At 38.1% G+C, this 68,505-nt stretch overlaps 4 protein-coding genes across 4 annotated transcripts in view; 1 reads left to right on the top strand and 3 right to left on the bottom strand.

The window, feature by feature from the left end:
- Positions 1-23,517, bottom strand: part of mfsd3 (major facilitator superfamily domain containing 3) — a 24,832-nt gene extending 1,315 nt beyond the window's left edge. Inside the window, exons 1-6 of the mRNA XM_079251080.1 lie at positions 23,484-23,517; positions 22,181-23,004; positions 10,990-11,137; positions 3,635-3,735; positions 2,142-2,251; positions 1-261 (exon numbers count right to left, since the gene is read on the bottom strand). The exon at positions 1-261 is cut by the window's left edge and continues 1,315 nt beyond it. Of these exons, the coding sequence (XP_079107206.1) occupies positions 55-261; positions 2,142-2,251; positions 3,635-3,735; positions 10,990-11,137; positions 22,181-22,880 (1,266 nt within the window). The 5' untranslated portion in view covers positions 22,881-23,004; positions 23,484-23,517 and the 3' untranslated portion in view covers positions 1-54. The remainder of the gene's footprint in view (positions 262-2,141; positions 2,252-3,634; positions 3,736-10,989; positions 11,138-22,180; positions 23,005-23,483) is intronic.
- Positions 23,518-24,309: 792 nt separating this feature from the next.
- anxa1a (annexin A1a) lies at positions 24,310-28,867 on the bottom strand. Its single transcript, XM_079251081.1, has 12 exons — positions 28,746-28,867; positions 28,053-28,133; positions 27,240-27,330; positions 26,871-26,965; positions 26,639-26,752; positions 26,329-26,419; positions 26,083-26,162; positions 25,482-25,626; positions 25,296-25,391; positions 25,142-25,200; positions 24,920-25,042; positions 24,310-24,795 (listed from the first exon to the last, which is right to left on the bottom strand). The coding sequence occupies exons 2-12, from the start codon at positions 28,110-28,112 to the stop codon at positions 24,736-24,738; spliced, it is 1,014 nt and encodes a 337-aa protein (XP_079107207.1). The 5' UTR covers positions 28,113-28,133; positions 28,746-28,867; the 3' UTR covers positions 24,310-24,735.
- Positions 28,868-46,305: 17,438 nt separating this feature from the next.
- Positions 46,306-53,201, bottom strand: cyp1d1 (cytochrome P450, family 1, subfamily D, polypeptide 1; the record flags this gene model as incomplete). Its single annotated transcript, XM_079251696.1, has 7 exons — positions 46,306-46,588; positions 46,679-46,765; positions 46,853-46,976; positions 51,122-51,211; positions 51,327-51,450; positions 52,224-52,832; positions 52,911-53,201. The coding sequence occupies 7 exons, from the start codon at positions 53,199-53,201 to the stop codon at positions 46,306-46,308; spliced, it is 1,608 nt and encodes a 535-aa protein (XP_079107822.1).
- A 4,923-nt stretch (positions 53,202-58,124) lies between these two features.
- On the top strand, positions 58,125-62,261 carry LOC306764061 (aldehyde dehydrogenase 1A1-like; the record flags this gene model as incomplete). Its single annotated transcript, XM_079251082.1, has 12 exons — positions 58,125-58,223; positions 58,337-58,477; positions 58,606-58,735; positions 59,604-59,665; positions 60,131-60,259; positions 60,418-60,531; positions 60,628-60,730; positions 61,050-61,234; positions 61,316-61,480; positions 61,604-61,761; positions 61,915-61,989; positions 62,189-62,261. Exons 2-12 carry the CDS (start codon positions 58,382-58,384, stop codon positions 62,259-62,261), a joined length of 1,290 nt encoding a protein of 429 aa, XP_079107208.1. The 5' UTR covers positions 58,125-58,223; positions 58,337-58,381.
- Between the last annotated feature and the right edge of the window lie 6,244 nt (positions 62,262-68,505).

Raw genomic sequence — 68,505 nt, 5'->3', positions numbered from 1 at the left:
CAAACTATTTTCAGCACCCGTGCTTGTCCTGAATCGGGACTGTTAAGTCTGATCTCATTTAGGCTGCTCTTTGACCTGATGCTCCCGGAGAGCACCGGTAAAGGTAGCTGTCCACACATGCAGGGCTGTTCCAGCGGAGAGAGTGAGGAAGAAGAGGAAGGCAACTTGGAAGCCAAACCAGTCCACCACACCTCCAGCCAAAGCACTGAACATCAGCTTCCCCAGCACCTCTAGAGTCGCCAGGAAACTGTAATGGGTGGCCTAAGAGAATCATAGAAGAATGACAGTGAGGGGAACAAAAACGAAATGAGGATAAAGAAGATTAAAACAAGATCCAGGGGGGGGGGGGGAGTTTAGGAAAGTAAGACAGACATAGGGAGCAGAAGAAGAACTTAAGGAGACTATCAAAGGTAGATTGTTCTTCGGCTTTTATTTTAAAAAAAAAAAACAAAAAAAAAAAAAACAAAAAAAAAAAAACAGAGAAAAAGCAGTTTTTTACAACACATGGAGAAATGAGTAAAGGTGTGACCTGAAATCTAAAGGAAAAAAAAGTTGACAAAAAAGGGAAGTATAAAAATAAATGACCAGAAGCCTGAGAGAGAAAGAGTGAGATCATGGCATGAGACGATGGAAAGAGGCCAGACCAAGCGGAGTATCTGATCTCAGCCTTGAGGCTTTCATGATAGTGAGAGAAAAGGAGAGAGAGAGGCATATTACCTAATCTTTGCAAGCTTTTTCTCTGCCCATGAGCACCACATTAAACAGGTAACACTTACTCTAGTGACATCTATACCAATGACTGAACAAAATGATTAATTAGTTCTTTTATTCTTAGTTCAACTCATTCTCAAATATGTCAACTGAATCTAAAAGCAAATGAAAAAAGACACCTGAAGACGGACTTTGGATTGGAGAAACTTTCACTGTGGTGCCATTTTGTGGTTTAAGTCATAAGTTGAGAAAAGAATCCACAAATAGATGACTCTAGATGTTTTGGTTGACAAAAAAAAAAAAAACAAACCACTTTCATTGGATAATAAAGAGTAAAAATGAAATTATATGAATGTGATGACTGATGAGGAAGAGGAAATATGTGGCTTAGCTGTGGTCTGTAGGCCAATGTAGAGTGCTCTGAGAGCCTGTGTGACCACAGCTAAGTGGAGTGTCTTTATTCTGAGCAACTTGTTTAACAGATTTGGTTTCTTTCTCCTGGGGATCGTTAACAAGCACTCACACTATCAGTTTTCTGTTACTGGATAGCACTACTTTCAATAACATGCACATACGTACCCATGGTGAGCACCGGCAATCTAATGCCTTCCTGTCCTGAGCATGCACGCGCACATACAGATTCACACACAACTGTATATGTGTCATGAGAACCTCTCAAATTGACTGTTCTTCTCATCATATATTTCCTGTAATTTATTTGAATACATGAAAGATCTCTGGAGTTCTTGTTTGATTATCCTGCTTCTACAAATTAAGAGTCAGAGCAATTTAAACGATAATTTGTCACCTTCAAAGACTGACAGAGAGACATCTGAAAGCCTGTGTGAACAACGATCACCTCCAGGCAAGACTGGCCCAGTTAAGACAGCGACAAAAAGAGTTATGTCAAGGAGGAGAAAACAACAGAGGAGGAGGAAAAAAGTTTGAGGAAAAGGAATCATTCAGAAAACTACTGTACAAAGTGACAAAGAGGTGCAGTGAGGTGGTTGGAACCACAAAGCCAGCAGGAAAGGAAGAAAACACAAGAGGAAAGCAATGAAAAGAAAATGGGTGTGCTTAGACTAGAGATTTTCCAGGTGGAAACAGCTGATGAGAACCTACAGGTATAGGTGACAGTAGGTGTGGTACTGTATGCTACAGATTTCCCTCCTTGGCCTCTCTTTGACAAGCAGAGGAAATGATCTAACATTACATTATAACACAATTAAACCAAGAGAGATGAGAGGAAACACAAGAAGGGAAGGACATAGAGCTCAAAGAAAAGCTTGTTTTTGTTTGTAAGACCACAGGAGATGACCTAACTCTACTCAACACAATTAACACCAAAAACTATAAAGACAGACAAGTAATTTTGTTATGTAACAGCAGCCTCGGACTCCAGAATGAGGCATGAGTGGAGTCTTTGTTACCTGAATACTGTCCTCTGCCCTCTGAGTGCAATGCATCATTGTAGTGAAGGTGAGCGTTGTGATAAGACCACCCAGGAAGTGTTGAACACTCATGCTGAGCACTGCCATACCTGAGGAAATACAGAAATATACACATGCAAGCAAACTGAATTAACATCAGTCGCAAAGTACAGTATCTGTGTCCAGCTACAGTAATACAAAGTGTGTTGTTGTCACAAAAACAGTTTTTTACACTGCTGAATGCTTTTCTACGCCTCTCAGTATTGTATGTAGAAGTCAATACAGAGAGAAAAAGGAGCACAAAAAGGTAAGCTGCAGAAGTGTCACCCCCCCTCCATATCCCCAAAACACATGTAGTGTTATCCTCTGAGGGGAAGAGGCAGAGCAGTGTGAGTGGAGAACACAGAGGAACCACAGCGTCTATCTGTCTCTGCTCCCACGAACACTGAATTATTCAGTCAAGCCGCCAGAGTTTTTGCAGAATAAGAGTCTTCAGTCAGCGACACGAGGCTATGTGTGGAGTCAGACAGATACAGAGCCTGATCACACTGGAAGAGTGGGAAGCGGAGTGTTATCATGTAATATTGAAAATCTAAAACTGAATGTTTTTGTGTTTTTGTTTTTTTACATTAAGTTTTATAAGCTTTGCTCTGGCTTTTCAAAGGAAGGAGAGGGCACAACTTTCAGTTTGAGAGGTTTAACAGGGAAACAGACATATTTGACAGAGAGGAATTATGTGGATGTGCAATACAATCAGATGTGTGGCTGAGACATTTACAACTGAAAGGGTCTCTGAAGAGATACCTCTCCTGTTGATGAATGCCCACTGCATCATGTACCGATGTGCTGCATGGTAAAAATATAAAACATCATCTTTAAAGGCTTGTGCTGGAAAACACACCAATCACAATTATCAAAACTGCCTATATTATAATTTATTGTATAAATAAAACTGTTTTAGAGAAGAACTGGTGTACAGTTTATCTCTGATGCATGGCATCAATGCCATTTCAAGCCAGAACTGATGACCTTTGGTTGAACATTGGTGTCGTGTGTAAATATGCAGAAGTCAAGGTCACAGATGGGAAGCCAGTGATACACTCAGCCTGCACGCAAGAAAATAACACAAGTCAAATGAGGCCACATTGTGAAAAAGACTTGCAGGAGCTAAAAACGTGAGTTTGACCACTGCTCGTCTTTGCAGTTTGACTGTTTACCTGTTTTTTATTCACAACCTTATGTATCAACCAAGTTGATTTGATGACAAATTTATGTCAATTAGGCACCCGAATATGAAATTAATACCATGTGGTTTGCACATTTGCCCCTATGCAAAATAATGTATGTATTATGAAGTTTATCCATGTTTCAGTGTTTTTAAACAATTTTATGGGAATTCCTTAAATGCCTCGTGTCACAATGTAAGCTGACAAACCAGACTGCAAATGAATATGGTTGAAATTTTAATTTCAGTTTTACGGGCTATTTCTCACCTTTCATGAGTGGTGATGGTTCCAATACAGTGAGCAGAGAGCTCTGGAAGACCATGCTGACGGTTCGCAGCACAAACACACGGCGCATCAGAGCCCCGATGCTGAGGACCAGTAAAAAAGACAAGTATGAGAGACGCTTGTTAACTCCAAGGTACAATGTTTCAATGAGCGGTGTGAAGGCCAATGGCAGGGACTCAAGGTTGGTATCATTGCACTTAAAAGCATCCAGAGTTTCTTTTTCATGTCACAAATAAACACACTAAGACACACACACACATTTGCATGTGCTGATGTGCATAAGTAAACAAGTCCCCAGACACTAATTGATTCCCTGTTAGTGCAAGAAAATCATCCCCCCGTGGGTTTTGTTCATGACGTAATCAATAACCTAAGGAGATCCCCAGCATGAGGAAAATAATTAATCATTGTTAACATACATACAAACACACAGACACACGCAAACATGCACTCACACTGTTGTGTGACAACAGGGATTAACAATGCCAATCACTCAGAGGATACCTGCCACTCAAAGGGCTGTGTGTGTGTTTGTTTTTTTGTGTTTAATTATTTATGTGTTAAAAAGAACGCTGTGTGAAGTAGCATACCTGCATTAAAGTGATAGCTGGACTGAGAAAAAGCAGCTTACTGACACATTAAACTTGCTTTAAGTGGAAATGAAATACTTATTTTCTGTGATTTTATTACTAATATTTCAGTTTTCCATATCAATTTGTGCCGATCATTATTTAAAATAGTTTGGGATTTTTTTCAGAGTCCGGGCAAACTTTCTCTTGAGTAAAGCATCTTTCAAAGAATGCGAAGATTTGACCAAAAGGTCTTCAGACAGGGTAGGGTAAAGGATGAAGATGACTTGTGAATGGCTTTTCTTTGTACACTTCTTTGTATAGAAAGTCTGTGAGGACGAGAAAGTGCAGAGGGTTGCTTGTCTGAGTAAAACCTGTGACGTACTCCACAAAAAGCAACAAGAACAAGGGGTGGTGGCAGGGTGTGGTTGTGCACACAATGAGGTCTGTGTCTTTAAATGCTACGTGTTGTATACATTTTCATTCTTTCTCAACAAGTCAATAAGCTGGTCCTCAACTTTAAAACTGTACATTCAACAACCCATCAGCAAATCTGAGGAAGTGACAACTTTTCACTTCAAGCGTTTCCATGTTAACCACACCCACTTCAGAGGTCTGACCAATGACACAATACTTCCAGTAGCCCACAAGAAGAAAGTTGTACGTTGTTGATGGTTCAAGGACAAGCCGCAAGATATCGCCACGATATCACATCTGCGAGAACAAAATGACTTCATTTTGTTGCTGTGGCCCCGAGAACAAGAAAAACGCTCTTGCTTCTCACAAAGCTTCATAACAATTGTAGAAATAACAAATGGATACTTTCAATTGCCTTGTGAACAAATGTATTTATTCACAGCAGAAGAGCCAGGCGTAGGTTACCATGGGCTTCGTAAGAATAGATGTAATTTCTATATGGCTTCACGTAAAACAAAGATATTCCTAGTTCCCATTTTAATGTAAAAAAAAATATGTTTGTTATATAACTTTTTTTTCTGTACTGTACATTCCCCTTTGTGCCCCCTTAATCTTAACTCTCAGTCAAGCTTTTTCTTACCTCCCAGCTGGAAAACCAACCCTGCACCATTCACATGCTAAAGACATTCTTCTCTTTGCTGCTCTTTTACCTCCATTCTCAATGATAGCCTTTCATATCACACACTCTCAAGAGATGCTAAAGTGTGTGTGTGTGTGTGTGTGTGTGTGTGTGTGTGTGTGTGTGTGTGTGTGTGTGTGTGTGTGTGTGTGTGTGTGTGTGTGGGAGAAAGAAAACCTGCCTTGCTGCCACCTCACACGGGCCAGGCTTAGATAAGAATAGCCAGGTTCTCAGGTTGCCAGTGGCGGTTTTAAAGGGGGTCACTCACTGACCACTCAGCCGTTTCTGATGGTGGAGAGGATAAACCTTCCAACTGAGCTTTTAAAGGTGGGACAACAGCCTACTGGACAGCCCCTCCTCTGTGTGCATGTGAATGTGTGTGTGATAACAAGAACTACAGAAAATAATAGTGTTATTTTGCCACAGAAGGGGGCATACAGCTACAAAGGATAAAATTTTCTCCTGTAAAATTATACTGAACCTTTGGGCCCTCAACAGGACCCAATTTAGTCTCTGTCTTCATCATTTTAAAAGTACTTTAAAATAAAGTATTTGTTGACATGGTTAAATACCGTTTCTTGATTTTAGTACAATAGGTTTCCTATTTTGTGTGTTCAGCAGTGTATTTAATTATATTTTTCCTTATAAATCAGGACAGAATTGCTTAGGCTTTTGATTAGAGTATCAATCATTCAATAAAGCCCTACATGTCCCACAAGACAAGTGGTATGTAGTTTTTACTCTAGAAATGGCAGGAACTGACAAGAATCTGATTATCTCCATGTGGAGAAAATATGATGCTGTATTTTTTTTTTAATACAACAATATTTTTTGGAAATAAAATCCTAATAAAATGTAATGAACAAGGAAAACAATCACATCTTCATCATGATGCGTCCTTTTGTCCTGAAAGTTGTCATTTTAGATAAAGGATTGATTAGCTTATTTTTTCAAATGACATAAACTCAAGTAAGTAGCAACTGTTACAGCCTCCTTTCACCAAACTAATGATCACCTAAAGCCAAGTTGGTAGTGAGGGCTGCAGTCCAGCAAGTTGTCAGTGTATCCCTGCTTCAACACATCTGACTCAAATTAAATCAATCCAACAGCATATGAAGTTCTGCACAATGACACATCAGTTTTGAGTCTGTTGTTATTATTATTACTATATGATGAAATACATTTGATGTGCACAATGCCTAGTGGTTCGGAAGAAAAAAAAATATATATATTTTTTTTTTTAATGTTGAACTTTTTTTCAGTCCCGTTATGCTATGCTGCTGTTGTTCAAGGCTGCCCTGAAACTTATTAGGTCACGTAACCTGAACATGGTTCAAGGAGAAACAACAAACTCCACAAAATGACCTAATGAGTATTTATATAGTTATATTTTCCTGCTGATGAGATTGTGAAAAGATTTAACCACCGATTTTGATAGGATTAAAAATTCTGTCCAATCCAAGCCAATCAATCAGCTGACGTTTTTAGATTAAGTTTTTGTTCTGATTGGATGATCAATCCAATTAGAAAATGCTCTGTGTGGATGTAGCTACTGTAAGAATGTCTAAGCTAAGCTGAGAGGAACAGTAATGTAATATCAGAACTGTTTGGCCACATTTCCATTGGTTTTTATGGTCCGCTATAAAGAAACCCTGTTTGCGTCCACAGATAGTACAGTTCAATTGGAACAGTGTGCATATATTTGGACTCTGGTGTACAACAAAGAAGCAAAGTCTGGCCTGCCTGAAAACAAATGTCCTTAGATTACTTGCAATGAGGTCTATTTACAGTGTGAAAGCATACGGACCATCCAGTCAACCAAAGACAGGAAGTGATATTGAACATTTCCTAGTGCAATATGCTGGATAAGTAGCTGCCCCTTTCGCTCCTCATGTTGGACAGAATATTGTAAAAATCTCGTTCGGTTTAAACACCAATGTAATGAGCGAGAAAGCTGGAGAAAGGACAGGATTCCCATTTTTGTTTCTGGCCAATTGATTTCTCTTCTTAAGCTTGTTTTTTCTTTGTGATCAGTGGCCATTTCAGGGAACATCACCAAGCACTAACTGTGTGACATCCAGGTGGTTTGGTCTGCTTATCTTGACCCTTTAAACCCGACCCACGAAAAAGGAGAAAAGAAAAGTTTCATTTTTAATATGAGACCTTTAATTGTCCCTTTAACAATATGTACCAAAAATAGGATAACTGAAAATCAAATATTTACCATTTAATACTGTACAAAATGTCAAAGTTATTATAGTGTGGTCTTCTAAATCCTGGTTTCTATGGAGGGGCAAAAGACAGAATTAAACTGTGTTAAACAGGACTTTAAGTCAAGTTTTTACCATACAGTGATGAAAAATGTTTCAGAAACTGTATGTATATCACATATCTCACATTGGCCTTTACAGGTTTAAATATAGTATGAAAGCAAGCCAAACCAATAAAGGATGCAACATTTTCAAACTAAGTCCCACAGTAAGTTCCCCAAGAATGGTAAAACCTTAAACATTAATATCTCAAGTATGAGAAGGGACAGAGCAAAGGATGAGACCTTAACTTGACTTAAATGTTTAGGAGCAATAACAATAATCTGTTATTATGGCTTGTTTGTCAGGATTAAAATAAATCTCTGACAACAACAAAACACCAGTATCTTTAAACAGAATGATGTATTAACATGGTGTACCAAGTGTCTTCTGTCTGTGTGAGAGTTTTAACCCCCTTAACAAGTGAGGGAGAGACAGAGTGAAAGATCAAAAGCCAAAGCATGACAATGAAATCTTTTGAAAGCAATCTCCCCTTAAAAAAAACTTTGGCCTGTGGAGGCTTCCTCCATGTTTATTAGTGTTACTTGACAAGAGGTAAAAACCTGGGAACCTCACAGATTGACAGAAGAGAGTACTGAGCCAATGAATGAGCGCACCAACACACAATACTGACAGATGTGAACACTAGAAAAATATTATATCTATCTACTACTTCCCAATTACAAAATGTGTTAAACAGTCGACATTGCAGATCAGAGAAATTAACAATGGTTTGATGTATTGATAGAAATGTAACAATACGTGCCATGAAAAACAACACACCAATAAGCAATTGTTATTTATAGTTCCCACTACATCACAGTGGTAGGGCCAGATAGGCCTTTGCAACAACATCATATTGGAAGAATAGGACTTTATGCGTTAATTATCATGCAGAATTAACAGATTGCGGGGAAGGGTAAAAAAGTAAGGGTGGGACTTAAAAGTGCTAATTACGTTTAATTAAATACATAAAAAGATAATGTGTTAAAAGAATTAACGTGTTTAATTCAACGGTGTGGAATGTCAGTGCACAATTTCCCGGTACACAAATTACATTGATGCACACTGAGAACTCTCCTAATAAGTCATCAACTTTGGTGCTATACTTAGCGATTTTTCAGACACATTAAGCGAGAAATTGCAATTATCAACAAGTCTAGTAACTTTCTCTGGTAACATTGGAGATTTTTTTTGAGTAATGTGAAAGCAGGTATTGTGTACTCCTGTAGCAGAAGCGACTGCTGTATAAGCCCCTCCCCTGTCCAGAAAAAAAAAAATTCAAATGAAGTACTTATATACACATTTTCAATTAAATCTAATGGGAAAATGTGTCTAAATTTTAAATGGTAGTGTATTACATAAGAATTACATAAGAAGGTCAGTGTCCACAAAAGTTTATCGTATATTTCTAGTAACACATTAGTTTCCTTAAAATCTGAAATTCAAATAACAAAAAATATGCAGCTACTTTACAGAGCTCATCTAGGCTCAGTGAACAACACTTTTTACATTTGTATCTTCTGCCCATAAAAGTACTCAATAATTCATTATTCATACACAAAAATACTACCAATAAAGCGCCTGGAGAGCACAAGCCTCTGACACCTATATTGTCAATTATCCTTTCACAAATTCTTGTGTCCACGATTCCTTCCTGATCACTCCCAAAATTTAATGGAGTATAAATTAGACAAAAACCTATTCTCAGAAAAAATAGAAATCACAAAAACGCCCCTGTAATTTTTGCACAGTTACTAACAGACAGAGAGACAGTTATGTAGTATTGTTTGAGACATATAAAACGCTAACATATATATCTAAGTATAATGTTGAACAGAAATGCTTAAAAAATCTTTTAATTTGTTCAACATGTGTTTATACCATAGACCGTACAAGAAAGATGGACGGAGCCTTCGGTGGTTATAAGTGAAGCCTATGCGGAAGTGCACAAAACTGCAGTTCCCCCTTCATCCACTAGGGGCTGGCTGCAAAACAGAGCAATCCCCATAGACTCCCATGTTAAAAAGACCAACTTCACGGCAGAAATAAACACAGCCTGGTTCAAAAATCCATTTTTGGTTTATAGGTCAGGTTTAACTTCATGACAACTGTGGGGGGAGTGAATTTTTTTCTAACTCGCCCTTTTAAAAGTAATTTAATCTCGAAGTTCGGCATATTTAGGGGCGTGTCCTTTTGATTGACAAGTACCAATCTCCTGCTTCAAGTTGTTGAAGAACGTAGAACAACCGCGGGTTTTAGCCAGTTAACGTGACTTAGCTTTAGCCCGCTTACCTTCGTTAGCTAGTTAGCACCTGTTATCTTCAGGTTAGCTCGGTTAGCTCTTAGCTACAGAAAGCTCGGAGTTTGCTCGATGTCAGTCATCCACCATGACGCTCACAGCCCCCTTCTCAGCTCCACCTCTTTGCCCATATTTGTATTTTCTGGGCGCATGCCCCTGCCAAGATGGCGATGGTAGGAACCACCCACCGAGCGTCAATTCAGCTCTTCAGAAACCTATGGGTGACGTCACGGAGGCTATGTCCATCTGTATATACAGTCTATAGTTTATACCTAATATCCTACTCTTATATTCTATCAATCAGATCTTGTGCAGGTTACTATTCAGTAAGCATTAATATTTATATTGTACACATTTTAGATTTAACTTTAAACTCATTTTAGGATTAAGTGATCTTTAAAATGCATTAAAACTACCTTGTTGACAAAATTTTAAAATGGTCATCATATTCAGGAAGCAAGATAAATCCATAAAATCGCCCTGAGACATTGTAGATTAAAAATCACAAAGGTTGTCATCAGTATCTGTGTGCAAACCTGATAATTACCTTCAGCAAAGTTTAATAGTGTCTCTGTAAATTTGAAGCAGTGTGTTTAGTGTGTGAGATTTTTGTGAGATGGATTTGCTGCTCATGCTGTTCTCAAACCACACACCTACAGGGGGTCCCTGACCTTACTTAACATACAGTCTCACAAACCAACATACAAACACTATCCAATGAAGTGTGGAAAAACAATAGAACAGATGTATTGATAGAAAGGTAAGAGACATCTGCTTGAAGGTAGACAGTGTACACAAATAGCTGGAAGAAAACTATTAGAAATAAGGTAAGGAAGGTGATTATTGGTATGTTTAAATGGGATAGGAGCACAGCATGTGAGGCAGTTATGACATTGTTCATGCATTCTGGTGGTCTGTACTTAATTAGTTATATCTCATATTGATCAGATGACAGCTACCAATGACCTCAAAAATAACTTATTTTCACAGTCAGCTGAAACATGTTTTATTTTCAGCTGTAGAAGTACCACCAGAAAGCCACAAGTACAGATGAAGAATACCTGAACTGAGCGAGCAGCAGGCCACCTAAAGATGACCCACAGATGGAGAAGCCCATTGCAATAACACCGTTCCAGAAACCAAGTTCCCTGGCAGTCATGTGGTGATCCAACAGGAAGAGGGGAAACATGGTTACGGCACCCTGTTCACCTGCACACATAAATATAAAAGACACAGACCAAAGATATGTAAAAAGGGAACATGAGAAACAAAAGGAGAAACAAAGGGGAAAGGCAAGGGATAGGTTGTACAGTCACATATGCTGGTGGTAGAATTAAGGTCAGAATGTAATATATACAGTGCATCTCTGACTAAGCAATGCTATTTTTCACCTACAGTAAATATGCAAGATGCTTCCTGAATACACATGCCTACTGCAATCACAGTCAAATACAATAAGAACGTTGTATCAAACTGTTTAGCCTGCAAGCCTGAACATGGTTTCCCTGAGATGACGACGACAGGATCAAATGAGGCATACTGATGTGTGGCGTACCTAGGCCTATTCCTGGAAAGTGTCAATAATAGATGCCTGACAAGAAAAAGAATACCCTCAGTCACTTTATCAAACAGGGGACTAGCACTTTTCCTAAAGCATAAAAAGAAAAACACAACAAAAAGGCAAAAACTTCCACAGATGAAACAGACCTCACAAAGACCTTTCAGTCAAAATAAAAAGTTTCTGTCAGACAGTAAGACTTTCTCTGTGTAGCGTTGAGTGTGGGGGTAATGTTCTGCTGAACATTACAGTAAAATATTCAGTGGTGCCGACTACACGGCATTATTATATTAATGGTGACTGACTTCAGAAAGACAGTGGGACCAAGGAGCTGTGTGAGTGACAGCCAGGCTCCCAGACTGCTGTCAAAGACGGCACAACATTACCAACGACTCACTCACTCAGTCAGCCAGGAGACAAACAAAAATAGAGGAAGAGGAACAAAGACAGATGAAACAGACTGAAAAAAATAACAAGAGAAAGCTCCCAGTGATAGGGAATGCAGCAGCAGAATCAGTGTCACCGCTGTAACGGTGGTGTGACAACTCTGCAGAAATGTGGAGAAGGAAATGTGGATTCTCGACATAGAAAACACTTGTCTTTCACTTCTGTCACTCAAGTGTTACTGGTGGCAAATTATTACATACGCTCAACCCAGCTGGGACTGACTATGTCATGAAATTTGTGATTAAAATAATTTCAGACAATTAGTGGGACTGTTGACAACCAATAGCTTTACATCAAAATTATTAGTGGCATTTAAAAATCTTATAGATAATAACAAAAAAGTGCAATTAAGATGTAATATATTATCACTGTTCACACTCAGCGGGTGTTGCACTGACCTCTGTACATTATTCAAACTTTAAACTCCATCTTTCTTTGTGCTGAACGGTTCTGAATTGTATCTCTGCGCAGTAATCATATTAGTCATAATAAAGTAAACTCTAGCAGCAGCAGCAGTACACATGATGCCAGGGTTGTTTACCCATGGTTCTGCACTCCCAAGTCTGTCTGCCTGTTGTTTAGCTCAAAGCTTAGAGCTTTCACAGTCCTGCCTTCAACTAATTAGTTTTTTAAAGAAAGGGTTTGTGGGGGAACATGGGGATATGCAGACAAGCACATCCAGGCTGATTATTCCTTTCTATAAATATTCTCAAAGCAACAATTGTCCATTTCAGCAGAGATTTCATTAGACATCCACAAGGATTTAACAAAGTGGGGAAAAGAGGAAAGAGTGGGATAAGGGGAAAAAGAAGAACAGTGAAGGACAAACAGAAAGTGTTATAATGAAACAAAATCAATACAGTATAAGCTGGAGAAAAATAGCAATGGGTCAAAAAGGGCAAAAAGACAGAAAAAAAGATGTGGTGCATCATACAGAGATTAATACAGTGACAAATAGTTGTGATGTAAACATGAGGCCAAAAACAGGAAACCAGCCGGTGATGGAAAGAAATAAAGACAGGATAAGGAGGAATGGTAGATGAAGAGAGACATTGTTCGGAAGTTAATGAAGAGGAAACAGAGAATGTAGCAGGTTTTGAGAAAACTTTAGGTTACTGACATCACATAAAGACAGAAGTACTTAACATTGTTGAGGACATTGAGAAACAGCAGGTAGGTGACTTTCTTTTAACCCTGGATATTCAAAGACTGCTTGATGATAACCAAACCTCCCAGTATTAAAAATATGCTTATAAAAACTTCAGCTCTTTACAGAGACAAAAAGAATGGGCACATTTCCTCTCTAGCTTTCCTCAGCACATTTGGTCTATTTTCACACAGTGACCAGTATCTCACAGGTAATTAACATTCAGACGGTGTGCCTCATATAATCAACAAACCAAAAAAAAAAAAAAAAAAAAAAATCATTCTAATACATTATACACCACAGATAAACACATACTGACAAAAATCAAATCCCAAAATAAAGCCAATGGTTTTCTGCAAAACACAGCATTGCACTACAACCAACCAATCACAAATTGTTTTAGTTCCATCCATCTGATTTCTACATCGGCTTCTTCCAATTCAGATTGTGGAGAAGCTGGAGCCTGAACAAGGACCTTTCTGTTTAAGTTCTAATATTAGTGAATGCATGTAGACACTGTTCACATATACAGAAATGTAACACATCTTTGTCAATAAATAGCAATCTGATGAAGAAAGAAAACCAGATAACAGCAATCCCATATCTAAAGCTCCTAGATACTCAGTTTTTACAACAGTGTTCTCTTGGCAGAAGCATCGGCATAGTCTCCCTCCCTCATAATACCAATCAACTGTAGACTACAGGTTTCATGTCCTGTCAAAATAGAGTTTCTGTCAGTCTGTACAATTTTTACTTAATTTGCAGCTGTGTTTTGATTTTTCAAGTGCTAATTCACAAGATGAATAATTTTATGGTAGTTCACATAAGTCAATGTAAGGGCAGGTGGGTTTCAGCTCTAATATCTGAATTTTCGTGTCTGTACATGTAGAAGGGGTTTGTTAGGATCACAGTAGGATAAGCTTTGGATGAAGGCGAGAGGTCGATGAGGACAGAAAGAACAGTGACTGAGCAGAGGTCACTGAGGACACTCAGTCACCCTGAAGAACAACATAATCATTCCCCATCGAGAACAGGACAAATAGAGATGCAGTTTCAATACATACATGTTTAAGTAAAGCACAACACACATCAAAAACAAATGCTAACAAGTACCTTTTGACTAACCAAGGACCAGAGGAGATTTATCTCGAGTTCCTTGAGGCCCTGCATGTTGTTGGTCTGTTTTTTTATTGACTGGCCTGTGAAAAATCACACGTAAAGCCTGTTACATACTCCACGAGACGCAAGAACTGAGTTCTTGTTCTTGAGGCTGCAAGAACAAGAAAAAACGTCTTGTTCGTCAGGTCCATACATACTCCACGAGAAGCACGTCTGCAGCGGGGAGGGATCACTGCGGGGGGCGATGTCTGCTTTATGCGCGATGAACCCGGTTGTTACCTCCGCCAAGGAGGTTGTTTTCCCCGGCGTCTTTTAGCTCAAGATAACTTAAAAGGTTACGGATGGATTTTTATAAATATTTCAAGAGCTGTTGCAAATGTAAAAATGAAGAACTGATTAAATTTTGGTGGTGATCCAGATCACCGTTTGGATCCAGGATTTTTTAAAAGGAATCTTTAACATTGTGCTTGGCGGAGGTTTCCGCTCTCCACTCTGTTTTTCTAGTTTCATATTTAACGAGCAACTTCGTCCACGGCAGGGTGGGTTGTGCATGCGGCTGGGTCCGAGTGTTTTAATACTACATGTAAAAATGTTCGTACTTTCTCACCACCTCGATCAGCTGTTTTATCAAAACAATCCGTTTTGCCGGCAACAGTAAAAACGCGGAAGCAGCAACTCCGCTTCATGCTTTCTCTGTGTTAACCATGCCCACCTCACATGTCCGACCAATCACACAATACTTCTCGCAGCCCTTCAAGAAAAATGTTCTGCCAGCCCGGTGTGTCAAGAACTGTCCTCAAACACGTCCGCGAGAACAAAATGACGTCATTTTCTTCTCGGAGCCTCGAGACCAAGAAAAAAGTTCTCGCTTCTCGTGGAGTATGTAACAGGCTTAAGTCAGGAGCAGTACCTCTGATGGGCACATCGGGACGATAGTTGTCCTTTTTAAAAATGTGGAACACAGGGTGGATTTCAACTACAGTGGGATCAAAAGAAAGTCGATACCAGGGTACAAATGAGATGAGTCCAACAACATTTATCAAAACTCTGGTTCAGGATTAGCAATGCAGTTTTCATCTTCATTGCAGAACACTGTACCAGTTTTTATCCTTGCATAGATACTGGAGATGCATGGAAGTTTGCCCAACAAGTCTTCATGTGTTTTCTGGACTTGGGAGTGGGTTTGTGATGATCTCGTTTCTAGTGTCTTGGGAAGTAATTGGAAGTACTGGGTGATGGGGCTTTTTGCTATGGGGAACTTGGTCCCAATACAAAGCTTCATTTGCATTTCTGGCAACAGGCTAGGCTTGTTTTAGGTGTTGGACCATGGCAGAACTGCCCTTTATCATCACTTCTGCTCATCGTTATTACCTCCGCCAAGAAGGTTATGTTTACGGGGCATTCATCTGTTTGTGTTCAATATATCTCAAAAAGTTATGGACATATTTTCATGAAATTTTCAGTTGGAAATGTGAAAAGGATGAACTGAGTTATTTTGGTGGGGATTCGGATCATTGTTTGGATCAAGGACCTTTTAAAGGCCTGGGCGGGGTTTGCGCTCTCTGAGTGCTTTTCTAATTATGAATAAAAATTTCTAGCCACAGCCAAAGCCATGAATGCTTCCAATTCAGTGGTGTTGGGATTGCAACTTTACTACTAGCAGATGTTGTGGTCTTTTTCGGTTACTTGTAGTGCAAATAAGCAATTTTTAAAACACGATGGAGAATTTGTGTTTGAAAACATGGCTGGCCAATGTACCGTATAATAGTGCTTCTTAGGAATAGGGTGTTGAACAGGAATAGGGTGAACACATCTATCATCCATTATGGGCTTTAAGTGGAGTTTCTGCTCTTCACAATAAGTCATTTCAGAGCACTTTGAAAGGATGGTAATATGGAGGGGGATCACAGTAAAATAAGCTTAGGAATAGGGTGAGAGGTCGATGAGGACAATGTTGTGACAGCATGAAGTCTGGGCAGAAGCTTAAACAAAAGGCTGAAGAGAGATCACTGAGGACACTTGTACACCCTGTAAAAAGACACTGTCCTTCCCTGCCAAGAGCTAGGTAAATAGACAAGTTTATACATACTAAATGTTTGAGCACACAACACGTACATAACATACAAAGGCCTATGCACATACATGTACACATAAATAGCCACACACTTTTAAACACACGTTTGCACCTCTCTATGACATTTTGCAATATCTAATGCATATCAGTGCACTACCACACAAACAAAAGGATACAAGGAGTTTTTTACAAACTGATGTGGATGTCAATTAGTTCTTCGTGGCAGTTGGGGAACATAAAATACAGAAAAATACACGTCTGAGTACAGAAGGTGCAACCCAAGAAGCTACAATCCCTCTACAAACATGTTAGGCTACCGATTTGTTTTCTATACTCTTTTTACATGTTTTTTCTTTTTTTTGTTGAATAAATTATATAATTCAAATAACCAATGTGCTTTTGTCATTCCCTTATCTTTTATTACAGTATTTCTGCAATCAAACAGAGCGATGGTAAGAAAAAAAATTAAGAATTTGCTTATGCATTCAGCTCATTACTTATTTGTAGAACATACTAGACTTATAGACATCTCGAATGATCATATGCATTAGCATGGATAAATGTGTTTACTTGCATTTTTGCTCTGTTTCTCTCTAGACACCATGTGGCGGCTGTTCATTAATTCATCCCCTCTTTCAGCCTCCCTCCCTGAAGTCCTTCTTTCCATCTCTGTAAAGCACCCCACACTATCTCCTCAACTTGTTTTCCAATACTGAATAAAACTAATCATTTGTTAAGACAGCGGTCCTAAAATAAATCATACTTATCAAATATTAGAAAGTTTGCTTTTTGTTAAAAGTACTGAGGCGGGGATTCAACACTGTGGTTATTCTGAAAGGTGTAGATAATGGTGCTTATTGTCTCACAGTACAGGCTGTTTCTGATATTTTCTCTACCATATCAATATTTGCTTTCAAATTAGTGATAAAAAGTAGATTTTAGAGGGAAACATTAAAGAAGAGTATTCGAACAAAGCTTGATTTTTTTCTTACCATCCATCCGCTCATACGTAGGAATTGATACGTATTGAATTGTGATTTCCACAAAGGAAATCAAAATCCATTTCTACTTCTTCTCGCAACATTAACAAACCCTGTCAAACAGACATTTAAATTGAAGCAAACCTAATTAGAAACAATGAGTAAAATAATGTTGTTCTCCACTCTGTGCTTTTATAAGACGCTTCTGCACACACACTTACAGTACACAAAGGTTCTAGAGATGTTCTGAAGCTTTGACGCAAATGCCCACATTTGCTCCAGACTCTTCAGAAAGAATTCTCCATCCAAATCTTAAAGAAAATCTCTGAAACATTTGTGGGTAAAGCAATGCGTGAAGATGTCAGCAAATATTCTGGAGCATTTGATGTTGTACATTGTGTGTGTGTGTGTGTGTGTGTGTGTGTGTGTGTGTGTGTGTGTGTGTGTGTGTGTCAGTGACGCAAAACACTGCTGATCTGTACACTGCTTTCTGCTTGCTCTATGATGTTGTGGATACGTATAGACACATAGAGTACTCATATACTCATATTAACACAGCCTCCAGTATACTATCTTTCCTTGCACTTCTATCCAGGATATTGCATCTATTACAAAGTTCTGCTGTGATGTTGTTGTGCTTGTGTGAACGGCAACTGTGGAAAAAGATGGTTCATGTGTAAATGTGGTTATATTATTAATGCTGTAAGTTGCAGTAACTAAAGTAATAAAATTGGGAGAAGGAAGTTTCTTCCACAATGTACAGTGGCCAAAAAAGTTCTCTCACAATTTAGTCATGCACAGGATTAAAAAAGTTACAAGAAATCTGTATCTAATTTAAGGACACATAAGACAAAATATCTGTCAAGAAAACTAGGCCTCAAAAAGAGTTTTATTTTTTAGGTTTAAATGACATAAAAAGATTTTTTTTTAAAAATAAAAAGTATCAAATATTCAATATAAAGACATGAAATTGATTAAACTGTTTATTTTGGGTCACAATTATAAACATTTCAGTATTTAGTTTAGCATTCTGAAGTTAGCAAAACTATTAATCAAAATTTGGATATGAAGGCAACCTGTTTCTGTGACAGTCGTTAAAACTTTCCTCCATGTTTCAATTCGCGAAGCTTTCAGCTGTTCACCACTTTAAGTATGAATAAATTGCTATTATTCTCCATGGCATTCACACAGGCATTTTAAGGTATTTAGATGGGGTTCTGGGAAGAATTTCCTTACCTTAAATTTTTCTAGAGCAAAATATTCTTTCAAGAATCAGCTGGTAACTGTTTGATCAGCATTATACTGAATTAGCTTTTCTGTCATGAATAAAAAAATCATTTTACCAGTTAAAGCTGCTTTTACAACCATGCTTTAAAGCTGGGGTAGATAATCTTGCTCAGTAGTTTGTGCATTTTGTGATCACAAACAATATATATAGAAATATAGTTAGATCCCTCAGTTTACTATAAATCTGTAAAAACTCTGACCAATCTAAACGTTCGTACCAAATTGAAGTTGTTTATTTCTTATATTTCGTAAGCTTCTTCGTGGGTGAAAGAAATGCAGGAAGGATTTCCCGACTCGGTTCAGTTTATTTTCCTCCTTCCGCTAAACAGCCGAGAAAGAGAAATCGTTGGTGGAAAAAGCTGCGAACTACAAAAAAAAAAAAAAAAACTCAGAGAGCACAAACCATGGCATTTAAAAAAATTCCTGGATCCTAACAGTGATTCTGATCACCACCAAAATTAAATCTGTTCTTCCTTTTCACGTTTCCAAAAACTCCTGAAAATTTTATCGAAATTTGTCAATTTTTTTTTTTTTTAAATTTTCTTGAACACAAACAGGTAAACGCCGGTAAAAAACACAACCTTCTTGGCGGCGGTAAGAAAAAAGATCATGCAAGCAGCAAAACCAGAGGGGGAGGAGCCAAGACAGGGTGCTACTTTCAGATCTTGCTAGCTCCCCAATATTACCTACCCCAGCTTTAATCTTGCTTGCACTTAATATTTCAAGATTGCATATACATATAAATAGAACATGCAAACCACACAGACAGGCCATTGACCAAACCTTGCTCCTGCCAGGGTTCGAACCAGCAACCTTCTTGCTGTGAGGCCACGGTGCTCACCACTATGCCACCAAGCATGGGCCATTCTTAACTAATTGTGAATAAGTCAGGACTTTTGAAATTGTTTGTCTCCTTTTTATGATTATCTCTGCTTAGTTATTATCACTAATATAAAATAATATACACCCAGCTGTCATGGTTGGTGATAATTTCTTTGGCTTTACACTCACTGACCTCTTTTTGCCAGTTTTAGCTTTTCACTAACCATTTTTAGGAATTTACAGAGGATGCTTTCGGATACTCACCAGTAGAATAACTACAGATGTAAGTCATCAAATTAAAAATAGACATGATTAATTAAGTTTAGCCATCCTCATTCATATGTGTTTACTTCATTTTTTTAAATCAACATTTAGAGGGGTTTAATTCTCTGATCATTTAAATTATTGATCGTAGTAAAAATGTATTGTCTTAAGTTCTACTTCATGCCTTTCAGCATAGATTAGTTAATCTTTTTTATGAAATAAGCTTGGGAATTAAGTTATAGATCAACTAACCAAATAGATTTTGAGAATACTCTGACAACAACATATTAAAACATTTGCATTTAACATCTGAGAAATTCTTTTATTCTTTCTCAGCACTCCCCCCACCCCCATCCTCTTTCCATTTCTCAGAGTCTAGCCAAACAGTTCTCCCATCATGCCTGTAGCCTCAGAGGGCACAGGGGCCACCGTTCAACCACGAGGCTCCCAATGATTGGCCACAATGTTGGACACAGCACAAACCCAGAGTTCATTAGCAATAGATGAGGGAGAGGGGTTTGTGCTTGTATATGCATGTGTTCGAGTGTGAGAAATGGGGGGGTTCAGACAGCCAGATTACCGGTCTCACACAAACATACCCACATACCCCTTGAACAAAAACAATACTGTCTCACATGGGCAATTATGTTGGCACATCTAGGCCTAGTCTAAAATATTATATAACCTATATTTTTCCATTAAATGTAGGAAGCTTCTCAACTACTACAACAGGCTGCTAAGTGACAAGGGTGTTAATAAGATATCAGTCATGACCCGTAAAAAATATTAAAAGAAATCACTGCTGTAATCATATGCATCAGTCAATAGTGTGTTGTGTGCTGATGACAGAGAGAGTGCTGGCTTGGGAGGTGCTCACTAGACAGATTAGGGGGTCCAGCCAGCCTTCATATTTTGTCTAGTGGTGTTGTCTGCGGGGGCTTATCCGATTACTGAGCCACCCTTAACACTCTCTCAAAAACACACCCTCATACACAGTTTTAAAACAAAGGCATATAAATTCATGCACTTACACGGGAAAGGACTATGCAAATTTGAGGAGACAATTATATTCCCACCACCCACATTCACACACAAACATAAACACACATCGACAGGATGTGCCGTCTTCCATTTCAGTTTTTGAACGCCACAGACACAAAGACGCTCTAATCCTTACATAATCCCCTTCTGCTACCAAACATCAAACTCTGGTCATATCAACTCTCACTCCCACACACAAAACCTTGACTTTTACTAAATTACTTTAAAATTGTAGCTTTTATGGAACTAACATATTTGCATACAGATCTATGTGCTAAAGCTCAAAATGCATTCAAACTTACACTGCATGTTCATTCACAAGCCTGAAGTTTCTAACTGTGCTATTGTGACTTTATAAACAACAGCTTCATCTTTTCAGGGTCTGTATTCCATCGTCTCCACACAGGACCAACCAGGACAGAATAAATTGCCTTGCAAAAATTACGTCCCTTAATTTTTCATTGAATTTGTTGATGAGTTTAGCTTTCATAGAAAAACCAACAGAGACATCTAGTGGTGATCTCAATACGCACAAAAAGTCAGCAACACAGTGAAAGAAATTGTAAGTGGGACTAAAGGGGCTGTTCATGGAAATGTAACTTCTGTTTGTTTCCAGGATTTTCTCCTTTTAAGCTTAACTTTTACAGAAAACCAATAAAAGCAGATAAATTAAATGTCTCATATTTATGAGGATGGTCTAGGAATGCCTTTTAGTATTCCTAGGTTTGAATTTCCTTCCTTTACTGATGTTCATTTCAATCATTTAAGAGCATTAAAATCTGGTCTGCACACACACGAAGATAAATAAATTAAAGATAATCTGCAACTGTTTAAATATTTCCTATCCATTCTGTTTATGTATTGTTACACAATCATGACAGCGTTTGACTACTGAGTTTTAGGCTGATTTATTCCTGATTTAATCCAGTCTGAGTTTGCTGTTAACAAAATATTATTATGTTCCAATATTATGCCCAGATTATCTGTTCATGTAAGAAGTTTAATAATCCAATTTTAGACCTTTCAATCACATAACTAATGCATTGGATCACCATAAAAAAATAGAAAATGTTAGATATTTATAAATTAACAAATTGCATATCATCCTAAAGTAGCTGAATTTAACAGCTTTGGAGAAATAGTAGCTACTTTAGCCGTAAAGGCTCTAAAAAGCAATAGTCCTTTAATAATCAGGGCAGCATATGCAAGTTTCTGTGAAAATAAGTGTTCACCCAACAGTTTATGTCGGTGTCCCATCGTTACTCATACTGTAACATGTATTGAAAATTTTCCTTAGTGACATGCCATAGTTCAAACAATTAAATAAAAAAATCTAGACAGGTAATTGATCACATTTGTGAAAAAATTACACTTGACTCAAAAAGAGATAAGAAATAATGACCAAATACCGTGTGTTGATGGCAAGCAAATATATCAAGAAAATGTATTAATTTTATTGTCTCTCATTTTTATCTGCATTCTAAAACAACATGTACATACTAATAAGACTTACCTAGTTTGTATGTGAGCACATACAGGACTGTCCAAGGTGTGCCAGGCACTGCCAGCAGCTTCTTCCACACCCTCCATGGCCTTACAGCATCAGTCCCCTGCCCTCCCCTCCTGCCGCTGTCCACCTGCTGGCCCCGTATGGTCTCATCATCCAGAACAGGTGCTCCCCACACAAAGAGAGCAACTCCAGCATACACAAACATCAGCAGCATGAACATCCAGCTCCATCCAGCAACGTCAATTACAGCCAGAAGCCCACCTCCAGCAAACACAGATCCAGCCTTATAGCCTACAACTTGGGCAGTATTACCCAACCCCAGCTCCCCTCGTCCTTTTAGTAACCCAACTGCAGCCCCGTCAACAGCAATATCCTGAACAGAGGCAAGGGTGTTCATTGCCAAGAGAGTTCCAGCCACTCCCCAGATGTGTGCCTCTGGGGCCAGGACAGCACTGGTCAGGCATGTCAGAGCAAGTCCAGTCACTGTTCCCACCAACCAGCGGCGTTTAGAACCAAGTCGGTCCACCAAAGGGGCCCAGAGTACCTTGAGTACCCAGGGAAAGTACAGAATCTTAGTAAAACCGATACGTGTGAGAGAGTGACCAGCTCCACGCAAGTAGATGGGAAGTAGAGAAGACTGGAGACCATAAGGAATGCCCTGGACAAAATAAAGCAGGCCCAGGAAAACAAGTTTGTCATTCATGATCTTCCTCCAGAAGTAATCCTCTGACTGAGCAGAGACTGCAGTGGTCCATGGGTCAGGTTGCTGTCATTTTGATTAAAGGTGGGCTTCAAATAAACTGCTGGATTCAGATGAACTGCCTGACCTGAAATAGAAGAAACAGTTGTATGAAAATCAGGGGTATTTACAGAACACTTGGGACCCCATTTAGGAAGCCTTAAAAGGCTTGGTCCCGACTGCAGCTTTAAAGCACTGCTCAATTAGCAATTATGTTAACCCGGCTAGCGAAGGGCCTCTTACAGCGAAATGTTCATAAACCCCAACAATGTTTTTCTGACACGTGGGTTTTTTAATGTGTAATGTAACTGTTTCTATGTCACGGCAAAAGCGTGACTTTAAAAAGTTGTCATTTAAGTTTTATGCCAAGCTATCTGCTAAGCTGTCAGTAGCTAGCTAGCTTCCTGTCAATGTAAGCGTCGTTAACAAATAGCTTTAAGTATATTTATACGGCATGTCAGTGGTATGTCGGTATTTTCGCTAACAACTAAAAAGTAGATCTACATGGGCAATGAGACATTTTTATATATACTGAGAAGGGACTTGGTTAGTGCAGCGTTAGCTAACCTTAAAGGCTCCTCCGCATGTTTACAGTCGTGGGCTGGGCGTAAGATACGAAGTTGCCAGGTTCTGTGTTAGCAATCCCCCTTTGGCGTTTTTTTTTTGTTTGTTTTTTGGGTTTTTTTTTTTTTTTCAGAAACCTTCCAAGAATGGCTTTTCCGACTTCTTTGATCCTTTTGCAGAAGTTGGTATAATTCAAATTTACATACTGCCATCTTCTGGATTTTAAAATATCTTTTTTTTTTGTTTGTTTTTGTTTTTTTGTTTTTTTTTTACAAAGCATCTCTGCTTTTCTGGAAATGGGGTTTATGTATGTATAGACTAACTACACCTGCCTTTGGCCTTTTGACTCCAGTAACGCGGACTTTTTTTATTCTATCAAATCAAATAGAAATATAAAGAGTACATACTAAAACTGTATGGAAAATCTGATTAATAATAAAAAAAATTTAAAAAGTATTTCATGCCTGTGTTTCATTCTTAGTGTTTGCCGTAGATGATGCCATCCAGTTGGTTTAATTTGAAATGAGGATGGCGTAGGGTTTATAAGATTAATTCTTCTTCCTACTCCAATTTTCTTCTTTTTTTTTTTCTTTTTTTTTAACATGAAATGTATTACAATGGTTGTGTAGTAGTTGTTGTAACTCGGAGTATATTTTCTGTTGTTTTTTGGATTTGCCGATATATTATGGAAAAGAAAAGAATAAAAATGTGGAAATGAAATGAAAATAATTATAACCTCATTGCGCTTTCAATGTGACTGCAATTTTTTCAGGTTGCCATCATTGTTTGAGCTGTGTGTAAAATTACAAAAGACAAGAACACTCATAGGTCTTCATTATAAAAAGCTTTTATTTGCAGTTGTTGAAGCTCCTTCATGGGTAAAAGTACTACTAAATAATTGGCAAATGGTCCTCTACATATATCAGCTGTGCTGTAGTAAGCGACTTTAGCTTCTTGAGAATTGGAGAAAATAAAAGCACTAGCTGAGTCTGTGGGTTAGGGTTAGGTCTAGTGGAATGTTTTCTGATCTATGATGGAATATTTAGGAACAAAAACATCATTTCCAGAACAGAATATGTATGTTGAAGCAATGACAACTCAAGGTTATATTTTTGCTCATTGCTAAATGCCATGTCTGTTTGGTTTGCCACAAGCACAAAAGGCACAACACAAGTCAAAAACAGGTGATTTGCCACAAAAGGTGGGGGTCTTTGGCTTCTCGATGTAGAATTCTAAGGCTTTTAATTGACAGGTTTTAGTTTTCACCACCACAGAGAGCCAGCAGAATCTTCTCATAGTCTCCTTTTGTGTCATCCTAAAGGGGAAAAAAAAGCTCAGTTACTTTTTAGACATTTTTAATGGCCTTTTTTCAGCACATATTTATAGCTTATAAAAACACAACTGAGCAGCTGAGTTTATTATCATGAAATGTCTCTCACCAGGATTTCCTGGTAGAGTGTTTTGCCATAGTTTTTCTTGTACTCCTCTTTGATCCGTTTCATGTCAATCTCGGCGCGGCTCACCATGATGCGAGTCAGGATATTTTTGCGGGTACCTTTACCCTGATGGGAAGGATGGAATCAGAAAAGGTAAAACATCTGTTGATATGTCTGTCTGTATCTCTGTATGTGTTTGTGCATAAAGTTGTCCCATAAGTGTACCTTCATGGCCAGGTAGAGCTTCTCTGCAAAGAAGGCAGCCCTGCTTCCAGCACATTTCACTGTGATAGTTTAAAAAACATGATTCCAGTATAAATACAGTCTGAACACCAATTAATATTTTAATGCTCTTGTAATAAGGTTAGAGTGCCTTTACCTACTGCTGTGAGACAACTTTCAATATCCCCCTTCAATTCCAGGTCGATCGCTTTGGCTACATCCACTTTGCTGTACTTTGAGTACCTTTCAAAAACTAAAGAAGCAAATAGCAAACAAGAGTGTTATATGACTGATACAAATAATAAGAAAGTCTGTTTTGCTCTACAGGGCAATGGAGGCTAACCTTTGCGAAGATGAGGAGCACTCCTGGTGGTAAGGATCTCAATGAAGACAGAGCAGTCTGTGCCCTTCCTCCCCTCCCCAGCCTCATACATGGCCCTGGCATCACTGTCAATTAGCTGCTCGCTAACTCCTTCAGTCCTGCTGGCCTGTGACATGCAAGGATACACAGAGTTCAGACGGTAAATCAAACCAACTTTGGCTTCAGTACTACATCCCAGATTTTTCTGCATCTTTAAAAAGCCAGAGAAAACCTAAAGATAAAAATGAAAATATTTCAAGTGTTCTCTAGCTTCAAAAATCACAAAAAGCATAACTGCAGCCTTTTAACTTGATCTTAAATTAAGTTTATTAAGGCTGGTTTGTACTGCACTACTCTTTTCAGGTGTCTCAGGATGTGTACAATCGTATGTGTGTTAAGGGAGTGAGTTTAAGAGTTTCTTTTATAAACCACTGTTAGCATACAGAAGGTAGTATTATGTTGCCTCAAATCCTAATGGTATCCTGGCGCAGTAACTGGTTAGTAAATTACAACAAATGTGTCCTTAAAAAAGTGGCAATAAAGGAGCAAATAAAACATGAGACAACTGTAAATGATCATGTACCTTACAGAGAGCAAGGAGGGCAGCCCTGAAATCCCCACTCGTGTCAGACCTGATGTCCTCCTCCAGCTCCTTCTTGTATTCTTGAAATAAAAGCAATTAAAGTAATTCACAAAACTGAGCTAAAACCAGTCTTATTTTTCACCCCCCCCCCCGATCCTTCTGAGGCTGTATTTTTCATGTCATATGAAGCTTCAGTAAAAGCAACATGGATCAGAGAACTGTTGCTTCAACTTTGCCAGCACGCACCTTCCTTGTAAACCTTCTTTATGTCCATGATCTGTCTGTTGCTTCTGGAAGCCAGAATCTCTATCAGGGTGTCCTCATCTGTTCCAAGACCCTGAGACACACATGTAGGAGAAGGTAGATTAATAAAGAGCGACTTGTCATTGCTTGCAAGCCCAAATCAAACAAACAAACTCCATTCAGAAAACAGTGGGTGATAATGACAGATGATGGTTAAAGTAACACAAACATCACTGATATTTTCCAGCACCACTGATTATATAGATTTGAGAGGTTTATGCACTAATTTAAATTCATTTTAGGGGAAATTTACCTTCATAGCCTGTTTCAGCTGCTGGGCGTCATACTGGGCTGGTGTTTTCAGCAGAGCCAGCACCACATCTTCCAGGTCTCCCTTCAGAGCATTTTTCAGGGCTGATTCCAGCAGCTACGAGAGAATAATGTGCTCAAAAAGTGCAACAACATGCAGGTAATAACTGCTGTGGAACGAGATCGAATGAAAATATTTCTTCTTCCTGTTACAACGCTTATGCAGTTGTCATTACCTTGCCACTGGCCTGCTGGTAAGCCTGTTTGATTTGCTGTCTCTGCTCATTGCTCCTTTTCACCAGGACTTCAATGATGGTGTTCTCATCCACGCCTGCAGTATAATTAAGCAGACAGATATTTGTGTAAGTTTGAGTCAGCAGGACAGATAGAAAGGTCATCCTTTTTCTTGATGGCAAAGATCCACTGAGAATGTGGCATCACTAGCATGTTTACCAACACTGTATGGTGTAACAACAAATGATGGCCAGCAGAGGATGTTGACATTCTTAACACTAAAACCCAGCACTTTGGAACAGAGATGTTGTCTATGGCCAAAACATGTTCACACTTGCTCCAAAGCATTCATTTTTGCCTTTTAAGTTCACCTTTTGCCTTGATGGCTTTGTCCAAGATTCCTGCATCTCCACTTGGGCTGAAATTGGGAGCTGGAGTCACAGTTCCCTCGTTCTTCAGAAGCTAAAAAGAAAGAAAAAAATAACAGGATTATTGTGTTAATGGTAAATACTTCTGCTCAGAGGTGTGTATATGTACATTTTTCAAATGCCTTTGCTGCTAAAGGGCTGAAAGAAAGAAATAAGTAATATTGACCTTTATCAGTGCTTCTGCTTAAAACATACAAGATATAAAAAAAAAAAAAAAGAACATTTACAGGCTTGATGTTCTCTACATGTGATCCTTCATGCTTTCAAAGCTCACAAATGAGTAGCTTAAAATCCCTGAACACATCCCTGACTGACCTGAACAGCAGCTGGAGAGTTAAAAAGCTGAGACTGAAATCATGCTGGATAATCTTGTGCAACTTTCCCTTAGTTCACTTTAAGCAACTGGGGAAAGGAGAAGTAGCATTTCAGTCTGCTTGCAGAGTTTATACAGGGAGGGGCACAAATTCCTGCTTCTGTGAGTCACACACTCCCAAGATTCAGAGTTGTCATCACCATTCTCCTTACATATAACCTTTACAGTAGTGATTCTCTTTCTCTTTAATGATAGCGCTCAACTTATCTTAGTGCTCAGCTTCACTCCCTTTCCTTCCTGTCTTTCACATTTAAACTAACTTATTCTATTCCTCTGTTTGCCTGCTCATTTTTTCCACCCAAGCATACCACGGCTAGAGGGGAAAAAAAGGAAAACGGGGTGGTTGGCCTTAGCAACTGGAACAGAAACACAGCATTACGTACTGAGTCATCAGGCATGCCCAGATAGACTGTTTGCTGCAGAAAGGCTTGGATGAAAGACATGGTGGGACTGCTTGTGTGTGTCTATAGGAGAAGAGGACAAGGTTAGAAAAGAGAATGATAGCATTTAAATGAAATGATCAAAAGTAGCTTGTGAGAACATTATCTCCTGAAAGAGTTAAACACCTTAAGATAAACACTTAGTGAGCATGGCATTCAAAGGAGGGTATGATTCTGCAAAAGTAAAGTTCTTCTCAGTCAAACTTCTTGTCACAAGAAAGAAAACAGTGTTTGCGTTTCTTAGATCTCTGCTGGAGAATGCTAACAAAACCTTTGGTATTTTACTGAATGTTTATGTCAAGTAGTTGTCCTAAATTGCATCAATGTGTATAGTGCTCGACCACACCCACGTTCACTCCTGATATGGAGGCAAATAATATCGTCGCGTGGATCATCTGCTGGTCAATTCTCACGTGATTTATTTCTGAGACTGAACCGCAACTTTAATGGTTGTGTAAAATTCTGATATAATTACGCCAGAACGTCACAACTTTTTCCAACCACACCCTCGTGGACTGCGTCAACGCCATGGGGAGAGAAGTGCACACAAATCATTAACTTCCAAATTAAACTAAAATTGCAAAGCAATAAAAACCGGAGAACAGAATCCAGTTTTTCATGGTGGCTAAAACTTACCGAGTGATCTTAGAAGGAAGAGGTTAGTCTCGCTGTAGTTCCAGGGAAGTTGTAGGGATGGAAAGAGTGTATTTATACACAAGCTAAACTCCACCTAGGAAGGAGCCCAGCCCATAAAGTTTCCTCCACAGCTGCTATTGGACTGAACTGCTGCTGCGCACAGAGCGCAGCGCAGCTCCGTCCGTTACGCACAGCAGGATTCACTGCGTAAACACAAGTAGCAGTTTCATCCAGCAGATTCAAGCCACGCAGCTTACTGAAACACATGTGCTGAGAAAATGCCAGATCCTAATCTTTCATAAAAAGAAGTTATCTCATGGAAAATCACTGGGATATCCTACATCTGTGGATAGTTTGTTTTAGATAAAGAAGGGCCTTCTACATTCCTTCTACTCCATAAATTTAATAACTATTCATACTTCATTTAATAGTTGCAGTGTTTCAGATGACGCAGGATAAATACAAGACGCTCTTTCCCCTCTACATTTGCTTTATTGCAGTTTGTACTATTTCCAAAACCGAAACAGTGTAAAATGTGTTGACGTTTTTGTTAATGCTTTTGAAAATTAAAATAAATTATCTTCATGTACAAATAATATTAAATAACCACAAATTGCAACAAAACTGTTCTACCGTTACTACTTCTACCAGACTGCTGCTACTGCTGCTACTACTACTACTACTACTACTTCTACTACTACTACTACTAATAATAATAATAATAATAATAATAATAATAATAATAGTAATTGATCATAATAATGTTGAGAAAGATTAAAGATAAATAAATGAATAGTAAATAAATAAACAAATAAATAAATAATACTCTAACTCTCTTGGAACAGCTGGGAAAAGTATGACTTTGTAAACGTGGCCGACATTTTCTCTCTCTCTTTTCGTAGCTGACGCTGACTTTACAAATGTTGGACCCCAATCTATGTGCTTGATTTAAACAAACAGACAGATAGATAGATAGATAGATAGATAGATAGATAGATAGATAGATAGATAGATAGATAGATAGATAGATAGATAGATAGATAGATAGATAGATAGATAGATAGATAGATAGATATTTTATTTTATTCATCCCGTGGGGTGGGGGGGTGGGGGGATTCGGGATATTTAATATTTATATTTAACTACCAAATATAAATTTAATTTAAGTTTTATATCTTCGGATTAAACATAGAAACTTAGTTACTTTTATCAGTCTTTTCTTTTTCTTTTTATGTGCATCATTTATTTGTGGTGGTCTCAAACATTTTTTTAAATACCCTTTCTTCAATTATTTAAATTGTCATGTAGCTTTTGTTGTGTTCTCTGGAAATCTTCGATGCACCACTTTGTGTGATGTTCACGACTCTGATAGCCTGTAAGGTTTTCATCCAGTTTCAAGTCTACCTGTAATTAGCATCCCCAACCATGATGTTAGTGTTATGATTAGCTTTATTTGCTTGAGGACAAAGTGAAGTATAGATTTTTTACATTTCTGCTACAACCTCCCTTCTTCTGTTAATGCTCTTTATACCTTTAAACACAACACAGACCATCCAATCCACTTCCACCACATTGTCTAGAATATCAGCAGTACAACTTATCAGATTAGAGTTGAGTAAAGATCTCCTTCGGGTTCTTGAAAACATTTTGACTCTTTTTTTTGATGAGGCAATTCTATTTTTTAAGGTGTGGCAAGTTGTCATAACAACTCTGCTACAGTCTGACACAACTACCTGCCTCAACAAAGGGTATATATGTCATGTCTTTGTGCAGCGGTGATTAACAGGAAGTGATGTGTAATGATGTATTTGCTTGATGACATTACTTTAGCACAATCAAACTATGTCATCACACCAAAGAATCTTAGCAGGCATATTCAACTTTCAACTTAGCAGGCCTCCAGAAACAAAAATGTTGGAGTTGCCATATTTGGCAAAGCAACCTTTCACACATTCATAGCGGAGTATGGTGAGAGCAGGGATTGGATTGTGAAAAAGTGAAGAGTAGGCAAAGCTGTCTTTTCATTACAGTGGTATCATAGGTGGATTTATCTTTAAGTAGGGTATGCTAAACAGATGCTCAAGCTGTGGTCCAAATGTTCTAAATGAGTTCCTTGGTCTACAGAAGAGAGGAAATCTGCAGAGAGGAGCTTGGCCAAGAACAACAAGGCAGGGAAAGGCAGCATTCGTCAGAAGCGGCAGATGTAGCTGTAAGAGCAACATTGATTGTATTTTACAACACGTTACACATTACTGTAACAATATCTTATATCCTTTTCGCTGCAATATGTCGACAAACAAACCATTTCTTGACATTTTTTAGCGCTTCAATGTAGGAAATCTATGTTTCAGAGTCATACTTGTGTGGTGTTTCCAGGAAAAACAAACAAAAACAAGAGACACCAACTACAGTGAGTGTATGAATTATATGTGTGTCTGTGAGTGTGACAAAGCATCTAGTTACAATCTGTACCTCACAAACAGGAAACCTGAGGACAGTTTGAGGCATCTTTTTACCAGTGGACTCTGTTATTAAAGCCAGTACCTGGTGAAACTCCATCTCTACAAGTTTAATATTTAAAGACTGTTGTGAGTTTAGTTCCCCTGAGAGATCTGGATCAGCTCATCATTGTCCTCCTGGTCAGCAAACTAGCATCCAAGCTGCACAGAATTTTACTGAGGGGATTTCCTCTGCTCCGAGAACCAGGTAGTCCTTTTTAGTCAAACTTTTTAGTCTTTTTCAGTGTTATAATCTCTACTACCTTTGAAAAAAATTCTGTAATCGATTTGTGTGGGTATTCATATCTGAGTGACCGTTAAATTTGTGCTTGTATTGATAAATTTGTACCTGTTTAGTGAAGAATCATGGCAGCTGAAAAAGGAACATAAACGAGGGAAAACTAGGCTTTACAAAAAAGTTTGGCATTTTCAGTTTCTCCACTTGAGAGGCCTGTAGCTTACGGTAGCTTGGAGAGGCTGAAAAGCAGATTACCCTCACTGATTGAATCTGCTATGTGAGCTTTTTGACATCTGCAGATAGTTAAGAGGGGTTGAACGAGGCTTCATAACGTGGATTCAAATATTCTGGGATATTAGATTGCATATTAAGAAACATTTTTTCATTTATCTAGGATTCAAAATTATTTCAATTTACCCTTCTTTGCAGATTTTTTGGCCAATGCAATTGTGCAAAGAGCACACAAAAGAACAGAGGTGACAGCCAAAACACAGTAATCTACACAATGTACATGAACTCTTCTGCAACTACAAATGGATCTTATTCACTGACTTTCCTGGGAAAGAAAGTAGGGAGACACCACTCAGTTGCACCTGCTGGGAAGCAAAGTAAGTCCACGACACAACAGCAACATATTTACATACAGAAGTTACCACTGGCTGGCTTTCATCTGCATGCTGATGGGGTCCTTGGGATTTGGCTGCGTCTGAAGTGGCTGCATGTTCAGCAAGCACATATGCTCAGCAAGAAGAATATTTTAGCTGCTTCCACAACAAACCTGTCAGTGTATCAGAAGAAACATAACTCATTATTCTTGGCATGGTAGGAGATCTGGATATAAAGGCCAACTGGGTCCACAAGATCCAAACTGAAACACATATGCATGAAAACAAACACTAACAGACAAGGATATGTCTGCTTGGCAGTATTTAACCACTATACATAGAGCAGAAATAGATGCAGACGTGTTTTGTGAGGTCCTGTAAGTTTTTATTATTACGAAATGAAAAACCCAAACATGTTTCTGGAATATTTTGTATATTTATAAAAGGTAAATGACTGACTTGGTTTGTTAATCCAGATCTTTTTGTATGAAGTTTTGCTAGCAAGTTCATTATCTTTCTTCCTGCACTGTCCCTGCTGTCCACATTTGCCTTGTGTAATTAACTGGACACAATTAAAAAATAGGACACAACTGTCAATGTAAAGTCAGCAGAGTCATGGTCGAGTCCCCAAATAAAAATCTAAAGTTAAAGATCTGAGAGAGAACAGAAAAAAACCTTTTTAAAGCTAAAGATATTCCATCTTGTCTTTCCCAGACAAAACATGAGAACTACATTTTCCAACTAAATTTTCATTGTTTTGTTCTATCTGTAAGTCATGACAGTAAGCAATATGACTCAACAGATCCGTTAATGAGCTTGCCACTTGCATGCTTTCTCTGACATGCAAGTCAAACCATGATCAGTAAACTTTGAACAAATTTAAACCTCAACTTTTTGAAGTACACCCTGAGAGAAAGACCAAAGAAAATTTATTTATTCATTTGTATTATTCTTTTTGCTTTGGACATGAATAATTCTAAGAAATATTCTTTAGTAAATGGTTGACATATAATTAAATAATAACACAACAACAATAAAATAGTAGAAAAACTCTAACAGTAGTGTTAAAACAGACCCTTAAGTTGGGTTTTTACATGCCAAAACTTATTGTTAGAGAAGGTTCTTCCAGGTTTATTTCCATAATTTTATAAAGAAATTCATCTTTTGTCCCTGCAAACTTCCCTCTACCAAATGACAGACCAGGGCCTTAAAGGGTTAATTCCTTTCAGTCCAGATTGTTCTCTTTTGCAATCTCTCGAAAGTGAAGCAAGATATCAAGTGTTATTAGAGCAGAAGTCCATACATATCTTTTCCAGAAAACTAATCTTCTGTTAGACCAGCTCCTCCCAAAGATCTGAACTCTTATGTATGTTGCAGATTCCTTACTGTTTAACCTCGTCATTTACCTCAAAACTTCATGTTCGTGGTAGGATTCCTTTGTATTTTTTTGTGTCGAAGCATAAAGTTGTTTCTCATTTGTGAGTTGTTATCTATGAAAATATCTACTGAAGGACTATTTCATTTCTGACTTTAAAAACATGATGAATACAGGGTTCTTTCATATGCAGGGACACTGATTTATGCTGTTACCATCTGTTGTGGAAAAAATAGACAATGGTAATACTCTTCTATCTCGTTCTTCCTCAAAGACCATTAATCCACTAAATGTAGCTGATCAATATCATAATAATTTTGTTTATTTTTTAAGCTTTTAAAGGGTCTGTTTTTATCCAAATATTTAGACAATTTTTTTTCCAACTTGCTTTAGTTTACGAGCCTCCCAGACCTTTCAGGTCATCAGGGGCTGGTCTGTTATTGATTCGGGTGGGTACTAAAACAAAGAATAGATAATAATCCTCCTTTTGTTTTTATGGTCCCTGCCTATGGAACAAAAACATAAGGCTTTCATTGAAATAAAGTTTTTAACTAAATCGTTGATATTAATATTCATATTTATGTATCCATTTATTTATTTATTTGTTTATCATAGTATGCCGTGCTTATTTCTTTCATTTCATCCTGATTGTGTTTAATAATTCTATTTTTTTTTTTCATCCATTTATTCATTATCCTAACCACTCAATCCAATGAAGGGTCGCAGGGAAGTTGGAGCCTATCAGTCTTTGGCAAAATGCAGGATATATCTGGACAGCCCGCCAGTCCATCGCAGGGCCACACACAACCTCTCACACTCACACCTATGGGCAATTTAGAGTAATTAACCTAACATGCATGTCTTTGGATGCTGGGAGTAAGTCATAGTACCCAGGGACAACCCACGCATACACAGGGAGAACATGCAAACTCCACACAGAAAGGCCACTATCCAAACCTTGCCCCAGCCAAGGATCAAACCAACGACCTTTTTGCTGTGAGGCCACAGTGCTAACCACCATTCCACATTTTAATTTTTATATTAAAATTTAATTTATATATTAAAATTTATATATTATTAAAATTTATACATGTTCTTTTTATTAACATTTTATCTATCAATGAAATGTAAATAATGCTGAAGTGCCTTAAAGCACAATGCCCCTCATCATTTTGAAAGCAAAGAGGTTTGGATCTGGGGTGGCAGCTCAGAAGGTGCATTGCCCATCTTGAGTGAAATAGAACCAGCGATGGTATTCCTAGAAATACCAAACTGTACAACTTAGGATGAAGGATCTTTGCCAGATGAGAAACCAATGCTAAATGTTTCTGAGAATAGAAGCCAATTAAGTGTGCTTCTACTGACCACTTAATGGAAGAATAACCATTGTTATAGTATTTCATGAATCTGGCATTTCAAGGCAACTTGCTCAGACAGAATCACTCACTAAAATCTACTAAACACCCTGCCAGGAATTACTCATGGAAAACCTGTCAAGATTTTAGAAGGTAATTTTTTTTTGGCTTGATCTAATAAAAAAATGTGCAGTAACTAATGGACATAATTTTCTTATCATAATGTGTGGAAGAAATCAAACACTGAACATCATTTCACTGAGAACATCCCTATTGTTAAACATGGTGGTGACACCACAGTGCTATGGGGATGTATTTCTATAATAGGAAATGAGGGATCAGTCAGGAGAGCAATATAGCTGAGAAAAGTAACAGAGCAAATATTTAACATTAAAAAAAAATATATATATATATATATATATATATATAATGTATACACAAAAAAAATCACTGGAATATTTGGAGCTAATCTTTGTAAAAGTGCTGGCGTGACCGAGGCTTATCCTAGACACGGTGCCTGGAGCTTTGAAATGACCTGAAAATTGATGGTGGAACCTGGTGAAGCTTGAGCATTTCTGCCAAGCTGAATGGTAACTGGACAAATCTTGTTGCATAATCAGTTATTTTCAAAAGTCTTATCAGACAAACCAAAACCTGCTTTGGCTTCACCATTGTTGATGATTTTATGTAAAATAATGAGGAAAAAATATATTGATTACCTTCAAAATGAGAAAGAAAGAAAAATCTGAAGCATAAACTGCTCATGAAGTTGACATGCAGCACATTCTCTGAAATGTTTGCACTTTTATTTACATGACCTTTATGTTGGGTTCATATTTGTGATTTGAATGTTGTCTTCTCTCAGTCGCCTGGGAGACATCTCTCAGGTCTACTTGTCCTGAGGACCCGGTGATGCCCTCGCAGGCCAGTCACATCCCGGCACTGCAGGTGCTGGAAGATTTACCAGGCAGTGTCCCAGAGATGAATGCGCAGAGGCCACGTCCAATCCTTCACAATACACAGTTTGATGCATACGACGACAATGTGGCAGGTCAGAGCTGTGAACTACGCTTCATATTTTTTAAGTCTCCTGTCTTTGGGTTTACCTTCCTTCAGCTTTAAACCCAAGTTAAACCTGCATCTGTATTTTGTTTTTTTTCTTACATCCTATCATCTTCTCTGTGATTCCTGACAACATTTCTGTTTCTCCACGTAAAGGTGTTTCTGGGAGGAAAGTAGCAGCATGACGACACGTCCACATTCCTGTGCAAGGAAGCACAGAAGGAAGGGAGTGGGATGGGTTTGGATGGGAATGTCAGAGACAGAGTGATGAAATTAAAGCCCTTTAAGGAAATTAATTAGTGTTTTAGATAAGACAGAGAATGACAGGTTGAAAATGAGAATAAACAGGGAATAACCTCTGTTAACTTGAAATTTAAAGCTATAATGTTTTGCGTGAAATATTCTTTAATGTAAATAGAGATTAAACTGCACACGGCACACTCACAACCATGAAAATGTATAACTTGTTTTAAATATAAATAAAATTATAATTGCTTTGGTGAGAGTTATGTGTTTTCTTTTTCCCAAGACTGTGCAATACAAGTCCAATTAAACAATCATAAATGTCTTATAAACCAGCATAATACACAGATTTAAAACATTTTCCATTGGATACCAATGTAATGATTTAAGTTAGCTTGAATATTATTGTTTTTCTTCAGTTCTTGGAGTTTTACATTCTTAAAACTTTTCTCCCGCAAGTACTGAATACAGTGGCTCAAAGCAAGAAGAAGGATTTATGAGTTGTTACACCCATGTGTCAAGTTCAGGGTCCATCTGTAAACTACTACCATTCTGTATTAAGTAATCACAGGTGTTTTGATGATTAATAGGCTGATCGCTTTTAACAGACAAAGTTAAAATTAAAATCTCACCATACACTGTCACATGCTGACATACAAGTTTGATCTCTGGCTTCTTTTTTTTGTTTGTTTTTTCTGGTGCCTATCTTTATAAGGTGATAAATTGTCCAACAACATTTGCTTCATTGTTCAAGCTGTTGTTCATCACAAAACTCTGTGGACGAGGAGGTGGGCTGCGATCAGACGTTGGATCGGTGCTGACCGGCGGAAACGCAATGACCAAGGGGTGAATCAAGGTGCTGTAAAAATGAAATGCATGATAGTATTTTAACTTACATTTGTGGATGCTTTGGGTTCACAAATAACAAAATTATGGAAGTGCTTCTGAGCCTGTGCAGTGATTTCAGAGACAGAATTATTCCTGGTAATAACACCTGAGGACTTGAAAACAATGGGCATATTTATTTTATATTTATTTTCACGCATGGTGCTTGGACACATATGCCTCCAAATTCTCTGAATTGTTTGAAGATTTTGTGCACCAAAAATTATGGGATTACCAAAATGTTCCAAATTTCGCACTAAAAAAGATTATTCTTAGATTACCTTACAAATTCTAGATGCAGGTTTTCACAGATTGCATAACTTTAACCCATTTTTTGAGGCATTACTTTTAATAGTCATGTTAATATCTGTTACCTTTAGTAATTTTTTTCATACCCTTTCTTTTACAGTTTCTTTTTCCCAACTCATTTTTTAGGCATATTACTGCCTTCATATTAAAAATGATGGTATGGTTGGCTGTTTTTTATTTGATATTGTGAGTAATGTATTGCTTAATGAGATTTGTAGATCACTGGATTCTCTTTTTATTGGTATTTTACAATAAATACCAATTTGTTTGTAAATATAGTAGAGAAAACGTAGAGTACAATGATCAGATAAATATATCTTGTCTACATCAAAGCAAGTCACTTATGAGACAGAGGGGAGGTCTAGGTTCTAATACAATTATGGGTTGTGACTAAAGACACCAAGATTAAAGTAACTAATGTTTATAAGTACTGCGATGGACTGGCGAGCTGTCCAGGGTGTACCCTGCCTTTTGCCCAAATACTGCTGGGATAGGCTCCAGCTTCCCCATGACCCCTAACTAAGCGGTTAGGATAATGAATGAATGTTTATAAGTATTTGAAAGTGTTTCCTCTGAAGTAAGTGAAGTAAGTGAAGATAAATTGTAGCAATGTTATTTTTAGCAGGCCCATCTGAATCTCAGTTGCCTGTTAGAAGGGATGCAGATCAGGCCACAGAAGCAGAGAAGTCACAACATGACAGGATCTACATACCATATGAATCAGCCGAACTCTGCATCTCTAAGGTAAAATAATGAGTTTCAGCACAGAAAACAAGAACAAGATCTCACACAGCAACATATTCATATTGTTAGACATTACATTAAACTCAACCTCAATCCTTAATGCTAAAAAAAAAAAAAAAACAAGTTTCACTTGTGTTTTTAGACAGTGAACAATAAATGTTTTCCAGACACATGACTCATTGCTATGTCCATTTTTTAGTGAGAGGGGCTGCAGCTACACAATGGATTCACTGTCAGACACTTATCTGTGTTCTCACTCACACACTCACATGGCTGCCGTGCTGCTACCTTCAAGGCATTTTTATCAGCATTGATGCTGATGTAGTTTTGTGTATGTACAATTACATGCTTGATATATGCACATGCAAACAGATAGCTGAGGACATGGAAGCAATGAAAAAGAGACACCTGGAAGTGGTCCAGGAACTGGAAGAGAACTTTCAGATTACAGCACGGGAGTCCCAGGTATAATGGTGTATACGCCTGTGAGTGTGTGTGTGTCTGCTATAACACATGTTACTGATGCAAATTATGTGCATGCTTTCAGGAATGGATCACTCAAAAGATCAGATCTCATTATCAGAACAAGTTAAACAATCTGCGGAGAATGCTAAACCTTTACCAGGATACGGTGGAGAAGAAGAAGGCTGACTGGGAGAAGAAAGTTGCAGTTAGTTGTTCATTATTAGTCACTAAACTTTATGTCCTACAAACAAAACTTGTGTATTGTTTTACCTGTATTTTCTTCTGGAACATTCTTAACATCTACTTATGTAGCCTAAAGCATTTAAACTTACTCATCTATCATGTTTATGAACGCATGGCCCACAAAGCTGGAATATCAAAGGTAACTGACTGCATCTGCTGCAGGACTTGACGAGACAAATCGAGCAGCTGCAGGAGGAGCAGAGAGCTGAGAGGAGAAGAAGCAGCGAGGAAGCCCTGCAGTGGCACAGAGAAAAGGTTGGATCGATGCCTGGACTGCTTTATGATGTCTAAACTAGAGCCCCCTCTTGTGACCATATATGAGGACAACACAGAATCTTTTCTTGGCATCATCACCTCGGGGATGAATAAAGTATCTTTGATTTGATTTGATTTGATTGATTGATTTGCATTTTTTTGCTTGTTTATTTGTTTTTTAATCAGACCAAAATGCTGGAGCTGTTCTCCAACAGGCTGGACGTCATGCACTGCCATCAAGCTTCCAGTGAGTCTGTTAGCATTATCTGACATGTAAAAAGATTGCAAAATGACTGACCTCTTGGCAAAATACAAGTGTTATGTTACTTTGAACAGCACTGCAGGAGCTACAAATGGCCAGGCAAGAAATTGGGAAAGTCCAAGAAATGTTGATAGTATCACAACAGGAGCAGCAGAAACCTGCACAGGAAGAACAAATATCTGAGAATAAAGAACTCACACCAGAACAACAAGCCGAGGTGGGCTTAAAACAGTTTGCTGTGACAGCAAAGAAGCCAAAAAATGATAGAACTCGGCACCATATATGGAAAATGTTCAAATTTTATAATACGGAAATAAAATGCATTGACGTTACATCTGGATACTTCAAAACAAATTCAACCATCTACATTTAGAAAAGTGTATATACACCCTGGGTGACATTAACGTTGTTGTAAATCAGAGGGATTAATTCTGTGATTTGCATGATCTGTAACGTGATCTGTGCTTAGTCCTGCAGTGACCCTGATCGCCCACTAGAGGGTGCTAATGTCCGTCTAGAGGAGCTGAAGGAGAGCCTGTTCCAGAGGGAGAGGGAGATCACTGAGCTGCTGGATATGCAGAGAAGCCCCATTCCTCCTGTCACAAAGCCACCCTGCAGAGTTCTCCTCCCTACTGTCATACACAAGGTACTGATCAGGTGTTAGCCAGCATACAAATACAAAAGTGTTTGAACCTCAAATTATTTAAAAACAACATCATGCCTGTTATACACATTGATTCATTGGTGTTGTATTAATATCCTGCAAACTTTATTACCTTTTTAAACTGAAGGCTCATGACATCTGTACTGCAGTGGAAGAAACCAGAGCCCTTCTGGACCAAATGATCAAGCATAATCTGATGGCCATGGCTGAAGCCAGAGACAAACTAAATTCTCTGCAGAACACTGATGAGGGGAGCCATGGTAGAGAAGAGGCTACTGACCAGGAGTGGTTAGAGATTACAGAAACAATTAGAAAAATTAAACAATTCTTACCACTAGTTAGAATAATCATTTATACAAAATGGCTGGTTGAGCCACCTTTTACTGCTGGAATATTTATTTTCTTTCACCTTACAGGTCAGAGAACTTTGAATCAAGGCTGTCTGTCCTGCAAGACACCATACGGGAGTTTGAAGTCTGTCAAATTGCTTTAGACTGTATCAAATCTGGAGAAACCCCTGTAATAAATGGTAAACATTTTAAGACAATTGATTTTTTTTAGCTTCAACTAATTGTGGTTCACGAATCACTAAACACACTCATGTATCCTGAACCTTTCCATTTTATGATCATAATGTATTAATTATAATAAGTATTCCATACATCTTTACAATACTGTGTACTTCATTTAGCTCACTTAGTGACCATGCATGACTCAAATTAACATGTCATCTCTGCTCAGACTGTGAAATCTCGGAGCTGGAGGACATAGTGGGACAAGGGAATGTCGAAAATTCAGGTGGAATGAAGAAATTCGGCCAGCAGCTTCTCTTGTTGCAGGACCAGGTTAGTGTTTTAACCTACAACTCAGTTTCAGATACAGTCTGATGTATCAGACAGGTTGAAAATTTGAACACAGAAACAAGAGAAGAGCATAAAGATATTCTGCCGGAGCTTTAATCTTTCCATTCTGAAGGTTTTCTTGTTCAGTTGAGCAACACTGACAACTTATAGGGGCTCAGTATTTTACGTTTCTGTGAACAAATTAACGTTAAGCCTTTTTGTACTGTAAAGAAAAGTATGTAAATGCTCTCATTGAGAGTCCTTTTCGCTGTCATGGCTGTGTTTTATATGCTTTTAACTCAAGCTGAAGCAAGAAAAAGAAGAGAAAAAGAAAATAATTGAGAACTACACTTCAGAAAGGACAATGAGGAAGAAATATTATAATATGGTGGAGGACATGAAAGGTAAAGGAATGTTCCTCGACCTCCATGCTGTATGTTTGTCAATTTTCAGTATAAATGGGACTGTTATGAAGTCCTCAACATTTCACACGTCTGTGTGTATCTGTGTTTTTATAGGTAAAATTAGAGTGTTCTGTCGAGTTCGCCCAGTGAACAGAAGTGAAGCCACACAAGGTGGGGCCATTGTTGTGGATAAATTAGACGATTATTCTGTCACAGTGGGAACTCCTCGTGGACTCAGAGAGTTTCAGTTTGACAAGGTGTTCAATGCTGATGCATCTCAGGAGGAATTGTTTCAAGACACCTACAGGTGAGGCTAATTATAAGCCAGAAATAATACAGTAACAATATAATGATGTGATATTTCACAAAGTGCATGTTTCAGTGTTTTCAGCTGTGTGACTGAAAGAAGATTTGTGTCATAGGCTCATCCAGTCGGTTATCGATGGATACAATGTCTGTATCTTTGCATATGGCCAGACGGGATCAGGGAAGACATTCACCATGGTGGGAGACAAGGATCAGAAGAACCCAGGGATCATGCCCAGATCTTTTAACGCCATATTTGACATAATGCGAGAGAACAGCGCTAAGTTTGAGTTCAAGGTAGCAGACTGTACTTCCCCATCATTATCAAACCTTGCACTCTGACTGGCCAAAGAAAAAATTGCCACCCAAAAAACACATCACACACCCTTATATTTTGTTGGACCAACTTTACTGTGGCATTGTTTCAATAAATTTATAAAATGTCACAAGTTTAGATCTTAAATGTTTTCTCAGCTCGATGCATGCCAGTGATTTGACCTTCCCTAAACAGACCAAAACCTTTTCTACAACAACAAGATGTGTCTTTTGACATGGTTGTTTAAGAAATGAGAAGCTCCTCATTGCATCATTTAGGGTTAATTAACTTTTTGCAGCTAAAAGATAAATCACCATGCAGTAATTATCCAAAAGGACTTATTTGCTCAGCTAAATAAAGGTGGTGATATCTATATATATTTTTTTGACCATGCAGTGTATAATGAGAACTATAAAACATGGCTTTCCTCTTGTTTTCTCCACCTTCTTTGTCCCTTCCTCCCTTGTGTGTTTCTTCATGCTTTTACTTCAGGCCTCAGCCTATATGCTGGAGCTGTACAACGACAGACTGCAGGACCTCTTAGTGAGCCAAGTTGGTGAGGTCCATTCCCAGACTAAGTCTAATGGTCAGACAAGGCGGGTGGAGATCAAGAGGAACAGAAAGGGGGTTGTGTTTGCCCAAGGAGCAGAGACAAAGGAGGCTTCCAGTGCCCAGGAGCTTTACGCTCTGTTCCAGCAGGCCTGTACCAACCGACACATCTCTGCCACCAGTGAGTCTGTAACGTGCAATGTCACCCAGTTCAAACAGGGTCGTGCTAAATGGTTTGGATTAATCCTGTTAGATGCAGTTAGCGTGAGACATCTATGAACATAATTACTGGACTAAGAGGTGATTGGCAGAGCATCCATATACAGCAGGAAGAACAGAAACATTATTTTATCAAATTGGATGACTCAATGATGAAACAACTTCTTTTGATTGGGATTGTGTGTGTGAAATTGGAGATGAAGCTAAGCTGGTTGGGTATCAGTATCATTCCTGGTTGTTTGTATATTTCTCAAGAAATGAATGTGGAGAGTTCTCGCTCCCATCTTATTGTTGGCATCATGGTGGAGAGCAGGAATCTTACTAATGGGAGTGTAAGCACTGGCAAGCTAAGCCTTGTGGATCTGGCAGGCAGTGAGAGGGCAGCTAAGACTGGTGCCAAGGACCACCAACTCAAGGTTTGCTGACATGTAATGTATTTACAAAGCCATCAAGTAAGTAGAGTAAATTAAAGCATCACAAATTTATCATGCCCTCCTCTCCTGTCTTCTGCAGGAGGCAAACTCCATCAACAAATCCCTGAGTGCCTTGGGGGATGTGATTTCAGCCTTGTCCGCAGAGCTGCCCCATGTGCCATACAGAAATAGCAAGCTGACACAGGTATTTACACTGGTCATCCAAAATCATCTTCTTTAATTCAACTCAAACTATAAAAATTACACAAATAACAATTCCTTTCATGTATGTAATGTGTGCAAACTAGGGTGATCAAATGTCCTCTTTTTTACAATTAAAAAATGCGTCCAGATAAAATTTCTAAATTGGGATTTTGCTTCACTCCCCACACTAATTTCGTCCAGTCTCTTAGACAACAAGCTACAGGAATGGGAGGGGAAGAGGAGGCAGTCGCAATTAAGAGCTGGAGTAGCTTTGTGCAAAACTGCAAAATAAGTGTGCGTGACTCTCCTTCCACATAGACCGTCGAAGCCCCTCTGACAGGGCCCGACATAGCCCTGTCAGAGGGGTCATCTTCCTCACTTTCAAAAACCTAAATAATAATAACTGAAGATGGCATTCTTGTTTTGGACAGATTTCTTTGTTTGGCTTGAAGAAGAAGCTGTTCAGGAATTTTAGATCAGTGGCTATGCAGAATGCATGTATGCAGAAATCTAGGCTAAATTCAGACGTGAACCACAGAATGAAAAAAAAAATCCCATTTTAATCTTGATTGTGATTCATGTAAAGCCTGACATGCCAAAATTGGTGAAACAGTAATAATAATGATAATAAAATATTCATTCACATATATATATATATATATATATATATATATATATATATATATATATATATATATATATATATATATATATATATATATATATATATATATATATATATATATATATATATATATATATATATATATATGTGTATATGAATATTTTATTATCATTATTATTACTGTTTCACCAATTTAGACCTATACTTTCTATGATATTTAGCCAAAGAAGAAGCTCTTTTAAGTAGACAGTATAAATTTTGTTAAAAAAAATTTAAAAAAAGAAAAAAAAAGAAAGAAGAAAAACGACAAAAGACCAGTGAAAAGTATCCCCCACTGGACACAATGTTCTTACATGGTGACTTTAGCTTTATAGCTTTAATGTGGGCACATTTGTATGTAGCCACATAGTCCTGATGCCACAGAAGATACACAGGATTACACCCAAAAATTCCCCTCCCTCCCTACTTAAGAGTCTGTCAACATGGACTCTGTGTTATCCTCCTTGTCTCTCTTAGGTGATGCAGGACTCCTTGGGTGGAAACGCCAAAACCCTGATGATTGTTAACATCTCTCCTTCCGAGTGCAATATTGATGAGACTCTGACATCTCTCATGTAAGAAACAGTGACAGAAACATTCAGCTTTTCTTTCATTGTGAGGGTAACGAGCTGATGAACTTACTGAACCCTGCAGTTATGCAACACGAGTGAAGGCCATAACCAACAACGCTCAGAAAAATGTGGAAAGCAAAGAGATTGCACAGCTGAGAGAGGTGCACGCCGCAGCAATTCATTGGAGTTTGACAAAATATTAATCTGTACTTAAATAATAATTTGATCTGCTTTAAAAGGCACAAATAGTCCTGCTAACACAAATCTTTTTCTTTTTTTATTTCTGACAGGTGATCATGAAGCTTAAATCTGGACAAACAGTGGACGACAGTGATGTTTGAACTGCACTATAATACACAGTGCAGTATTGTATGTTTTGAACTACCACATAACAGCATAGAAAATATTTTGCTACTTCATCCCTTTGTCGGAGGGGTGACATCACTTTGTAGTCTGAAACTGTTGCTTTTAGCGCACTGAATAAGTCAGTCAGTCAGTGAATTTGCACTCTCTGCTGTGGGGTTCAGTTATTCCTGGGAAATTAAATGTCCAAAACAAATGTCTAATTCTGGATGGGTTTTATTCAACATTTAGGAATTTATGCCTTTATAATGTAATTTAGCTGCTTGCTTGTCTATTAAAATAGTACTGAAAGAGTTTCATTAATTAACTATAACAAGACTTTTGAGTTTTATTTCATCCTATATGTTTAAATGGTGCTGGTCCATCTATGTGTAAAAGGCATTGATTAATTGATTAAGTCACTGTGAGAGGTTGTACTGATTTGTTTGTTTTTGGCTCAGTCTACAACAATCACAGTCTTCTCGGGTGATTAGGGATCTTTTCCCTGCAACTGGGCCCAGTCTTAATTATCACATTTCTCTAATCTATACCACAGTGAGTGGTATTGTTTGTTAAGCTACACTCAAGCCACGATTCCCAACTTTGCATGCCATGTTTTATTGGCTGCTTTAGATCAGAGGCCACTCAGCACATGCTGACCATGATTTGTTATTCTTCGTGACAACCATGGTTTATATCATACTGAGGGTCAGTGAACTAGAGCAAAGTGAGGGACAACACTCCTTTAATACAGCATCATTACTGTGTATGATGCCTGAAAGGCTTTCAACATCAATGGACAGGTTTACTGTATATCTGCAAAAATAAATAGCACAAAGTTACCTTAAAAATTTTTCCCAAACAGGAGACTGAATGAGCATATATGTTTATTCATTAGGTTTAGCTTACTGCATGCATTTAGAAACGTAATGGAGTGTTAAATGTTTATAAAATTTGAACATTAGAAAATAAAATGCTCAAATATTTTGCATAGTGATGTTCCAAACATCAGCATTTAGTATTCTGCTAAAATAAAAAGATGGACTACTCTATTTTTTTCTACACAATACAGCACATTGTGTGGCTAAACAATAAGAGAATAGTGACTAAATTAAAGGAATCTAACAGATTAGATTAATTTGAAAAGAAAAGACATGACACTGGAAGAAGAGGAAAAGCTAGAGTGAATATATCTAATTTTACTGGAAAACATCTTCCATCTCCCTCCCTCGGTCGTACACTAGAAATGTAATATTCAGATAAAGGTTTTTACTGAGTTTCAAGCTACATTCATGTTTAACAGGAGGGGACTGGTCTGCAAATGCATAGCAGCACTTTGAATTTTGCAGACCATCTCGGCCAATACTGCATTTAATACAACATCTTTGCCCTTCATCACTTTTACATAAACTCCTCTGTAATTGTTCGTTTCTGGTTTTGACCATCGTTGTCAAAACAGACAAACAACGGTCTTTGAATACTTATGAGGGATCTGTCATCTATGTGGGTGTTGGGTTTCCTACGGTCTAAAATCTTGCTGAGATTGCAATCCTGTAAGGACGTGGTTTCATAGTAAGACCAAAGTCTGTGCTCAGATCCAGCTCCTGACCAGGAACATTTTCAATCCTCAGCCCATGGAGAAGAGTGGTGAGAAAGACAAACATCTCTAGACGTGCAAATCCATCACCAAGACAGCGCCTCTTCCCCATTCCAAAGATGAGAACTTTCTCTGTTTGCTCCTTGTTAAGTTGTCCAGATGGACCCAAGAAGCGGCTAGGGCAAAACTTGTCTGGATCACCCCAAAGATCACTGGTTCATAGAGAAAAACAAAAATCAGGGTAGCAGTAGAACATATTTTTTATGAAAAGAAGAAAGTTTGTCATCATTGCTTTTACTCACATATCATGATTGACCTGATATTGGTTAATGAAGACACAAGTATCTTTGGGAATGAAATATCCATTCAAAGTGGTGTTTCTTGTGGTGCTGGGGAGAGGAAATTAAGCAGAAAGGTCTGACACCATCATATGCATTATAAATATTAATGTACTGCAAACAAAACTTCCTTCTTACCAGTGAGGTATGGTGAAAGGAACATAAGAAGCATGACGGAGCACTTCATTTATGAATGCTTCAGTATAAGGCATGTTGGACTTATCTGAAAATCTGGGCAGTCTTGCCAAACCTATGTGTTCATCTTAAATACATAAAAAACATGAACACACATAAATTCAAACATTTTTTTTTCATTCTCAACTTAAATACAAATAGTGTGTGTTAAACTTGTGCCTCTAAATTTGAATCAATTGTTCCCAAAAGAGTTGGGATGACAAATAAAATGTAGATGTATAAAATGGCCATCTCGTAGCTTTTTCAGCCCATGCTGTTCCATTGTGTAGGTTTCTAGTCCAGAAACCTACACAATGCCCAGCAAGACAGCCTCTCAGCTAATTGTATTAATTGTGTTTTTCTTTTAAGTGGTGGGTAAGTAAAGAATGTTAAATTATGCGTTCAGTGCCTTGCGTGTTACTGCCTTTGTGTCTCTCTGGAACTCTCCCGTTCTGATTCGTCCTGTCACCTCTCAGTATTTCCCCCTCTCCCCCTGTCACTGTGAGAATGCAACGTGCTTTAGGACAGCACCAGTTCAATCAGCCTGCTACAAAAAAAAAAAAAAAAAAACCTCCGATGTCAGCAAATTGGACTCATCTTTTGTGAGTTTCTGTGGTGACTGTCGAACTCTGTGTGTCCGAGAAGGGCAGTCGGGCTGGGCTCTGTCGGACTTTGATCCAATTGATTCTGACTGAAATATTTCAAACCAAAGACATCACATACACCTGGCAACCCATGCACACACACAGCTGTACAAAAACAGAAAGCAATGTTCTGCAAATCTTAAAAAGCAATATTTTATTTTCAAAAGAAAATAGAAAGTATTTCAAATGTTGAGAATAAGACTTTTTTTTTTACCCTGTCCTGTCCAGCATCTCAACATACAGAACAGTGGTCTGTGTGCCATATTATGCCAGACACATTTGCTCTACCAAGGAAGACATGCCCTAAATACTATATAATATATAATATTGCCCCAATATTTTGAATAATTAGGTTTATCTGCAGCAGGACAGTAGCTGATTGAGTATAAATAGAGCACTTTAGAGAGACAGAGTCTCTTAAAAATAAAGACTGGGAAGAGGTTTAGCAATCTGTGTTTACTAATTGTGAAACCAATTTAGAAAAAAAATCTACAAGTAAAATTAGAATCCTCAGCTATTCTACATAGTTTCATCCAAAGTTTCACAGAAGCTGGGGGATTTTAGTCAGCATTGTGAACATCTGAAAATAATATTGGGTGTCCGTGATCTCTAAGCACTCATGTGGTACTTCACTAAAAATAAAAAAAGAAAAGTTTTCATTCTGTAATTTAAATCCTAAAAAAGGCTCATAGGTTCAGGAACATAAGTTATATCACTATTTGTGAACACAGTTCATTGCGCCATCCACAAATGTAGGTTAACCTCCTGACAGTCCAGCAATCTTGCAGGAACACTCAAAGGGCCAAAGAAGAAGCCATATATCAACACAAGCGACAACAAGTGATTTTCCCTGGACAAAGGTTAATTTACAATGGATTGGGGCAAAGTGTAAAACACTTCTGTGCTCTGCAGTAAATCATACAATATGTTACTCTCTTAAAAAAACTGCATCTCTGATGGTAATGGGTTGTATTTGTGCCTATGGAAGTTGCAGCTTGCACATCTAAAGAGCCACTTTCAGTGCTGAAATGTTTATATTAATATGAAAATAACATTATATTCCATTTTATTCCAACTGAGAAAAAGTATTTTGAGGTCGTGCAGTCCATTAAAATTATTCAGTCTTTGTTCATTGTCAGCCATTTGTTAAAATAGTTAAAGTTTTTTTGAAAGTTTATTTTTGTTCAGAGCCCCCAATTTTTACAGAAAACCCCCAAGTTGTAGACATTTTTGCAAATGTATTAATTCATTTATTCATTTTTAAAAAACCAAGTGAAATATTGCATGGTAGTAAGTATTTACATCCTTTGCTGTGACATTCGTGACTCAGATGTTGTTAATTTATTCTCATCCTTGAGCTGGTTCTGCATCTTAGTGAAGTCTAGTTGTGTTTAAAGGGGCTCTATTGTGCTATTTCTAGTTTTCTGAGCTTTCTACAGTGTTATTGTGTTGAATACTCATCAGACATATAAGCGGCGCCATTTTTTATCACCTAAACCCATCTTTTGAGTTTTCCAGCACTCTATGTTCAATTCCATGGCGACCAAAACTATTGGTTTTAGAGAGTTTGTTCTATTTTGAAATTTTAGTGACGTCCAGGGGGAGGGAATCAATGATTAGTCATCTTCTCTAGGCTGTGCACGTTCACTAGAAGAAAGCCACACCCACTTTCACTGATCAGTAAAACTACTCCTAGCAGTTAACCAATCAGATGCGACCCGCAGGCAGGACATAGGGCGGAGATTTCTCTGTTCGCTTGTTTCTGGACGAGGCTGATCTGAGAGGATCAATACAAAATGAATGAAGGGGTTTGTGAAAAATGGTTGATTATTTCTTGCCCTTCTGGACTTGCATATAAAAATAAATTAGACTGAAATGTGTATAATAGAACCACTTTAAAGAGATTGGACTTAATCAGAAAAGATAAACATCTGTCTTTATAAGACCTCACAGCTCACAGTCCAAATCAAAGCAAATGAACATCATGGACTTAAAGAAACTGCCCAAAGAGCTGAGGGACAGGAGTGTGGAAAGGCTCGGGTCAGGTCAAAGTTACAAAAGTACTTCTTCAGCACTTGTGGTTCTTTAGAACACAGTGGCCTCTATAATTCTTAAATAAAAAAAGTTTCAGGCAACCAGAGCCTTTTATAGTGCTTGCCATCTAACCTAACTGAGTTATTAGAGGAGAAGAACTTTGGTGAGAGAGGTAACCAAAAGATGACTGTGGCTGAGCTCCAGAGACACCATGAGGAGACAGTAGAAAGGTCTAGAAAATCAACCATTACAGCAGCCCTTCACCAATCAGCGCTTTATGGCACAGTGGTCCGACAAAAGCCTTTCTTTAGTGGAAGACACATGAAGCACTCACACACTGTGAGAAATAAGATTTCCTGATCTGATGAGACCAATATTTAAATTTTAAGTGGTATGTGTGGAGAAAATCTGGCACCTCTTATCATTTGTCTACTACAGTCCCAACTGGGAAGCATGGTGGTGGCAGAATCATAATGTGGGGTGTTTTTTCCACTCCAGGGACAGCACAACAGGTTGCAATTGAAAGAAAAATGAATGCAGCCTGGTACAGAGATAGCCTGGATATCCTGTTGACCGCTGCTTAACTTACCAACAAGACAATGACCCTAAGCACACAGCTAAACTTACAGAGGATGGCTGGAGAACAACTCTGGGACTGTTCTTGAATGGTCCAGCCAAAGAGCTGACTTAGACCCACAGGTGTCACATTCCAGTCCTCGAGGGTTGGTATTCTGCAGGTTTTTGTCTCCTCCATGCTCCAACACGCTTGACTGAAATTCATAAATAGGTTGCCAAGAATCTGCTGGATCCATTTGATTTGAATCAGCTGTGTTGGTAGAGGGAAACAACAAAAACTGCGGGATAGGCCCTCGAGGACTGGAGTTTGACACCCCTGCAATAGAGAACCTCTAGAGAGACCTGAAAATGTTCAGTCATCAGCATTCACCATCCAACCAGACAGAACTGCAGAGGATCTGCAAGTAGGAATGGCAGAGGATCCCTAAATCCAAGTGTAAGACATTCATTTCCATTCATGCACCATTCCCAGAAAGACTTGGATCTAAGCAAAGACAGTGAATACTTATGGCCAAGTGATATTTCAGTTTTTGTTCTTCAATTTGCAAAGAATGCAGACAATTATGCATTTTTTGTCAAATTAGGGTGCTGTGTGTACGCTGATTTTTGCAAATGGCTGCAAAATAAGAGTGAAAAAATTAAAGGGGTCTGAATTATTAAGTAAAAGCATTTTCAGTATTCTGAAATAATATATATATAATACAGAAGAAAAATAGCTGTTGACAGCTAGAAAATATTAGATAAAAACAAGACAATATTCCTCTCCTAAAATCCAGAAGCTGGGCTCTTTAGTTTCCAAATGTTCGGAGACAAGTTGTTAAAGCAGGAGGTGACACTGCATGGGGGAAAGAATGGTCCTGTCCCTCATACTTGAGATGTGTTGCTCCTTTTTCATTTGGTATACATATGAAAATATGAACACAGTGCATTGTAATTAGTAAATTAGAGATATTTGTCTTATTAAAATATAAAACATTACCTATTTCTTGATGTATTCTGTCCTGGATGTCAGGAAACTTTATGAGATACAACAAGCTCCACTGTAAACCAGCAATGATGGTGTCAAACCCTTTTAAAGAGCAGAAACAAAATAAATACAGTGAATAGAAGACATCTAATTCTGCAGTATTATCTACTTATGTCATTAGCAGAAGTAGGATAATATCATATTTGTCAAATCTAACCTGCACCAAAGATGTCAATGACAGTGTGAATGATCTGAGAGTTGGAGAGCAGAGATGTTTCATTATTTTCTTCTCTGTTTTCACAAAGTGCGATCAGAGCATCTGTAATGTCTCGGATACAATTCTGCAATTACACACATACAATAAGAAAGTAAGTTTAACATTAGTAGCTGTTTTTTTTTTGTTGTTTTTTTTATCATTATTGTTGCTTGAAATTCAAGCCAGATTGATTATGGGGGGGAATTATTATTATGGGGAAAATTAGGTTTGAAATTTAAAACCATTAATTAGAGAAGACACAGTAATCATTATTCTATGACGCGTGTCTTCCACTGGGTTGCTAATTCCTAATTAGACTGCGTGCGAGCATTTTAGCCAATCTGCACAAGAACAAAGGTCCATCCCAGGGCACTTTGTCATTTTTTTGGGGGGGGGGGGGGCTTCAGTCACAATCACAGCTACAACTGAGTGCAATGCCAGATTAAATAGCAGGAAGGAAATGAGTGGAACATATCTAACAAAAACAACCCTTACAGACACGCTATCCACAACAATCTTGTTCAGAAAGTATTATTTTTTTTGTCTTTTAACAGATGTAATGAGGTAGCGGTATCAGTCACACTACAGATTATTCAGTGAAGTAAATTAACTGTTCAGTCAATTTTATAATCTTCTAATTTAATTATGAATATTACTTTTGATTTTCCTTTACTTTTGCACCTTCTAATCATTAGAACATGAGTCTAAATTAAGATGTAGCTTTCAATATTCTGTGCTAGTACAAATAGTTCATATATATGGCTTAACAAACAGTCGGGCAGCATTCAGCACTTGCACTGCTTTTCTCTCCATTTAAATTACATTTAAGTCTTAAAGTGTGTTTGTTGGTAACTTTACCTTATCAAAGGTATTGATGTGTTCTTCAATCCTTTTCTCCATAAATCCATTCATTCTACGAATGTACTGGACCATCTCTCTCAGGGAAGGGCTCGGAAAATAGCGAAACACAGGAAAGAAATCAGCCAAATTCCCAGCTGCAAATATTTTCAGGATCTCGCTGTTGATGTTGACAATAGTGAGAAACTCTTTGTCACTGTGGTCATATCGTTTCCCGAAACAAAGGGCACATACAACATTTGCTACTGAGGTTACCAGGGGCATCACTGGGTCTATACCAGCATGGTTATTATGTGCCTTAGCAGCTTCCTGAATCACTTCCACCATCTCAGAAGCCTCAGCACAAACATGCTCCTCCAGGAGACAGGTGGCCTTGGATCCCCTGGGTTCAGCCTGGGCAAAAGACCTGAGGGCATTTTTACACAGCCTTTTATGGAGAAGCCATGCAGGCCCATACTTTTCACTGAAGGTCATACTGGTCCCATCGGCTATGGCAGAAAAGGTGAAAAGCTCAGGTCGCCCGGCAAAAGCTTCTCCCTGACGAACCAGTGCGTGTCTGATGGTGGTATACCCACTGAGAATGACAACTGTTAAAGAGCCCAGATGCAACTGCAGAAAAGAGATAAGTATAAGTAAGCAAGTATTTTTTTTCTATCTGAAACTTTAACACAATCAAACCTTTGATACCTTGAAAACGTCCCCATACAGTAGCCTCAAGCTGGTCAGAGAAATATGCAACTGTTCTCCCAACTGGAACAAGTTGCCAACAAGAGGCCAAGGTGTGGGACCTGGAGGAGAGGGGAATTTTGCACGGTCCAGCAGAGAGTCGTGCTGGAAGCAGAAGAAGTTTCTATGGCTCTTTTGCAGGCTCATGGCCGTCAGCACAAGGATGAAAACACACAGCGTGACAGTGACACAGGACGGAGAAGCACACAGGTTCTCCTTTATGGGAAGAGTCCCCGACAAGATCAGTCCCATGCTGCAGGAAAAGATGCTGAGAACGTGAGAAGAGACAGAGAGAGAGAGAGACAAATAAAAATTGAACAATAAAAATTTCTTAAAACAAGGTAAAAAAAATAAAAAAAAAAAAAAAAAAAAAAAACTGGGACGAAACAAAGTGAAACAAAAAGAAAGAAAACATAAAAGCAATTTTTTTTTTTTTTTTTTTTTTTTTTTTTTTTTTTTGTCCAGGTTCCGCCTTCCTTCTTACCTATATTTCAGAAATGCGCTGTGTAGTTTTGCATTGTCTTCATAAACAGACAAACCGAAGCATATAAGGAGGTAAATTTTAAAAAGAAAAGGGGAAAAATACCCAACAGAATAAAAACCAAAAGAAAAAAAAAAACAATTGTCCTCACCTGCGGTGTAAATTTGGTGTAAAAACTAAGCAGCCGGACGACTAAATTGGATCCCCAGAAGGCAGAATATGAGGGTGTTGAGCTTGTAAACTTTTTTGTTTGCACAGGTCTGGACGTCCCTCTAAGCAGCAGCTGGGGCCCCCTACAGAGGGAGCTGCTGCCACTCACCCACAGAGACGCACACGGTGAGAAAGTTGGCCCATGGTTAAAGATGAACCAGTCCAAAACCAGTGACTGTAGCGACCGATTGAACTGTAGACCAGAACCATGTGACGACCTCTCGTTTGATAACCCACCTCACGGAACAGCTTGGCTGTATTTGAAAGGTTTTAGCCCATGTGACTGAGTTTAAGAACACAATGATGGGGGAGAGATTGTCTCTTTATTACGAAGCCAATAACCCATAAACATAAAGGTTAAACAGTCTGTTTTAAATCACCCATAAATAGGCTATAGTTAGCAGCTTGGGAGAGTTAGACACTTTAACTACTTTTTCTCTTTTTCTTTTTACAGGACTGTAAAAGTAGATTAAAAACATATATACTGTTATAGCTGAGCTGCCAAAATTAAACATTTCTGCGAGTTTACATCTCAGTCTGTAGCCAACGTGAAATGTAATTTCTGTGATGTGTCACAGGGGGGCGCTGCCCATCAGTTTATGTTGAGATCAGAAATCTGTATTTATTTTGTCAGGGCTTGTCTTCTCAGGACACGGCCGTTGGTCAGTTTCATTGATCATCTAAATCAATGCTTTGTTTGTTAAATGTTATCTACAATAATCATCCCGTCTTTTTTCTTTTTTTGTTACATTAACAGTGCATGGACTGTAATTTGTACAGTTGGAAAAAACATACCAAGTCAATTATTTAATAGTTTAATAAGTGGAAAACTCATTTGATATCATCACAAAATGTTGTTTTTTTTTTTTTTTTGCAAGCACTTCTCAGTTTTGTGCCATATCTTCCATGTCTTCTCATTTACTGTGAAAACCTACATTTACATTCTCTCCTTCCTTTTTCATGTAACTTTTTTCTCATCTTCCCACTTGTGCCTTCAGCCTTCGGTTTCCATTCTTTTCATTCATATTCCCTCTCTCCATCTTTCATCGCATTCATTCTTTCTTTCCTGCTCTCCATGGAATTGTCAATTTAGTTCAAGCTCAGCTGTGGAACACCCTGTGCTGTCAGGCCAAGCGACAGCTCCTTTGACCTGGTGGTCCACATCCTTTCCAGATCGAGGCGGTCCAGTCTCATCATTAACTCTGGCGGGCACATACTGATTCTGTGGAGCCAGACTGGATGGTAAAAATGTCTAGAGTACAATGTGTTTTGCATTTGTTTAAACATTAAAGCCAGACCAAGGCTAACATACACTGTAAGCATGCTGTGCACATGCTTAAAATTTGGTTAAACTGGACTGAGTGACGAAAGTGTGTGTAATAACTGTGAAACATAATTAGAATATTCAGGCATAAAATGTTGTATTCTGTACAAGAATACAGATTTTAAACGATTTCTTAATGATCACCACAGTAAACACAATGTATTCCTAAACCTTGACAAACAGCTGCATTATAGGAAGATGGTTTGAACAATGTTTTGTATCACAACTCCTCTGATCTTTTTATTACTTAACATGTAAAAACAAAGACTGTATTGTTGTCCCAACTGTATTGTTGGGCTATAATTCCCATTAGCAAGTGTGTAATTTTTAGATCAAAATGGGTGCACCAGACAAAGTTATGAGATCACATTGTTTCTTGGAGACAGAGAAGCAGCAGGAGGCCCCTTATCACAGCAAACATCTTCCCAATTATGTCTGCTGCCTTGTCAATGAGTCTGGGCAGGAATCTGTCCTGAACTGGTTCATGGACCAAAAAATAGCACTCATTCCCCATGCTGTGGTTTAGAAAATACTTTGGCAGCTCTGCTTTACAAACTTTAAAAATAATTACAAATTAAAGACTCAAGCGGCATCCATTGGGTCCAAGCCCAAAATATCACAACATTTCATGGGTGTTTAGGGGGTCAAATTTGAGGTAAATGTGCTTAGAAGAATATACATTTGGAAAACATTAGGGTCCGAGCCATACAAATTATAGCTCAGACCCTAATAAATCACAATTATACACTATACAGCAGTATAGTGGAATAAATAAGTAATGATATAAACTAATAAAAATAAGTTACAAGTCCATTTCAAGTTTTATTTTCTTTTTTCTTTGGTGAAAAAAGTATATCAGATCCATTCAAAATACATCTTACAGACAACAACATGTCACCCTTTAAGGTGGCAATGGAGCGGAGTGGAGTGGGAATAAACTTTAGCTTTTTCTGAACAAGGGACTTTTATTTTATTTTATTGCCTGTGTTCAAACAGTCAAATCAAAACGTTTGCTCCTCGGGAAAACTCCAAAAATGTATTTTTTAAAACCACTTTTTGACTATTTATTAAATATAAATAAATCCAAAAAGTTTTTAAGCCGCTCTCTATTTGACACGAACTTCATTTACTATCTCTGTCTCCGCACGTCATATTTAGCCTACTATGAATTGCACGCGCCTGCCTTTCTAGCGGAGCACTGTGATTGGTTCCTCCATTGTTCCCTTGATGCCAGAGTGCTTTTTCCCCTGCTTTTTTCCTCCTTGAATCAGCAGCAATCTGCCTTGTTCTGTTGTGTCAGAAGTAACACAGAGTCTCGGGGGACCTCCGGTCTGCTGGCTGTAGACGGGAGTAAAAGAGAAACTGCATCATGCCTGCAACCGGAGAGGAAATCCACCAAAACGATGGTAACTCATCACCCGCAGGTAACGGAGCTTTTCAAACTTCATTTATAGCCCAATGCTAGGGTTGTTGGTTTGTTGTATGTTTTTGTGTGTATGCTGTTGTATGTGTGTGTGTGTGTGTGTGTGTGTGTGTGTGTGTGTGTGTGTGTGTGTGTGTGTGTGTGTGTGTGAAGACAATTGCATAATTAAAGCTGATATATTTGATTAGTGATTTAGCTAAAAGTTGTTATAATAGTATAGAAAATGCCTAAAATGTAATTTGATTCGATTTGATTGTATTTAATATTCTTGTTCTACTGGTTATAAAGAAATTGTGTTTTAACAGTACCAATTGTACTTGATACTGTGAAGTACCAATGGTACTGTTAAGACACACACACACACACACACACACACATATATATATATATATGTATATATATATATATATATATATATATATATATATATATATATATATACATACATATATAATGTAGGCCTATGTATAATATATGAGAAGTTCAATGTAGTTTATATGTTGCATGGTGCAAAGTTTGAAAGTTTTTTCTTTAAAATGAGCCCATGCACAATTAAGGTCCTCACTTTTCACAAATGTAACAAACCACATTTCTGGTACTGTCGAGTCTTGGTCTGCTTCTCCGATCACAATGAAGCTCAATCTGTTTCTCTGAGCCAGGTCGGCTTTGTGGTGCCACTCTTTACATCATCCTCTGGAGTTATCATGTTAATAGTTCCAGCACGTCATGTGGGTTACACAAAAAGACCTGCCCTCACAATATAATACACTTTTTAAAATTCAGCTGTCCACACTTGTCTGCAACGTGCCTGGAAATGTGTCTGCATGTTAAGTTAATCTATGTGTTTTTCAGAAAATAAACATGCTACCTTGAACTCCCAGCTGAGTGACAGTCATCGGTTGCAGTCTGGGAACAGATGTAATTACCAGGGTCCAAAGCAGAGCCACATGCACGTAGGTGGAGCAATGGGGAATGTTCTTCCCAGCCCAGTACCAGAACTACCAATTAATTACACTAAGGTAAGCTGCACCAAGCAATCAAGATTAAAGAAAAGTGAGATTTTAACATTAAGAATCTTCCACAGCTGAGCTCCAATTTTGTTTAGTGTTTTGTTAACCCCAAACAATGGCTTTCTGAATCATAAATGTCTTTTTAGCTGCCTGGGGGTCAATGGTATTTAAAAGGAACTTTTTTTTTAAAAAATGCAAAAGTTTCTCTTAGTCTTGATATGATCTTTTATTTTCACCCTGATGTGTATCACACATTTCAGTGTAGACAACATCCCTACTGCGCAGATTTAAAGTATTATAATCTTTTCAGTTCAGTTCCACTTTAATGTCACAACCTGTAAGAGTTTTGTGGAAATTATGTCATTGTGGTTTGTGTCCAAAACAAAACTGGAAACATGGCATGTCTGCTTTTAATTTAAAAAAGAATTCATTTAATGAGATGAAAGAAAAGAAAATGAGAATTTACTGTTTCTTAATAAGTTAGGATAATTTGCTTCCTTGGAACAGCATACTGATGCATCTAATTAAAATGATAAGAGCAAGTATAATTATAGGGAGCTTGTTATTCATTTTACCCAACTGGGATGGCTGATACCCTTCACCATGTATTTAGATCCATCTTTGATCTGCTTTTAGACAACAAGCAGGGGACATACCATAGGAAGGGAAAAATGTACACTTCTGTGTGTGTTATTTTACCAATTTTCCTCTGGTATCCCAGCTGTTTATCAATAACGACTGGCATGAGTCCTGCAGTGGCAGAAAAATTCCTGTGTATAACCCCACCACAGGAGAGAGGCTGTGTGAAGTGGAGGAGGCAGACTTAGTGAGTATATTAGAGGATTATTAGCTTTTTTTTATTTTCACATGCAAGAATAAAGGAAAAAAAAGGGATGCATTGAAGATGATGGCCAGCTTTTAAACTCAATTCCCTCACAGGAAGATGTGGACAAAGCAGTGAGGTGTGCTAGAACCGCTTTTCAAATGGGGTCACCGTGGAGATCCATGGACGCTTCAGAAAGAGGGTGTCTACTAAACAGGCTTGCTGATTTAGTAGAGAGAGACCAGCTTCAAATTGCAGTGAGAAATGCATCGAATATATGCACAAAAATTCTCATTTTGAATCTCGTTTCACAAAAAAATCCCAACTGGTGTTACCAGGAAGAAACGGCATCATGTACTTTTATACTGTGTTTTGTTTCTTCTAGACACTAGAGGCCCTGGACTGTGGCAAAGTGTTTCTCACTGCATATTATGTAGATCTGATGGCTACAATCAAGACCTTAAGATATTATGGTGGCTGGGCTGATAAGATTCATGGTAAAACCATCCCTGTAGGTAAGTGAGTCTTTGCTTCCAATGTGTGACATTTATGGTTATTTGCTATTAGGATTTCAATATCAATTAACACCTAGTTTTCTTAATGTTATAATGTAACAACTAATGATCAAGGTGTATTTGTTACTTTAACCGAAGCTAGTTGTATGCACAGATGATTAAGTAGTTTTTTCTTAAGTCCACCATTTTGGATCACAATATTTTTGAAGTAGCTAATAACAGATTTTCTGAACACATGCTCTTGATCAATCCCACCTTTTTTTCTTTTTTTAAAAACTTTTTAGTGCATACATTTCCCAAATATATGGAAGTACAGGGGTAGTTGCTAGAACTGCCCTCCTTTTGATTGTAAATCTATGACTTATTTCCTCATTAAAGACTTCATGCCACAACTCAGGCAGCAGCAAGTGGCATAGTTCCCTAAACCCAACCAGAAGGTAGAAAAGTTGTATTACAGTTGTTTTGTTTCATCAACTGAATTCAGAAGTGAGAAAACAGTCCTCATATGTTGGCCTTAATCACAGGTCCAATGCCTAAACATGTGCAAATGAATGCCGCACACAACCACATAACCCACCTTCTTCCTTCTTTTTGTACTTTGTTAAAGGGAAAACCTGAGACTGCTCTGATGTGGACAGACTTACAAATTGTTTTGCAAGCCTACTATTTGCAGGGAAAGTCTTTTACAAGATGCAAATATGGGTTGTATCTCAAAGTATGAGATTTTTTACATTATCCAACTTCACCACTTGTCCCTTTATCTTAAAAACTGCTCCTTTAGAAAACTTTTTATGCCCCATAATCTGCTAACTGAGAACATAACAAACTCTGGAGTGTTTTGAATTGTCTCTCTTTCTTTTTTCTTCAGATGGAGAGTATTTTACTTATACCCGACATGAGCCCATTGGAGTATGCGGGCAAATCATACCTGTGAGTTAAAAAATGATTCTGTCGAAAGACTTCAGACACTGACTGGAAAGCACAGGAAATGTTTACCTACTTTATCAGAGTTTTTCAACTGAGCATGGTTTCACTTTATAAATGTTAATCATAGAATAATGATCTGCGTATATAATTGTTTTTGAGGCCAAACATTAAACTTAAATTTTCATCTAAAAGTGCAAACAAATGGCAGGTCTGCAGTGAGAGTAAAGCCTTAAAAATTAATTATGTTTCATTTGTAGATGTCAGAAAATGATGATTCCAAGAACCAATTGATGCAAAAATTGTGAAACTTGTGTTTCTTGAAGTTAAGGCTGTTGATGACTAGATTTGGCTCTGTCGTGTCCTTCCATCAGTTTATGTACATTAAAAATATTCAAGGAACCAAATAAGTGAAAATCTGGACCTGGAACGTGGACTTTAGAGCGTTTAACCATGATTTTTCCTCCACAGTGGAACTTCCCAGTAATGATGTTTGCGTGGAAGATTGCTCCTGCTCTCTGCTGTGGGAACACGGTAGTCATTAAACCTTCTGAACAGACCCCATTATCAGCTTTGCACATGGCTGCACTCATCAAGGAGGTACTTGGGATATTACAGTTTCCCCCCCTAATGATAAACATGTGGATTAAGTCAATATACATTCAGAAAACAATCCAGACCTGTATAGCAGTAAAAGTAGAAAGACTTGAGTAAGATTTTAAATATTGATGATGTGTAGTGTCCCTCTCTGGGTTCAGGCAGGGTTTCCTCCTGGAGTGGTGAATGTGGTGCCAGGTTATGGTCACACAGCCGGCAGTGCCATTTCCCACCACATGGACATAGATAAAGTGGCCTTTACTGGATCTACTGCTGTTTGTATCTATTGTTACCACCCATATTGTTTTGATGTTTGTTCCTGCTTGCTATAATGCCTGCAGTCTCTAATAGTGTTCCCCGGACTATCTTAGGTTGGAAAACTCATCCAAAAGGCTGCTGGTGAAAGTAACCTGAAAAGAGTTACACTTGAACTTGGTGGGAAAAACCCGAACATTGTCTTTGCAGACTGTGATTGTGAGTATCTTCTTTTTCTGTTTCTGTAAATGTCAAGCCATTTTTTAACACCAACCATTTTTATGATTGTACATAATTTGGATGAGAATAAGACACTTGGTAATAATGTTTAATAATGTTCAAAAAGATTCATTTACACATTGTAAACAAAAAAAAAAAAAAAAAACTGGGCAAGATGTCAAAAAAAGAGGCATATTTGTAATCTTATAGAAAAAATAACCATCAGGAAATTAAGCTATAGATAAAACATTGGGTTTCACAGCTTTTAACAGTCTAACTGCAGCATATTCAACTTGATTTGTTGACATCTGTGTTGCAGTAGAGCATGCAGTTGAGCAGGCCCATAGCGGTCTATTCTTTAACCAGGGCCAGTGCTGTCTGGCTGGATCCAGGGTGTTTGTAGAGGAACCAATCTATGAGGAGTTTGTCCGTTGCTGTGTGGAGAAGGCCAGATCCAAAGTCCTGGGAAACCCACTTTTACCATGGGTGGATCAGGGGCCACAAGTATGACAGTCTTATTTATATGACCGCTTTTTCAGTTCAAGCTGAAAGACTTAATGAAGCTGTGTATGCTGGCCTCCACAGATTAACCAGAAGCAGTTTGATAAGATAATGGAGCTGATAGAGAGTGGGAAGAGAGAGGGAGCTACCCTGGAGTGTGGCGGGTCTCCTTCGAGTCTAAATGGACTTTTCATCCAACCCACTGTCTTCTCAAATGTCACGGACGACATGCGCATTGCCAAAGAAGAGGTGCTCTCCACTATATTTGAGTGGACTGATCCACTATGTGCTAAGTTTTGTACTATTTCTACATTTACTCCCCAAATATCATTTTCATGTTTGGTTCCACATTTCCTTCCAATACTTTCACAGATATTTGGTCCAGTACAGCAGATTATGAGTTTCCGTAGCATTCACGAAGTCATCCAGCGAGCGAACGCCACGCAGTATGGCCTGGCAGCAGGAGTGTTCACTAACGACATCAGCAAAGCTCTTACAGTCTCCTCGGCTCTTCAGGCTGGCATGGTCTGGTATGGATCAAATCTTTTGAGAGACTGATCTGCACCAAAGCCTCTGATTATTAATATTAGAATCAAGCATATTCCACATTTTAATACAATAGAGAATTCCTTTGATAAAATAAGCTACATTAGCCTAAATGTATAATTTTTTTCTTTTTCCAGGGTGAACTGCTACAATGCTATGAGTGCCCAGTGTCCATTTGGTGGCTTCAAGATGTCTGGGAATGGGAGGGAGTTGTGAGTAATCTAATGTTATTTATAACCTCCAAGCCATTAAACACACCACTGATCAAGTCATTACTTTGGTATTTTTAAAATTGTAAATTAAACATTACAGTATAAAAATTATGAATAAATGTCAAAATGCTGGTGGTAGCTTTTATTACAACTTAAGGGAATACTCTTTCCCTAAATAATCAGGGGTCTTTCATTTCAGAGGGGAATACGCTCTTCAGGAGTACACGGAGATCAAAGCAGTAACCATAAAACTCTCTCAGAAGAACTCATAACATGATCAAACAGACCTTTTCCTGCCTGCTTAAGTCACTACCAAACAACACCATCAGGGGTTTCATGTGGGGTAATCTTCCAGTATCAACTCCAGTATCGTCACTCCATAAATTATCATTCCCATCATCACCCCTAACAAATTCCTGAGTTCTTAGTATACTTGCTTTGTTACACTTTCTCATTTGTATATTATTAATATAGCCTACTAACTTATATTTATTCTTTATTTTGGTGTCAAAGTTAGCTGAAATTATCTTCTTGATGTCAGCATTTTCAAAAATACCACTTTTTGTAGATTTGTCAGAAGACATATGTCAGAAGACATATTTTAATAAATGTCATACGAAAAAAAGGATTAATAACAAAATATTTACAAATATTTCCATTTAGATCAGTAAAAAATTGTATATCAATCACTAGTATAGTGTACACTGCATTCATTGCTATAAACATGATTTAGTTGTCATCTTGCTTTATCTCTGTAACCTACTCTATGTTACTGTGTTATTTTATATATTTTTTCCGATTCTGAAATAAAACTAGCCTGTATGTAATTCTGAACTAAAAATTATATGATATTTTGGATTTTTTTTTATTGATTTATTCATTTGTATGTTTATGGTTTACATTTGTACGGTGCGGTATAGCCTACGCATCATGTTGGTGACCGTGAGATATCTCTCTTACTGATTTTATGATGGTGTGTGTGGCACGCTGTCTACAGCTCTCTACTATTTTGCTGGTTTTGCTGTTCTAGCCGTTTTTCATGATTTCAACTCAGTTAACTAAAAAGTTTATAAAATTGCATCAGGAAAACTTAAGCACTTTTCCGTCTTTCCTGGCTAGAGTGTGGAGTCGTTGTGGGAAGCGCAGTAGACAGCTGATGAAACTGAGGGCTTGTCTAGCACAGTCTCCAGCTATATTTCAGAGCTTATATGGATCGATCCCTGGACTTTACATATCATGGCGTTCCCTGGACCCCATTGATCTCTGGCTGGTACCTGTCATCGATTAGGACCAGGTGAAATCCCAACGCTGCGCGCTTCCCCCTCACCTACGCTGGTGTGGTGCTAACCTCTGGAATCTACAGACTTTTGTGCGCTCTTCATCTATTCAAATCAGGGCCAGACTAAAAGTGCAAAGGCCCCTGGGCCCAGAGTGTCCCACCAGCCCCCCTTCTCCAGCACAACATTGTGAAAATTGTGAATGATAAAGTGTGCAACGACATTTCTAACATCTCTTAGCCAGTGGTGCCAATAGCAATACTCTACACACTGTGGTGTAGCTATCTGGCTTTTATGTACATTTAGTTTCATGTCCAAACTCCTGGTGTATGCCCTATGTGGGCCCCACTAGTCCCCAAATGGGCCCCAAGTGGGCGTGGCCCCCTGGGCCCATGGCCATCATGCCCATTGGATAATCCGGCCTTGACACAAATAACTGCTTCTCCGGATCCCATATCTATCAGGCTAGGTCTGGTAAATGCCAGATCTGTAATGAAAAAAGCTTTCATTTGTAAGGATTTCTTGCACGAGACTTAAATGGGACTCCATGCAGACCCTGCTGCTGCTCGACTGCTTAGGGACCGTTTGCAAAGTGCAAAACCGAAAACATATGAAAAGGAAATGTTCAATAACTACAATATGTCATGCTGTAGTGCCACCAAACTCACTGCATAACTAAACCATCTCATCTGCATCACACTATAGCTCCTACTTTGGTAAAATATGCTTAAATGTATTTTCTGGCATTTTTTAGTAATTTAAGTAAGTTAAAAAAAATTGTAATAACTACAGTATGACTTGTGTCACACACAACTCACAGGGTAAATAAACCATCTCATCTGAATCATACTACAATTCTTACTTTGGAAAAATATGCTTAACTGTATTTTCTGGAATTTTTTAATCATTTAAGTAAGTATAAAATTTGTAATAACTACAATATGAGAAGTTGTAGAGTCACCAAAGTCATTACTTTGAAACTTGTTTTTTCTAATTCCATAGGTTTTTTTCTCCCCCAAAAACCTTTTTTTTTCTTTTTTTTTTTTGGTTTATGGGTTTTCAAGTTTTGGCCTTATTAGCATTTCTTTTTGAGCAATTGAGTTGTTATTATTTATCTCTGCTTTCCTATAAGTTTGTGCTCTGGCTACTTCTCAAATATAGGTGGATAAAATGGGCTGTTTTTGAGTTACCTCATGACTGCCTCATGGTCACTGCCTGGCAACCAATCAGAAGAAGGTTGCACAGTGTGACTAAGTACTATCCAATCATATGCTGCCATCAATTAAGCAGTACAATAATCTTTTTGAAAGCAGTGTTTTAAAAACAAAAAAAAAACAAAACATACTTTTCTCAGGAGATAAGATTTTTTAGTGTGTCACTATGTATTGAAAGGAAATATCCACAGGATGTATCTGGTAAGTCAAAATACTTGTAATAACTGTGCTTTGCTTGTATGCTTGATTTCCATTTCAATTGTAACTTTAAGCTTTTGAGTTATTAGTCAAATAAATTTGTTTAACTTTTTTTTTAATATATATTAAATTATTTGCCATATTCCACATTTTTTATGTTGACTTGAAACAAACTTTTTCGTTTTATCTCAGTTTTATTTAGTTAAATTCTGAAAAATTGTATTACTGTAGTTTTAAATCCTTTAAACGTTAGAAAAACGTATAAATGGAAGGTTTTAGCTTTGTATTTTCCTCTCCCTAGGTTACAAGTTTCTAAGACAATGGGGACAGTAAAAAAAAAAAAAAAAGAAAGAAAAAAGGAACGAGTATTTTTAGGAAAGACTCATGGGCAAATGCCAGTGGAATAGCAGCTCTTGTCAAAATAATGAAGAGTAAAGGCATTGCAAGCCAAAATACAGATTACGCTTCAGAAATTTGGTCAGAAATTTCATTTGTCCGGTAAAGATGATCCAAAAAAAACGTCATTGGCTCTGGGTAGTATAGACCAAGAATTGGAAAGGAGTCAGGGATTTGATAAGCCCTCATGTGATGCCTGTGTCTACAGCCACACATGGGTGATATCAAAATGCATCACATTTAGATTTATTTTGTTCAACCAGGATTTAATTTGCTGACCAATATTTTTGTTAGACAGTAGTTTCATGTAGCATCACAACTATTCTGAAAAAGCGCGCATTTCACTTTATGTTGTGATGGTATAATTGTTTTCATTTGTGTTCTTTTTTCTTCGAGTTTCAGTGGCTCCAGTCCCTTGGCTCTGAACCAGCAGGTGGCCACGGGGTGGAGCCAGCTAATTGGACCAAACCAGTGGCAGAAATGGGAGGGGGGATTTAAGGTTCTCTTTTGTTCATTTAGTTAGATTTTTGTGTGTCATCCCCTTTGTCTGTTTTTGTTTGGGCTGATCAGCCACTATTTGAGTTTACCCCTTGTGTGTCATTTGTTAGATCAGTTTGTTTCATTTTGTTGCTTGAGTTACTTCTGTTACAAATTCTTTTATTATAGTTTTGTTAAGTTGACCTCTTTTATAAGCCTGATTTCTTCATTTATGTTAAAACAACTTTTTCTTTTTTGGATCATAATATAAACCCTATTGTTTTTTTTACTTTAAACCTGTGCCTGACTGTGCGTCACTGCTCAGCCCATCACGCCTCAACACAAAATGTTTACAGAACTAGAAAACAAAAACAAATTAGAGGAATAATTCAGAGGAGATTTTCAAAACACAAAGAAGCCATACAAGACAAGACAGACAATAATGTCCCAGATAAAGACATACAAAACATTGAAGAAAACGGGCAAGAGAGGACAGATGAAGACATACAACAGAAGACGGACCAGCAAAATATTCAAGCAACGGATAATGTCACCGCTAAAGACATTCAAAACACTACAAATGAAGCAAAGCAAAAGAAAATATCTGTACAAACTGAAGCTGAGCTTAAACAAAACATTGAACAACCAAGAAAGCTGCCAGCAGTATCCAAAAGGTTCACAATTACAATCAAACCAAATAAATGGAGGAAAATTGTTCCACTTCAAGGGTCATTGAAACAGAAAAGACCTTGGACCAACGTTTTATACAACAGCTTCCGTAAAAAAAAAAAAAAAAACTGTTATACTCTTGCTTTTAAGAGCCAGCACATCATAATAACTCTTAACCAAAAAACTAAAAGCCCATATTGAAATGTAAGTGCCATTTGTACCTTTCCTTCCTGTAGTGCCAAATACTATTTTAGATTGAAAAGAAAGCCAGCAAGGAACACTGGAATCAAAATAGCTGTGCAACAAAAGGAGACATGAAACACAAGAAAATTGAGAGGCAATTAAGACGGGCAGCATATACAAAAAGAGGAATGATTGCAAGGGCTCTACATAATGGAGTGAGCCGACTCTTCTATACCAAACAGAAAAAAAATACCTGTTGCCGAGCTTATTTCTGGGAACATAACCCGAAGTCTGAACAAGAATGTTCTGAAAGTGATCGGGTCAGAATTCAGCAAGAAGAAAAGAATTCATGAGGATGTGTTGATGGACGTGTATTTCACAAAAAATCAAGGAATGTGACACTCAATTTCACAGAACTCCTGGATACATTCAGCAACTGCAAATTGATCCCTTTGGTGTGCGTATGTGCATATTCTTGTACAACATCTAAGAAAGAAATCTCCCATAACATTGTACCTGGATGCTATTGGTAATGTTGCATCCAAAGTTCCTGGTAAGACCAGGATTCTTCTTTATTATTCCCTCATTTTTCCTGGTAATGGTAAGAGTGCACCTCCCCTTCCAGTGTGTGAGACACTCACTACAGAACACTCAATACACCCTGTCACAATCTGGCTGATGCTGTTTCTGCGAAACCTGTAACAGTCCACAAAGTTAAAAGTTCATCAGGTTGAAACTGACTACAGCTGGGCCCTGATAAATAGTGTTCTTTTGTCGTTCAACAAGGAGAGTGTGTTCAGCTACCTGGACAGGGCTTTTGCTAGTTGTTCAGGACAGATGAAGTCAAAAAACATGAAGTTCACTGTCTTGCGTGTGTGCTCTGCATATGTCTTGAAAGCAGTGGCTCATTCTATTGGACGGAAAACTGATAATCAGGGTTTCAAAGCTTTTGCTGCCTTTGCATTTGCCAGGCTACAAAACATAACCTCAATGACTGATGCCCTCTACATCTTTCGGTCTTTGTGCAGTGTTTTATGCAATACAAATAACACCAAATCTGTCCTCCTCAACTTGAAAGTCGTGGAGGAATTAACAAAGAAAGGCAAGATACCGGACATGGATGAGACAGAACAGTTGGGGGACAGCCAACTAGTGAAGGAGGAAGATGCTGAAGAAAAAATAAAGCCAGCACAATAACTGGCAAATCTCCTTTCACATACAAATTTAAGGAGGTTCTGAAGGAGGTACTAAGTGACCTTAAAAAAGAGGATGAGCAAACTCAACAAACTGAATCCCTACTACTGCCCTGGGATCATTGACATGCTTTTTGAAAGCTACCTGGGAATTTATCCACTTTGGAGAGGTCTGTTGTTGGGGGTTTTGAGAAGATATGCATCAGACAAACGTGAAAAGAACTTTGATAATGAAAAGAAGGGACACAAACTGTCATGTGGAGAGATGGTTTGGTATCGTCAAGCAGGCAGTCTAAAACGAAAAGAAACAGCTGACACCAGCGACATTCATCAGCAAAATGTACGGGACTTTGCAAGGAAGGTACAGAGAACATATCATGTGTCATAACTTCTCTGAAAAGCTACTTCTCAAACAAGGGAACTACAATGACATAACACAATCCCAGGAAGGTTGGGCAAAGAGAGATGGGAACAAGCCATGCACTGGAAGCTCCAAATATTTCTCGATCCCTTTTACTGTTCCTGTTCCACAAGAAGCAAAATCAGCTGGAAAGACCAGCAAGAAACAGAAGACCATGGATGGGAAGAACAGCATCAATGCAAACACAAATGATAAGACCAAGTTTACAGAGGAGGTAACTGTTACAGATTTATAGCAGCTGATTATTTCTATACACCGCAATTTAACAGCCTTCGAAATATGTAATTTTTTTTAAAGCAATAACAGTTTTGTGATTCATATAGGTTGAGTTTATTTGGAATAGTAAGCCAAGTGAAGTTGTTGTGGCTGTTGTGAGAAATGATCACCAGAAGGTAAAGGTCACACTCGGGTTATTCATGCAATTTCAAAAACACAAGTACCTGTAGTGTAATTATTCGAGGTTAACATCAATAACTATATCATGAAAA

Source organism: Telmatherina bonti, assembly GCF_933228915.1.
Source record: "Telmatherina bonti genome assembly, chromosome: 13".
NCBI lineage: Eukaryota > Metazoa > Chordata > Actinopteri > Atheriniformes > Telmatherinidae > Telmatherina > Telmatherina bonti.
The sequence above is the reverse complement of the archived record's forward strand: the minus strand, read 5'-3'. Positions and strand labels throughout refer to the sequence as shown.

Coding starts and splice junctions, on each gene's coding strand:
- anxa1a (XM_079251081.1), bottom strand. CDS start 28,112: ATGTCTTTCATCCAAGCCTTTCTGCAGCAAACAGTCTATCTGGGCATG. Junction 27,331..28,052: donor TGGGCATGCCTGATGACTCA/GTACGTAATGCT, acceptor CTTTCTTTTTAG/CTTCTGAAGAACGAGGGAAC. Junction 25,392..25,481: donor TGCTCCTCATCTTCGCAAAG/GTTAGCCTCCAT, acceptor TTGCTTCTTTAG/TTTTTGAAAGGTACTCAAAG.